At 37.0% G+C, this 60,948-nt stretch overlaps 3 protein-coding genes and 1 pseudogene across 3 annotated transcripts; all 4 read left to right on the top strand.

The window, feature by feature from the left end:
- The first annotated feature begins 1,683 nt into the window (after window positions 1-1,683).
- On the top strand, window positions 1,684-3,858 carry LOC149382869 (polygalacturonase-like). Its single transcript, XM_089628369.1, has 9 exons — window positions 1,684-1,823; window positions 1,924-2,055; window positions 2,164-2,331; window positions 2,446-2,466; window positions 2,579-2,786; window positions 2,905-2,986; window positions 3,102-3,210; window positions 3,294-3,410; window positions 3,543-3,858. The coding sequence occupies exons 1-9, from the start codon at window positions 1,695-1,697 to the stop codon at window positions 3,762-3,764; spliced, it is 1,188 nt and encodes a 395-aa protein (XP_089484495.1). The 5' UTR covers window positions 1,684-1,694; the 3' UTR covers window positions 3,765-3,858.
- A 12,027-nt stretch (window positions 3,859-15,885) lies between these two features.
- LOC149382868 (polygalacturonase QRT2-like) lies at window positions 15,886-20,061 on the top strand. Its single transcript, XM_089628857.1, has 9 exons — window positions 15,886-15,977; window positions 17,853-17,931; window positions 18,362-18,529; window positions 18,643-18,663; window positions 18,764-18,971; window positions 19,097-19,178; window positions 19,294-19,406; window positions 19,488-19,600; window positions 19,734-20,061. Exons 1-9 carry the CDS (start codon window positions 15,886-15,888, stop codon window positions 19,953-19,955), a joined length of 1,098 nt encoding a protein of 365 aa, XP_089484983.1. The 3' UTR covers window positions 19,956-20,061.
- Window positions 20,062-23,955: 3,894 nt separating this feature from the next.
- LOC149382867 (polygalacturonase-like) lies at window positions 23,956-29,543 on the top strand (annotated as a pseudogene).
- Window positions 29,544-39,841: 10,298 nt separating this feature from the next.
- On the top strand, window positions 39,842-42,010 carry LOC149382866 (polygalacturonase-like). Its single transcript, XM_089628856.1, has 9 exons — window positions 39,842-40,075; window positions 40,180-40,311; window positions 40,420-40,587; window positions 40,702-40,722; window positions 40,823-41,030; window positions 41,151-41,232; window positions 41,348-41,456; window positions 41,540-41,656; window positions 41,789-42,010. Exons 1-9 carry the CDS (start codon window positions 39,842-39,844, stop codon window positions 42,008-42,010), a joined length of 1,293 nt encoding a protein of 430 aa, XP_089484982.1.
- Window positions 42,011-60,948: the final 18,938 nt, after the last annotated feature.

Below are 60,948 nucleotides of genomic sequence, written 5' to 3'. Positions count from 1 at the left end.
TTCATCTCTTCTCTTAGCTTTTTTTTTTTTTTTTTGAGGAAGGAAATCTCTTCTCTTAGCTAAAATTAAATTTTATCAGCAATTAATTATGTTTAAATAAATCGTATATCATTTCAAGTGGTGAATAAATCTGTATATACGGTCTACTCGCACATACGTATATCATTTCAGAGGGCAACGTGATAAACGACAGCCATTATAATATATACGTACGTGTCTACACTCGCACATACGTATTCATAGTTTGGCAAAATGAAACAAAAAGGGTCCAATTTGTCAGAAACGGCTGATATTAAATATAATATATTTTGACCAAAGGAAATAATCAACTGAAATATATATGCTGTTGTGTATTCTGAAGTAAAAGTCAGGCACAAAATTGGCAACTTTGGGTTCGTTTACTTTATTGTAGTAACAGAATATAGTTAATTACGTTTTGCGTGCTAAAATAAAAACATGGGTCAATGTTATAATATGATTGTACATAAAAGCTTATTAATTTCAACACGAACTGGTTTTCATATGTTCAAAGAAAGCGAAGAAGCTTCGCTTGGTTGGAGAGTGACCCAACATAATGAAACTAACTATTCTTTGACTGAAGTGGATTGTGTACTTTTAGTTATTTTATTTAGGGTTTGTCACAAGTATTATTATATTTGTATGGCTTGTTAGTATAATTATGTTTTTACAACACTATATCAAGCCTAGTTTTCTATTTTTTTTAATGTCAAACAAGGTCAAAGGAGAACACACATGAGAACGTTGAACCGAGTTGTGTCCGAATAGTACATATTACTATGCACAATAAGTGGATAAATACCAACAAAAATTATATAATACTTACGTACCTTATTTTTGGCCAAACACTTATGACTACTTGCAATACGTTATTCATTAACCCAATAAATGTTTGAATAAGACAAGAAAATAAGGGTTTCGAAAAGAAAAGAGAAATCATTTCTATTACTAAAAATTGTCGGAACAGTATACAAGTATTTGTATACTGTGAATTTAGTATCTCATGCAAACCCTCTTTCGGATTGGCCGGAAAATTAATACATGATCACGTGTTAATAATAAACAATTAAACTTTAATATGAATTAATTGACCATGTACGTGTGAAAATATGAGAAACAAAACTCGCAAAGAATAGTAATATATACATGTACCCGCTAATTAGTAAACAAGCACAATCACAATCGTCCACTAATAACTAACATCTATTGAAATTAATTCCTTAATATTGTTGAAAATTGTAAGAGGACCAAACTCGGCTATACCGGTCAATTACTAAATACTTATCGCTCACCCATTTCATCATATTCCACTATGATTCTATTCATTAAGAAATAGGAAAGAGAATTAGAATGTGTAATTAAACTCTAAAGTAAGCTCCACTAATTCATTATAAATACACGAGAGAGATCTATAGTCTTCATTACAAAACAAACAAATCCATTTCACTTCTTCTCATATTCTCTCAAGTCGTATAACTCTTTCGGTCTCCTCAACCAAATTACTCATATCTCACACACAAAAACCGTTTTTCATTTTTAGTCGAAAATAATTCATTATTTATAAAAAAATAATGTCAATAACAAGAAACTATTCCTATCTTCCTTTCCTAGCGCTCACAATATTCATTTCACTTTCATTGGCTCTCGCCTTAGAAGTGTCTGAAATCAGAAGCCCAATGTCGAAACTCCAAAGCTCATATGGAATTACGAGAAGGCTTAGCCGAGCAATCACACCTTCACCGAAGAAGGTATTCATTAACGTGGATGGTTTTGGCGCCAAAGCCGATGGAACAGACGATAGCCAGGTAAACAATTATACCATCGAAATCAAAATAATAAATTAATACTTAGTACGTGGATATTTTGTGCTGATTTTTGGATATATGTTTATACAAATATTTATAGGCATTTAACAAGGCTTGGAGTAGGGCTTGTTCCTCTAAAGAAGAGAGCATAATTTATGTGCCAAGAACCAAAGCTTATCATCTTAAGCCAATCAAGTTTTCAGGGCCTTGCAAGTCTTCCATTACAATGAGGGTGAGTTTGTGTTAGTAAATAATAAATTAATTTCGGTTATTATTAACGTCGATTAACTAATAATTAACAAGATATTAATTGAACGGTTGGAATTGTGATTATGAATAGATTTCGGGGGTGATAAAAGCGTCGCCACATCATTCGGATTACGAAAGCGACAGAAGGCATTGGATGGTGTTTGAGGGAGTCCGAAACTTGAGAGTCGAAGGTGGTGGCACTATCAATGGCAATGGAAGGAAATGGTGGCTCAACTCTTGCAAAATCAATAAAGCTCTTGTAAGTATATATATTCTCATTTAATATTTTTTTTTCATTTTAATCATATTAATATAAATATCTAACTTTCTTTGTTTCCCTTTTTTGTTGTCTTCCCATTTCTTTCGTCCACAGCCTTGCAAGCATGCCCCAACAGTAAGTTCAATTATCTATCTATTTTGTTTTTCATTAAAAAATCCATTAAATATGGAAATAATCTTATATTAATTTGAAATTTGAATTTTGAATTTTGAATTTATGCGTGTAGGCTGTGACATTTTATGGGTGCACCAATCTAGTGGTGGCCAATTTGAGGTTCAAGAATGCACAACAAATGCATTTAACGTTTCAGAAATGTTTGAACGTAAAAGCGGTGAATCTGAAAGTGATTGCACCCGGAAATAGCCCCAACACCGACGGAATTCACGTCACCGCATCTCAAAACATTCACATCATGAATTCTCTCATCAGAACAGGTGAGTGATATTGTTTCATGATATGTATATATTTCTCTCTTTACGCACTAATAAATTGAAGATATATATGCACGTGAAATATTTTTTTTATTAATTACTTTTTCTCCTATATATGAAGGTGATGACTGTATTTCAATAGTGAGTGGATCAAAGAATGTTAGAGCTACGGACATAACTTGTGGACCTGGCCATGGAATAAGGTATTTATTTATGAATTAATTGTTATATTAGAACATAATACGAATCAATTTATGTATAAATTTTTGTATTACATATACTGACATCTCGGTTATTAATAATTGATAAATTATCCAGCATTGGAAGCTTAGGAGCTGGGAATTCAGAAGCTGAAGTTTCGAACGTGTTTGTGAATAGAGTCAAATTCACAGGAACCACCAACGGAGTGAGAATTAAGACTTGGCAGGTACGTAAATAATATTTCTACAAATTAAATTTTATTTATAACCAAAAAGGATCATTTTATTAAATGACACTTTTTTTTTTCAGGGAGGTTCTGGGTATGCGAAGAACATAATATTTCAAAACATATTAATGAGAAATGTTAGCAACCCAATTATCATTGACCAAAACTATTGTGACCAGAAGGAACCATGTCACGAACAGGTAATTAATCAATTAATTATACCAAATATATTCTCTTTTTTTGCAGCCCTAATATATTACGTATATATAATCAGTATAAATACAAAATTTTAACGTTATTTTGTAATTATTGCATGTATATATATAATATAGGCCTCAGCCGTGGAGATAAGCAACATTAAATACATAAATATAAAAGGGACAAGTAATTCAAAAGTGGCTGTGAAGTTGGAGTGTAGCAAAAGCGTGCCATGCAAAGGCGTTTCTCTTCACAACGTCGGTTTCGAGCGCGAAGGAGATAGCGATCTCGTTGAAGCTTCTTGCCAAAACGTGAAGCTCAACAGAATTGCAAGTGTTTTTCCCAAATGCTCTTGATTTTATTTATTTGATAATCATTATCATTAGCTTAATTCATCCTATTGGCCCTATAGTATTGTTATCTATAAGTGGCCTCTTTCTTTTTTTCCTTTCCCTTAGTTTTTTCTTCATTCTTGGATATATGTGTATGCATACTTATCCATTCCTTTTACACATTTTATTCAATATTTTGGAATTTAATCAATTTTTTATTGGTTCATGTAATTTGAGTGTTAGATCAGCATCTGAAACAGCTATTTGGGAGTTTCAGAATTTAGTGAATAAAGGTTGTGAGAATTATGTATCAAGGTTGGTTGGTTTATAAACGGATTCATATGTATATTGAGTTTTGTTAATCTTTTGAATTTTTGGATCGAACACTTATTTGAAACCACTACGGCTCAAAAACGTTGTTTTAATTTATAGCTACGTGTTAATTGGTTTATATACACACATGCACGCACGCTAAAAGCGTTGTTCTATTTTGAGTAAATTGTAATCCCTCAAAAACAGCGATCCGATGATATGTATTTATTGTCGAGGGCCAAATTTGATTCCTTCAATTGCCAACGCTCAAACAGAGAACAAGGAAAAAGTCTTGACGATAAGAGTTCTAATAATTTCTTGCTGATGATGATCTTTTTTTTTCCCTAATTTATAATGTCCTTTCATACAAGTTTTTTCTCCCTTATTGTTGAGGCCTCTTTTGTTTCTTTACAGGTTTGAGCAAGGATTAAAATCTCGCATCTCGCGGTCGTACCGCACTTCCAATTTGGGGTATCTCATCTCGTACTATGGTATCCCGTGGTTTTTTATGAACGTTCGGGGTATCTCGTACTATGTGGTAAACCGCATTCTGCGGGATATACCGCTCAAAAAAGGTATTCCACGAGGTATTTGAACAACTTTTTAATTAGGATTTTGTCTAAATTTATGATATAGAAAAATTTAATTTTAAAATAAAGTTTTAAGTAATTAACACATAGAATTCTAAATAGAGTACAAATCAATACACATGTAACATTATTGTTTTCTCTGAGCAATGGTAACATTATTATTATTATAAATATATAATATCATAGTATATATATATACAAATACATAGTTACTGATGAAGAAATATATACATACATATATATACATACGTACACACTTTTCAGGCCTTAGCTGTGCAAATAAGTAATAACGTGAAATACAACAATATAAAAGGCACAAGCAGTTAGAGTGTAGCGACAACTTTCCATGCAAAGAGATTTCTCTACAAAATAAATTTGGTGAGAGAAGAAGGCCATGAAGACGGTGAACTTGAAGCTTCATGCAAGAATGTGAAGCTCAACAGGATTGCAAGTTTTCTCCAACGATGTCCTCCTCATATGAATGATGATTCGACTCAAGAGGACAAGGACGCCTTGGCAGCCTGGCTTCGCTCCGATGAGATTGTGAGGTGCTATATCTTAGCATCTATGAACAATGCGCTCCAGCAGCAGCATCGTGATATTGAGACAGCCGCTGATATGCTCTATAATCTCCATGAGATATTTGGAGGGCAAGGGCGTAAGGCCAGACAGCAAGCAGTCCGAGAGTTTATGAACTGTCGCGTGAAGGCTGGGACTCCTGTCAGAGACCATACGATGCTGATCATTAGTTATCTGAATGAGATGGAAATCCTAGGATCTGAGATTGATGGGGAGACTAAAATAGATATGATCTTGTAAACTCTCCCTTAATCTTTTGATACCTTTAAGCTGAACTACTCCATGAACAAGTTAGAGTACACTGTTACCCAGCTAATGAAGGAACTTCACACTGCTAAAGGTCTCACTAAGAGAAAGAGGAACCAAGGAGATGCACATGCTATTGGGCACAAAACCTCCACCTCTGGATCTAAGAAGAGACCTCACAAGGCCGAGAAGAAGAACTGTCCTGCCTACCTCAAAGCAAAGGAAAATAGTAATGTACTTATTACTGAAGCATACTTAGTAGCTGATAATGTATCAACGTGGATTCTTGACTCCGCTGCTACTAACCATATTTGTTGTTCATTGACTGGTTTCAAGAAAACCAAAAGCTTAGAGGAAGGTGACTTCTCCTTCAGATGGGGTGATAGGAGCTCGGTGTCAGCAAAGGCCGTGGGATCAGTGACGCTATCTTTTGAAGATCGAACTTTAAATTTGAATAGTGTTTATTTTGTTCCTTCCTTCGGGAAGAACTTGATATCCATTGCTCGTCTTTGTGAGCAAGATTATTGTTTGAAGTTTATTAAGAATGGAATTCGAATATCTCTTTCCAATAATTCTTTTGTCATTGATGCATGTTTGAAGAATGCTTTATTTTACATTTATCTCACGCAACCTTCATTCTTAGACACTGAAATAGATAACGATCTAGTTAGGGAGCCAAAGAGGATCAAACTTTCTGATTCCTCCGATCTAATAAAATCAATCTTTATTTATTATACGTTACTTTTGCTACACTTCTGCTTCATTTGATTCTAATACGACGAATTTTTGATAGTTCATGAATCCGACACCAACAGTGACTTCAAGTATCATTTTTAAAACTTAATCAAATACCACGTGTCATTCCTCATCAATGCGAGATACTCATCTCTCATGGCACCACTCCACTCCTGAAATGCCAGTGCACTATCAACCGAGTCCGGCTCCACAGCTACACTGTAGACAAGAGGCTTGAACACACCAGCCTTAGCTCGGTTTTGCATTGGATGAGCATTTTGTGGACCAACCACTAACTTGGATGACTCAAAGGGAGGATCAATGATAATCTTGCCATGACCAAGAGATGAGTCGGTTGGTAACGATGAAGGCATCACCGAAGTCTCCAGTTCTGATCCTGCAAGTGGAGAACATAGGATACTAGATTGTGCATATTGATCGAGGAGGAACCGATGGAATGGACAGTGTTGGAGATGTGGAAGTGCACACAGGGTTTTGAGAAGATGGAGTGACTGACTGGAAAAGAGATGAATATGGGAAGGATGATTCATCGAAAATGACATCATGAGACACATAGACATGACCATTACCATCTAAACACTTGTAACTTTTGTGGTTTTGACTCACCCCAAGAAACACACACAAAGTGGACCTAAAGGCTAACTTGTGATTGTTGTAGGGTCGTGTATTCGGATAGCAAGCACAAACAAAGACACATAGATGGGAATATTTAAGAGCGTGACCAAATAAGGCTTGGTAAGGAGTTTGAACATGAAGAACTGAAGTTGGCAGCCTATTTATGAGATATACAGCTGATCTAAAGGACTCGTCCCAGAATTCAAAAGGAAGTTGTGCATGTGCAAGTAAGGTGAGACCATTTTCAACAATGTGGCGATGTTTGCGCTCAACCAAACCATTTTGTTCATGAGTATGTGGACAGGATTTGCAATGAACAACACCTAGAGACTCTAGAAATTTGGTAAACAATCTAAACTCACCCCCCCAGTCAGATTGAATACATTTGATTTTATGAGAAAATTGTAGTTCCACTTGAGCTTTGAAGTTTTAAAAAAAATTTGAACGCTTCAGATTTGGCTTTTAACATATATATTCATGTATAGCGAGTGCAAGCATCAACAAAGGTTATATAATATTTAATCCACTAGTGTGAACACAATAAAATGAAATAAAATATTCTGGAAGATTCCATGAATATCTCCTATTACTACTATAAATAGGGGTTCATGAGAAGGCAAAAATAAGCAATTTTTGTGAAAAATTTCGCGCATTCTAGCCTTCCTTGGCCGTGCACTTCTGCTTCTCTTCCCCTCAGAAATTCGTTTCCATTCTTAGTAAAATAAGAGCGAGATCTCGAAACATCTAGTTTCGTGATCTAGTGAGATAAAGACTGTGCCCACTCATCTTTCTTATTCGCCTTGGAGATTACGTTTCGGAAGACTAAGGTGTCATCCTCGAGTCCTTCATCAAGACGACGCAAGGAGTACGCGATTGGTTTGGAGCGTTCTGTAGCTGAACCGAAAATCAATGTAAGTATTCGTTTTTCGCTCAAATCGGTTGCTTGATAAACATGCTCACGTGAATTAAACATAACTAGATCTTGTTAATTATAACCATAATTTAATTAGCTTATGATCAGTGTAATTAATTATTTTTCCACATTAATATGGTTATATGGTGGAATCATCTCAAACGAATCGCATTAGAGCGATTGTTCGTGTCTGATGCGAGCCCGATTCACCGACAAGTGGTATCAGAGCTATGATTAATTAATCGATTTGTTCTAGTAATTAATTTAAATATGGTTTGAATGAAATTATATGTGCATGTGAATTTCATGCAATTCAATATATGATATGTGGATTGTGATTCGTGGTTTGATCGTAGAATATTTGATTATCGCTTTTCTAGCTTTTTTGTAAACTCGAAATTCAAAGGGTATAGGTTTTATGTAATTATTATTATTATTGTTGTAATCCGATGGTGCGACGTTCTTGATCACGACGATCGGCGAGAGATGGATACACAACGAAGAAGCATGAAGGACGAAGAAAGCCTCCATGACTACGCCACAAGAAAACTTGTCACAAAATTTTGTGACAAGTCTCGGCCGTCCTCTTCGTGCCGGGCCGCGCCCTCGTGGCGGCGGCGGTCCGGTGCAGCCTCAAGTCTAATCTTGACCTAGGTCAAGATTAGAGGATTCGTCCGGGCCTCAGCCCGGAAACCCTAGTGGGCCCACGGGCCCACTCATTAAAAAAAAAAATTTACCGAAAAAAATAAGTTTTTAAATGTTTTATTTAATTAATTGTATGGGCTGAGCCCTAATGATTTTTATTTAAAACATTACAAAATAAATGATTATGATATCGATTTATTTTAAATGAGACATTGGAATGGGCCCTTACTTAATTAATTTTTTCGATAAAAAAATTAGAAAAATTAAATAATTTGATATTGATTTATTTTTCTAAGGGACATAAGAATGGGCCCAATTGAATCCATGGGCCAATATGATTGGGCTCATCTTGATTTACTTTATAGAATCAAATAGGAAACGATCAATCCGAATCAAACCATTCTTGCATGCACTTGCTTGTTTATTTAATTACTATGCCATGCTTGTATGCTATAACTTAGATCATGTATCGTATGTTAATGGTTGTCATGGGCTTTCATTCATTAAAATTGTCTAATTGGATTAGGATAGTTAATTAATGAATGAGTTGAACGGATCGGAGAGCTCTGTCACCAAGCCGATAAGAGGCTAAGCTGAGAGGTACTTAAGAAGACCTAGTGTCTCACCTTCTCTACTGGTTTTCCGTGATGGAATACTTTTAGGATAATCAAGACTAGATGTCACGAATTCCTAATCACTAAGCTATATTGAAACATCTGTTTTTAAGGGTAGCTTAGAAACACTCGAGTTTTTAATATGACTTAGTTAACTCGAGTGAATCACCTAGATTAAAGTTAATGCTAGGAAAATTAAAATACTGAAAGTATATTGAGTCGTAGGTCTCCAACATTGACACAACACCGTGAGGATGAAAGATCCCCTCGTGACCGGTGGTTTTCTAAACATGGTGGTCAGTTCCATTTGGAAGGGCTTTTCTGATTCCATTACCAAGGTTGTGTCTCTGACGATAGGTGGGAGGGTTGATCTCTGCGTGTACTAGTTACGCTAGTGCGTATGAGCTAGATTTCTTTCACTGAAATGTTGGGTTGACTCATGCATGAACCAACTGGTGGTTGCTCATGTGGCCAAAGATTCCTATAAAATTGGTAGTTAGTGAGCATAGTTATGAAGGTGCATGTACTATGATTGCTCACTAATCTGAGATGGTTCTCATTTTCACTAAGTGCACTCCGTTACGTCACCAGAGTGAAACGGACTGTGGTTATTAGTCGAATTACCTTGGAATATAAAAACTGGGTTCTTTTGATTAGTATTTTATCCCGTGCATGTTTGCATTATAGTTTTTATTTCCTAAATTATATATTGATGGTTGTTTCTTTTCATATTGCTAGTAAATGTGCTTTTATGTTTTAGTAATCATGTCGAACCATATTATGGCCCTGTTGTCGAAAGACGTCCTGACTGGAGATAACTTTCCTAAGTGGAAGTCGAATCTCAACATTGTGCTTGTGAGTGAAAGCATTTGTTTTATCCTCACTAAAGACAGACCTCCTCTTCCTGGTCATGGTGCCTCCAAGAACTTGAGGGAGGACAAAGACAAGTGGACTACTGCCAATAACAAGGCGGTGGCCTACATGCTCGCAAGCATATCTGATGCGTTGCGAACTAAGATGGAAGGGAATGAGACCGCTGTGGAGATCCTTGACTCGTTGCAACAAATGTTTGGGATGCAAAGCGAGCAAGCCCGCATTGAGCTCACCCGTAAGTGCACTAGCACTAGGATAATTGCGGGAACTCCGATGAGGGATCATGTCATGAAGATGACTAACTACTTCACCGAAGCCGAACTCCATGGGGCACAGATGGATGAGGTTGCTCAGGTGGGAATAATCCTGAATTCCCTTTCGAGTGACTTCATACAGTTTACGTCCAACTACATCATGAACAAGTTGACGTATGGACTGTCTCAGCTGTTGAATGAACTACAGACTTTCGAGTCTATCACTCGACATGGGAATAACAAAGGGTCGGCTCTCTATGCTGACAAGAGTTCTTCGCCTAAAACCAAGAAGAAGTTGACTTCTGGTGCTGAGTCATCTAAGGCACGCCCGAATACTTCAAAGGGGAAAGGTCCCGCTAAGAAGGAAAGGAAGAACTTCAAGAGAAGTAGAAAAGGAAAAGAAAAGAAGCGAGAAAGCATTGGTAAATGCAACCACTGCAACACTGAAGGCCATTGGAAGAGGCATTGTCCTTTGTACTTGGCTGAGCTTGAGGAAAATAAGAAGAATGTTGGTATTGTACCTTAAAATTTATGATTAAAGATATCCTAAAAATGTTTTGAGGATAATTATTCATGAGCATACTTCTTTTCTTGTTGCAGAGCAGATCTGATGGAGCACACGTGTGTAGACGAGCTTGCTAAACAATGTCGGATTCAAGTCCGAATTGTAGAGAAGCTCATGCTCCGTTTGAAGATCTAATTTCCCGCTAGTTTTGTTACTTTCATTTTTGGATTTATTTTTGAACATGAGATGTGTCATTTAATAATCCGAGGTTTTCTGGACTGTAGCCTTTATGGTTATTCCAGATAGGATGAATCTTTCTTTCTTTATGTTTTATTACATTATTTATGAAGACATGGTTGTGTCTTTAAATATTTCCTTCAATAATTGAATGTCTTGATTGCTTTTATGATATTTGAATATGCATGAATGCTTATGTCCTTATCAAAAAGATATAGAATATGAAGGTCACGTTTTTCCCGTTCGTATGCTATATAGAAGCACAATAAATAAATATAAATATTTTCTAAGTTATTATCTCTGTTAGAATTTAATTAGCTTTTATTGCTTAATTAAATTCTTATGTTGAATATGTTTTATTGTTTAAGAACTATTTAGAGCTTTGAAAGCGTCTAAATAATTATTACCATTATTCGACAATGACTTGTGCGAATAATAAGTAATAAAGGAGACACGACTAAGAGTTAGTGTTGATGATGAATTAAATTAGTAGGAGCTTCCTTAATTGGAACCTAGTCACTAATATTCATATTGATTGAGTGGGAGCATCCTTGAATGGAACCTAGCCACTCTAGATTTATTGATTGAGTGGGAGCATCCTTAATTGGAACCTAGCCACTCTAAAATTCAATAATCGAGTAGGAGCATCCTTAGCTGGAACCTAGCTACTCTTATTCATTGATATAGTGGGAGCATCCATAAATGGAACCTAGTCACTAAACCAATATTATTGAGTGGGAATATCCTTAATTGGATTCTAGTCACTATTGTTCAATAAAAGAGTGGGAGCTTTCTTTAATGAAATCTAGACACTTGTTGTTCAATAAATAGCAACATCCTTCATAGGATTAAACCCATCATTGAAGATGGCATCCTTAACCGGAATGTATATGCTATTATTCAATAATTAAAGTGGAAGAGTAATCAATGATTACCTTGCCACATAAATCAATGAATTGAAAGGAAGGATAATTTTGAATTATCTTGTCGTTAAAATCAATAACCTAGTGGGAGCATCCTAGAATGGATCCTTGTCACTCTCATCAGTAATAAACTTTCCTTAAATGGAAAGACATGATCTTGAGATATCACTCTCGATCATACTAACTTGTCTGAAAGTTCTTAGCCCATATTTAATAGATCTACCTGTTAAGCTATTAGCTTAAATGAATAGAGAGATCTATAAAAGGATTAATGAAATGGTTTAAGCTTTAATAAGCTATAAGATAAGGGATTGAGCCCTTAAGGAGAGACATTATCATCAATGGTACTCTTCTTTCTGATACCACGAACCACTTCATTTGGGATCTTCAAAATTGAAGATGAACTGTCCTTTGAGGATGAAGTTCCAATAACATAAAGACATGGATCGAAGTAGTTATACTACTAAACGTTTTGAAATATGAAAGGTAGATCCTAAGTATTTAACAAACTAATCATGATTGTACATGGATGTTTGTTATAATCAATATTTTGAGAATGATCGATAAGTGTAGCTCCTAAACAAGTGTCATGAATAAAGTCATTACTATTATAGTTCTAGACCTCATTATGACACAAGTAAATTGACTGAGCTAACTGTTTCTAAAATTAAATTTAGAAATGACATGCTCGTTCCATTATGTCTCAAACATACTTATTGATATAAGGTATGAGCTCAATGTTGAGGCTATTGACATTGTCTTTAAAAAGAGACTAATAATTAGACCTTAGACAACGTCGTATTTCCGAGAATAACTACATGTGTTGTAAACACTGTAATTTCTGGAAATAGTGAGATACTTAGTTATTTAAATATAGTAGATCCTTAAAGTCCTGTGTATATATTGAATATGAACACGACAAACAAGGATGAACTATAAATAACCAAGTAATGGAAATAGGTCAATAAATTCTTATTTAAACACGTTCAATAAATCACACTATAGTAAGTGGTGATGAGATCAAACCATGCAATGGTGCAACCTGTTTTGGCACCAAAGGGATGTACACCTTGATAGGGAGACTTGTTATCTTTAGATATAAAGTCTGCTGTATAATCTAAAGGTATGCGAAGTGTTAATTTGTTCTAAAGTAAATTTATTTACTATGAACACTTTGACTTGACCTTAAATGGTAAGTCAAAGATCACTTGCAAAAATGCATGAACTAGAATAATATGAAAATGGGACATATGTCAGATCGACATAAATGATAGAGTATAGATAAAAGTGGGAATCCATATGATGGGAATCTCAATCCTAGGTCAATGTCTAAACCGTCTATAATGATGGCAAAGAATTAAATTGGCTGAAGGAAAATTATCTTCTCTGGTCAAAGTGGGCGATTGTTGGGAATATTGCCCACTTGAAGATAATGAATAAATGATTACTAAATTCGATAATAAGATTACTTTATTAGCATTATATGATTAGTGGGTTGAGTTCTAAACAATTAGAATCAATAACAACTATCTTCCATAGCCTCCGTATTAAACTGAGTCACGTGCTGGGCACCTGAGTTCGGACGGTGAGCTAAAACGAGGTCGATGACTGATATACGCCTGGAAAGCTATATCTAAAGTCATATATATGGAACACATAGGTGAAGGCTGATCACTATGTGTGAGCATTCTACACTTGTGGTAAGTGTACGACTTGGACAGGTCTTGGTGTAGATGTGTCGTTTAAGGACCGTTACGACACACTAACCGAGGTCACTATGATGGTCACAGTGACACTTGATCTAAATCCTGAAGTGATCATGGACACTGGGTTATGTTACTGAGCTCTTTGACTCATTCGCTAAAAGGCTATTCATGCTAATCACAGCTTATGTCTTGGGAGTTTTCTTAGAGCATAATTCGAGTGGGAAATGATTTACAGATACGGAATCCAGCCTTCCTGAAAGAAGGTTAATGTTCTCTCACCTAAGGGTTGATTCCAGAACCGATAGATTGCTAGCACTTTCGAAGTAAGTAACGTTCGAAAGAATCTTTCGCTGGGGAAGCAACAATGCTTAGGGCTGATATGTATCAAGAGAAGTATAACGGAAAAATTGACTTCTCTTGACACGGGTTGAACCTGGAGGATCTTGATCACGAACTGACTATATCAGTGGACACTCGTCACGATGAGTAAATATAATTCTAGTATAAAGGAGAGTTCAGTCTTGGCTTACAAGGTGGAGTAAATTTGACCAAGATTAAACGAATCGATGGAAAAAGAGAAAGGACTATTTCGTCTTTTTCATCGGATTTGTTAAGCTTCTATTACTTGGTCCATAGTCCCCGATTCGGCTCTGATAAAGGCGGATAAGAACTTTCGTATAATAATGTTTATCATTATTAATCTCACTTGCTGTAATTGTGATTGACAACATTAATTCTGGAAAACGGGTATTCGCAGAATTAAATAAATATTTATGGTAGAATTCTTTATTTATTGTTTGATCAAGTAAATAAACAATTATTAATTATTTGTTTATTGTTGGACCAAGTAAATAAATGATTAATTGGGTTTTAAGCAATTGGGCCTTGCACACATGGAAAAATCGAATTGGGAATTTTGGCATATGATTTGCGCAAATCCCCTAGGCCGTGTGCCATCAAATCCGATTTTTTCAATATTGGTATTTACCAATATTTTCTCTTTAGTTGTTTAAATAAATGAGAGATAATAATATAAGATATTGTCCTATATTTTCTCCTTATTTAAAGGAAAGTATTTAGGAGAATATATGAGAATATATTTAAAGGGAAATAATATATTCTCCTTTATTCTCTCACTAAATAATATATTCTCTATTTAAATAGAGAATAATATCCCATAGATATTGATCTGATAGATGAGAGAAAAAGTAGGATTCACTTGTTGAGATCCAATGGCCTAGATTTAATCCACTAGTGTGAACACAATAAAATGAAATAAAATATTCTGGAAGATTCCATGAATATCTCCTATTACTACTATAAATAGGGGTTCATGAGAATGCAAAAATAAGCAATTTTTGTGAAAAATTTCGCGCATTCTAGCCTTCCTTGGCCGTGCACTTCTGCTTCTCTTCCCCTCAGAAATTCGTTTCCATTCTTAGTAAAATAAGAGCGAGATCTCGAAACATCTAGTTTCGTGATCTAGTGAGATAAAGACTGTGCCCACTCATCTTTCTTATTCGCCTTGGAGATTACGTTTCGGAAGACTAAGGTGTCATCCTCGAGTCCTTCATCAAGACGACGCAAGGAGTACGCGATTGGTTTGGAGCGTTCTGTAGCTGAACCGAAAATCAATGTAAGTATTCGTTTTTCGCTCAAATCGGTTGCTTGATAAACATGCTCACGTGAATTAAACATAACTAGATCTTGTTAATTATAACCATAATTTAATTAGCTTATGATCAGTGTAATTAATTATTTTTCCACATTAATATGGTTATATGGTGGAATCATCTCAAACGAATCGCATTAGAGCGATTGTTCGTGTCTGATGCGAGCCCGATTCACCGACAGTCTCTGGCCATGAAATCCTGATCTTCCTCCTAAACGATCTTTGGAATAGTGAGTAGAGGAGTAGTTAGCAGTCATCAATGATGTGTTCTTCTGTTGAGGCAGATCGAGCTCTGAATTCTTCTTTTCAATCCTCGCTTCCATCGCCAATAGTAGAGCTTCAATTTCTTCTACCGTGAACACATCATTTCGTTCTATAGTTGCTAGAATGAACGTTTCGTACTCATCTAGAAAACCTTCGTAGATTGCTTCAACATGCTCTTCAATAGATACTCATTCATAGAGATAGCAGATCCACCAGATTCCTGATCTTCAATAGATACTCATACATAGAGACATCGTTCTTCTTTGTTCTCGCCAATTGAGACTTGAATTGAGAAATTTTGGCTAAAATTTGTTGAGCATAATACACTTCAAGTGTTTTCCAGATCTGAGCTTATGTGTCACAGCTAATAACACGATATGGAATACCTTCCGCCATTTACGAGAGTAGCCAGGACACGAAAAGTTGATCCTGTCTCTCCCAATGCCTGTACTCTTGAGTGACATCATCATTCTCTTCGTCTCTTGCATTTCCATACTTCATTGCTGCCGCATCGGATTTGGGGAGAAAGTCAGGTAGATCGTGTCCTCGCACTGTGGACTTGCTTTTTCCATATGAGAAAGTTATTGAGATCAAGCTTCATTCCAGTCGAATTGTTGAAAACGAATGGATTTGCTTTCGCAGGTGTAGATCCTGATATGTCTTCAAGAGACGTTACCGACGCCGTCACCATGATCGGATCTCTATTTTTCCGAAGCCGGAATTCCATCTCTGATACCATGTTAGGATTGAGAAGAGAGAGCCTAACAGGATTTGAATATATCACAAAGATAATGATACAAAAAGATTAAGTGTGCATTTTATACTAGGCAGTAATAAAGGGAAAGTGATAGTCCACGTAAGACATGACTAAACTAGTAATAGACCTATAGGAAAGCAGTAAAAAAAGAGTTCCACGTAGACTATGCCTTAACACATGCTAATCTTAAAATAATTTACTTCAGCCATTCAAAGTTGAATATATGGAATCAACAGTCGAGCGTTGGTCCTTATTATGTATGTATGACAACCGATATACCGCGCGTTGCAGCGGGATTAATCGATCCATTTAAGAGCATTAAATTTAGGTTTAAAGTATTGATATATAAAATAATATACAACTTTGTTTTCTATATAAATTCCACTTAACATGTAATATGGAGAAAAATATATTTAATTATAATAATAATAATAACAATATCTTAACAAAAATATTATATTAAAATATATTTAAATTTTAGTGGCATAATTTTAAAAATTAATGTTGAAAGGATTTTAATCATAATTTCAAATATTAATTTAAATTATTTGCAAATTGTCTATACGTTTCCATATATATATATATATATATATATATATATATATACTACAATATATGTAACATATATACGACCATCTGATTAGTCTATAATCGTTAGAAATCACTCCAAGTCAGATGCCACATCAGCAATTCAATAATCAGTTGTAAAGTTGTTAAGTACTTGGTTAGAAAGATTAGTTAGTTACACGGAATCAACGTAACAATATTTATTCCAGTGAACTCATAGTATGAAGGTTCTCAGTTACTGAGAATAACTTGAAAATCAGAGAAGGTTTTTCTCTGCTAGTCCATGGACTTTCTCATCTCATCTCTTCTCTTAGCTAAAATTATTTTTTTATCAGCAATTAATTATGTTTAAATAAATCGTATATCATTTCAAGTGGTAAATAAATCGTATATCATTTCATAGTTTGGCAAAATGGAACAAAAAGGGTCCAATTTGTCAGAAACGGCTGATATTAAATATAATATATTTTGACCAAAGGAAATAATCAACTGAAATATATATGCTGTTGTGTATTCTGAAGTAAAAGTCAGGCACAAAATTGGCAACTTTGGGTTCGTTTACTTTATTGTAGTAACAGAATATAGTTAATTACGTTTTTCCGTGCTAAAATAAAAACATGGGTCAATGTTATCATATGATTGTACATAAAAGCTTATTACTTTCAACACGAACTGGTTTTCATATGTTCAAAGAAAGCGAAGAAGCTTCGCTTGGTTGGAGAGTGACCCAACATAATGAAACTAACTATTCTTTGACTGAAGTGGATTGTGTACTTTTAGTTATTTTATTTAGGGTTTGTCACAAGTATTATTATATTTGTATCGGTTGTTAGTATAATTATGCTCTTACAACACTATATCAAGTCTCGTTTTCTATTTTTTTTTAATGTCAAACAAGGTCAAAGGAGAACACACATGAGAACGTTGAACCGAGTTGTGTCCGAATAGTATATACTACTATGCACAATAAGTGGATAAATACCAACAATAATTATATTATACTTATGTACCTTATTTTTGGCCAAACACTTATGACTACTTGCAATACGTTATTCATTAACCCAATAATAAATGTTTGAATAAGACAAGAAAATAAGGGTTTCGAAAAGAAAAGAAAAATCATTTCTATTACTAAAAATTGTCGGAACAGTATACTAGTATTTGTATACTGTGAATTTAGTATCTCATGTAAACCCTCTTCCGGATTGGCCAGAAAATTGATCACGTGTTAATAATAAACAATTAAACTTTAATATGAATTAATTGACCATGTACGTGTGATAATATGAGAAACAAAACTCACAAAGAATAATAATAATATATACATGTAGCCGCTAATTGGTAAACAAGCACATTCACAATCGTCCACTAATAACTAACTTCTATTGAAATTCCTTAATATTGTTGAAAATTGTAAGAGGACCAAACTCGCCTATACCGGTCAATTACTAAATACTTATCTCTCACCCGTTTCATCATATTTCACTATGATTCTTTTAATTAAGAAATAGGAAAGAGAATTAGAATGTGTAATTAAACTCTAAAGTACTAACAAGATATTAATTGAACGGTTGGAATTGTGATTATGAATAGATTTCAGGGGTGATAAAAGCGTCGCCACATCATTCGGATTACGAAAGCGACAGAAGGCATTGGATGGTGTTTGAGGGAGTCCGAAACTTGAGAGTCGAAGGTGGTGGCACTATCAATGGCAATGGAAGGAAATGGTGGCTCAACTCTTGCAAAATCAATAAAGCTCTTGTAAGTATATATATTCTCATTTAATATTTTTTTTCATTTTAATCATATTAATATAAATATCTAACTTTCTTTGTTTCCCTTTTTTGTTGTCTTCCCATTTCTTTCGTCCACAGCCTTGCAAGCATGCCCCAACAGTAAGTTCAATTATCTATCTATTTTGTTTTTCATTAAAAAATATCCATTAAATATGGAAATAATCTTATATTAATTTGAATTTTGAATTTATGCGTGTAGGCTGTGACATTTTATGGGTGCACCAATCTAGTGGTGGCCAATTTGAGGTTCAAGAATGCACAACAAATGCATTTAACATTTCAGAAATGTTTGAACGTAAAAGCGGTGAATCTGAAAGTGATTGCACCCGGAAATAGCCCCAACACCGACGGAATTCACGTCACCGCATCTCAAAACATTCACATCATGAATTCTCTCATCAGAACAGGTGAGTGATATATATTGTTTCATGATATGTATATATTTCTCTCTTTACGTACTTAAAAATTAAAGATACATATGCAGGTGATATAATTTTTTTTTTATTAATTACTTTTTCTCCTATATATGAAGGTGATGAGTGCATTTCAATAGTGAGCGGATCAAAGAATGTTAGATCTACGGACATAATTTGTGGACCTGGCCATGGAATAAGGTATTTATTTATGAATTAATTGTTATAATAGAACATAATACGAATCAATTTATGTATAATTTTTTGTATTAAATATACTGACATCTCGGTTATTAATAATTGATTAATTATCCAGCATTGGAAGCTTAGGAGCTGGGAATTCAGAAGCTGAAGTTTCAAACGTGTTTGTGAATAGAGTCAAATTCACAGGAACCGCCAACGGAGTGAGAATTAAGACTTGGCAGGTACGTAAATAATATTTCTACGAATTAAATTTTATTTATAACCAAAAAGGATCATTTTATTAAATGTCACTTTTTTTTCGGGGAGGTTCTGGGTATGCGAAGAACATAATATTTCAAAACATATTAATGAGAAATGTTAGCAACCCAATTATCATTGACCAAAACTATTGTGACCAGAAGGAACCATGTCACCAACAGGTACTTAATCAATTAATTATACCGAATATAATCTCTTTTTTTGCAACCCTAATATATTACGTATATAATAATCTGTATAAATACACAATTTTAACGTTATTTTGTAATTATTGCATGTATATATATAATATAGGCCTCAGCCGTGGAGATAAGCAACATTAAATACATAAATATAAAAGGGACAAGTAATTCAAAAGTGGCTGTGAAGTTGGAGTGTAGCAAAAGCGTGCCATGTAAAGGCGTTTCTCTTCACAACGTCGGTTTCGAGCGCGAAGGAGATAGCGATCTCGTTGAAGCTTCTTGCCAAAACGTGAAGCTCAACAGAATTGCAAGTGTTTTTCCCAAATGCTCTTGATTTTATTTATTTGATAATCATTAGCATTAGCTTAATTCATCATATTGGCCCTATAGTATTGTTACCTATAAGTGGCCTCGTCTCTTTCTTTTTTTCCTTTCCTTAGTTTTTTCTTCATTCTTGGATATATGTGTATACATACTTATCCATTCTTTTTACATATTTATTCCTTTTTTGGAATTTAATCAATTTTTTATTGGTTCATGTAATTTGAGTGTTAGATCAGCATCTGAAACAGCTATTTGGGAGTTTCAGAATTTAGTGAATAAATGTTGTGAGAATTACGTATCAAGGTTGGTTGGTTTATAAACGGATTCATATGTATATTGAGTTTTGTTAATCTCTTGAGTTTTTAGATTGGACACTTATTTGAAACCACTACGGCTCAAAAACGTTGTTTTAATTTGTAGCTACGTATTAATTGGTTTATATACACGCATCCACACACGCTAAAAGCGTTGTTCTATTTTTGAGTAAATTGTAACCCTCAGAAACAGCGATTCGATGAGTAAATTTTAACCCTAAAGAAAGAGGAAAAAATGTGATAAAATGATAAATACAAGAGATAATGGCGGCATTAATACTTAATGTTTTCGCGTGGATACAAATTGGCACCCAATCTTTTTTTTTTTACGGGAAAAATACCTATAGTAGCATTTCAGTATCACCGTTACATTTTATTTAATGCTAACAGTTTTCCACGTGGCCTTCATCAGGTGAGTAAATTAATTCATTTTAAGAAATAAAAACAACTGATATTGAAATAAGAAACACATTCGTTCGATAGAAAAATCCCAAATCAAAAGCCCTAGTTCTGGTTTTCGCTTCTTCACAATCCCCTCAATACTGACGCCTTGCTCGACGAAAGCTCGTCTTCATCCTTCGATAGCAGGTGTACGAAGTGCCATCGAGTATTGTCAGGCGCAAGCTCGCCGTCGATGAGTCAGAGATCGCCTTCTCAGGCAAGGTTTCAAGATTTGTGCAAATATGGCGTGCCATTGGTTGAGCGCACTTCATGGACCGATATGAATCCGGGTAGGAGATTCATTAGTTGTTACAAGAAAAAGGTCAGTTCCCGTATGAGTTTTCATTTAATTTAGTACTTGAAATTTTTTTAGTCTGAGTATTTTGATTTTTTTTGTCGGTCAGTCTGAAGGAGGTTGCGATTGCTTTCAGTGGAAATTGACCCTGAAATTTGCGCCCGATCAAAAGAAATCATTATTGGACTCCTTAGGAGGATTAACAAGCTCGAATTTGAGAACCAAAGGATGAAGTTGATGATGAAGAGAATCAAGGGAAAATAATGAAGATACGTAGAAGATGGAATACTGTGTTTTTTGTTTTCATGTTTGTTGTCATGGCTTTAGTTTTTATTGTAATATTGGTGTAGCTTATGTATGTGTTTTGACTGATTTATTGTCATGGCTTTAGTGTTTATTGTAATGTTTTTGTAGTATATGTATGTGTTTTGGCTGGTCATGGGGCTTGTAATCTGGATATTGATCATAGTTATGAAGACTGGTTTTTTTTCAAAGTGATAGTGAGAAAATTGAGAAAATTGACAATTTTATGGGGCTTGTAATCTGGATGTTGTTCAAAGTGACAATTTCATTCAAAATAGAGAATTACTTCTGATACTTAAAATACATATTGAAGTACTTCTGATATTTAAAACACCCACCACAAAATAATACATAAAACAGCATCCACAATCAGTTTGAAGGTTGAATTGCCAGACTTGAGCATGGTCCTTTCTCTTTAGCAATTTGTTTCTGCCTCCTTTCTTTCCTCTTGATTGTCTCCGGATCAGGATTTGCTTTCACTTGTCTTCCTCTCTTCTTTGCCAGTTTCACCTACAACACAAAATAACATGTTATATGCAATTCTAAACTGAATGCCCTGTCTATATGCAAAACTCGAGATGAATGTACCTAAACAGTAGCTGCATTAGGACAAGTAACAATAGAATGCCCTGTCTGCCTGCACTTACTGCAGTGATTTCTTTGGCCTTTTCTGGATTGCTTTGTGGCAGGAGTTGGAGGTTCATCATTGCTTCTGTTCCTCTTTTTCTTTGGCCGTCCAGGTAGTGCAATTTTTGGTGGTGGAACAATTGGATGTAGCCCAGGTTCTGGCCATTTATCAGGACTGGTCATGGGCTCTATTATAGCACTGTATGCAGCAGAATAGGCCGGCTTCTTGTATCAGTCATCAACATAATCCATGACATCCAATCCAGTGGACCATATACATGCTAATGCATGAGGGCAAGGAATTCCAGATAATTCAAAACTCCTACAAGTGCATACCCTTGTTAAACCCATCCTTACAAGCCTTCAAGCATATATAGACCCTCTCAAAGACTCTTTGATCATTCACAAGATTGGTCTTAAGCAGAGCCGTAGTACCTAGCAATCAAGCATATTCAAATATTAATCACGCCCATTAATAAAAACTATATTGATCATGATAACTTAGAACATACTTACCAGGATTTGTTATTGTTAGTTGTCTACAATAATCATCTTGAATTGCATATTGATCTCTAACCCCTCATAAACAGCGATTCGATGAGTAAATTTTAACCCTAGACAAAGAGGAAAAAATGTGATAAAATTATAAATAGAATGTATACTTTTAGTATTTCAAAAACAAAAACCCGGTTAGGAGATAACTATGGTAAAAGTAGTTTCAACGTTACAAAGAATTGTGTTAGCGTCACTTTAATTTTTTGAAAATTTACATGAATTAGCCACCGTGAAACGTTGGTATTGCAAATTAGCCAACATTTCACTTTTTTTTTTTTGTTTAAATAGCAAATCTTTTTTTATGTGGCAATTAAACCAATTTTTTTATTCCAATTTTGCCCTTTTTAATATCTATTTTTGAAATAAAAAATATTATTAATGAAAATCAAATCTGGAAATTGATATACACAGATGATATATCTATTTGATTGCTCAATGTAAATGGTTAAGGTTATAATATTTAGTGGTATTTATGTAATTTCAAAAAACTAAGTGATATTTATGTAATTTCAAAAACTTAAATAGTATTTATGTAATTTTGGAAATTAAATGGGCATTCCTGTCGCCGTACTGTAACATGAACAGTAATATGTGTCCGTAGGCTCGTTCTCTCTTCTTATGTGTATAATAATATTTTCTGTTAAACTAATACCGTTGGATATAATAAAAGTAAAGAGAATATATTTTTATTGATTAGCTGAGTGCAAAGTTTGAACTAGTGGTTGTCGATTTTGTGCCGATGGTCCAAAAAAGCGGAAATTACGGTGGTTGATTAAAATTACGACGGAAATAATATGGAAATTTAAAAATATAATATCGACGGAAATTGCGGTGATCAACAAAAATTATGATAAAACACTGAAATTGCAACGAAAATAATGTTGCACAATTTCAAATATAAAAAATAAGTTTCATACATACATAAGAAGTTCTATACATACATGATAAGTTTCAATTATAACCATACATAATACACAAACATAATAAGTTCAAACTTCAAAGTCAAATACATATAATAAATGGCGTTGTAGATTTGTAATAAAAAATAAATTATAAAATTAGGATGTAGCCAACGTTTATAAACGTTTAGGAAAGTAGCCAATGAAAATTATATTTGACTTAAATATCCTCATATTAAACATGCTATAATTAACAAAAAGAAAATGCAAATAATTTTAAAAATTCGAAAATTAATGACAAGTGTTATGGGTTTCGAATTTCTAGAAAAATTTCAACATAATTTCTTAATTAAAAAGAAAATTTTGTTTCTTTTAGTTTTTCTCTGTAAACCAAAAAACCCAGACTAATCTTCATTAAATTTCATTTATTTCCAAAAAAATTCCAGAAATTTCCAATTATTTCCATAAAAAAAATTACATAAATTTCTAGTTTTTCATCGAAGAAGCTTGGAGTATCACTGAGAAGAATAGACAATGATAATGAACCTAAAGTTTTATTATGCCTTGGTCTTGAAAATGCGGATCAAAACCCACCTCTCGCCGGTGAATGGAAAACGTATCAATGAGGGACTCTGGTGGAATTCTACAACTGTAGACAAGACCTTTCAGCCAACACAATTATTTATATTTGAATCTCTCCTTGACACAAATCCGTAAGATTTGGAATCACTCAATTTCGAGTTCATATGAGGAAGATGTGGATTTTTGAAGTTTTGATGAGAGAAAAAAACTGTATGAGAGAGACAGAGAGAGAGAGAGAGTGACGAACTTAGCAAAAAAAAACTGCTTTCAAACGAGGGACAAAATATAAAATTCAAATGGCTTATTAAAGTGCCATCACATCTGTTTGGTTATTTTTTTTTAATAAGTTTCCAAACATTGGCTATATCCAAAACGTGATGTTTGAAATGACCTCCTAAGTTACAAATTTCTATAATAAACACACATAATAAGTTGAAAATATCGAAGTCAAGCACAATATGAGAAACACACATAATAAGTTCTAAGCACATCATAATTCCATGGATTACCCCAAATATGAAATTCACCAACAAGTTCTCATTTTTCATATTTTCAAATATTTGTTTACAATACGTACATATATATAGCTATAATTTTCTAATAATTAACCTTCAATTAACATCAATTTAAAATTTATAACCTCTCCAAAAATGTTAAAACAATAATGTGTTCAATATGAAATAAGTACAAACAACATCCAATGAAAAACACAAATAAATATATTTTACACACAATTTTCTGAAATATTGTCGAATTTGCACTAGCTTGATCGGCTTTGGACGACGCGACCGAAATTGCGGCGTGAAATGTGACGAAAATGATACGCATGTTAAGAATGCAAAGAGAATTTGGGTATAGGACTCTATTAATGCAGGGTGTTGTTTTCTATAACTCTAGGTATGATCGATCCTTAAGATATGAAGATAAGAATGGAGACTTAATTTTGTGTGTTTTAAACCATGGGCTAATCGACATTAATGGACGCAACAACATGAAAATTTCGACGCTATACCCGCGACACAAAATGACGAAAACGAAATGCACACATGGTCGTAAACATGTCGGACTTATCAAATTATCGCAATTTCGGCGTAATTTTCTCGCAATTTTCCAAAATTTTAAACCTTGGCTGAGTGGTAACAATTATTCGAGTCCACTCTAAAACTTAGTGTATTTCTATTCTTCGTTATGAATGGTATAGAATTATTTATATGTTAAAACTAGGCTAATGACAAACTGATACTCAAAGATTTAGAGAACAATATCCACAGATTGGTGAAGTGAAATTAAATGCAAAAAATGAAAGTGCAATAAAAGTCCTACGTACATAAGTGAGAAACTCACTCTGTCCTTATAAAAAGTCCTCATACATCTTAGGAGGCTTTTACTCATCGAATTTACCACTCTGTGAGGGAGTGAAATTAAGCTTCAAAAAAACCGCTCAATAAGCCTCGATGCTATCTTTTGTTTATTTTCTGATTTTCTGTTACCTTTGAGGTTTATGATTATTTGTATTCTTCTTATATTATTACTATGTTTACAATTTTGTATTTTCATTTTCATCAAATATTAAATTAAATTATTTGCAAATTGTCTATACGTTTCCACGTATATATATACAATATAATATATGTAACATATATACGACCATCTGATTAGTCTATAATCGTTAGAAATCAGTCCAAGCCAGATGCCACGTCAGCCAGTCGATAATCAGTTGTAAAGTTGTTAAGTACTTGGTTAGAAAGATTAGTTAGATACACGAAATCAACGTAACAATATTTATACCGGTGAACTCATAGTATGAAGGTTCTCTTCTGAGTTAATGAGAATAACTTGAAAATCAGAGAAGGTTTTTCTCTGCTAGTCCATAGACTTTCTCATCTCATCTCTTCTCTTAGCTAAAATTATTTTTTATCAGCAATTAATTATGTTTAAATAAATCGTATATCATTTCAAGTGGTGAATAAATCTGTATATAGGTCTACTCGCACATACGTATATCATTTCAGAGGGCCACGTGATAAACGACAGACATTATAATATATACGTACGTGTCTACACTCGCACATACGTATTCATAGTTTGGCAAAATGAAACAAAAAAAGGTCCAATTTGTCAGAAACGGCTGATATTAAATATAATATATATTGACCAAAGGAAATAATCAACTTAAATATATATATGCTGTTGTGTATTCTGAATCTGAAGTAAAAGTCAGGCACAAAATTGGCAACTTTGGGTTCAAAGAAATCGAAGAAGCTTCGCTTGGTTGGAGAGTGACCCAACATAATGAAACTAGCTATTCTTTGACTGAAGTGGATTGTGCACTTTTAGTTATTTTATTTAGGGTTTGTCACAAGTATTATAATTATATATATGGCTTGTTAGTATAATATGATGCTTTGACAGCACTATATCAAGCCTAATTTTCTATTATTTTCGATGTCAAACAATTTGTAGTTTATAGGTCAAAAGATAACACACAAGAGACCGCATTGAACCGTGTTGAATTCCCAAGTAAAAAAAACTGCTATGCACAAAATAAGTGGACTAATACCAACATAAACAATATACATATTTTACGTACCTTATTTTTGGCCAAACACTTGTGACTACTTGCAAAACGTTATTCATTAACCCAATAAATGTTGAATATGACAAGAAAATAAGGGTTTTGAAAAGAAAGTAAAAATAATTTCCTTTACTAGAATAATTGTTGGAACTCAACTGACTAACCACATATCATTTTTTTCTATAATAATTAATTTGTGTGATCTATTACAAGTATTTGTATACTGTGAATTTTGTATCTCATGCAAACCCCTTCATATGTTCCCGTGTTAACACAAACTAACTAAACTTTAATATGAATAAATTGACCGTGTACATACATGTTAAAAAATGGGAAATAAACTCGCATAAATAGTAATATATGCACGTGCCTGCTAATTGGTAAACAAGCACAAGCACAATCACAATCGTCCACCAATAACTAACTTCTACTGAAATTCCTTAATATTGTTGAAAATTGTAAGACGACCAAACTCGCCTATACCGGTCAATTACTAAATACTTATCTCTCACCCGTTTCATCATATTCCACTATGATTCTTTTCATTAAGAAATAGGAAAGAGAATTAGAATTAAACTCTAAAGTAAGCTCCACTAATTCACTATAAATACACGAGAGAGATCTATAGTCTTCATTACAAAACAAACATATCCATTTCACTTCTTCTCATATTCTCTCTCGTCATATAACTCTTTCGATCTCTTAAACCAAATTACTCATATCTCACACACAAAAAGCCGTTTTTCATTTTTTAGTCGAAAATAATTCATTATCCATAAAAAAATGTCAATAGCAAGAAACTATTCCCATCTCCCTTTCCTAGCGCTCACAATATTCGTTTCACTTTCATTGGCTCTCGCCCTAGACGAGTCTGAAATTAGAAGCCCGAAATCGAAACTCCAAAACTCATATGGAGTTACGACAAGGCTTAGCCGAGCGATCACACCTTCACCGAAGAGGGTATTCATTAACGTGGATGGTTTAGGTGCCAAAGCCGATGGAACAGACGATAGCCAGGTAAACAATTATACCATCGAAATCAAAATAATAAATTATTACTTAGTACGTGAATATTTTGTGCTGATTTTTGGATATATGTTTATAAAAATATTTATAGGCATTTAACAAGGCTTGGAGTAGGGCTTGTTCCTCTAAAGAAGAGAGCATAATTTATGTGCCAAGAACCAAAGTTTATCATCTTAAGCCAATCAAGTTTTCAGGGCCTTGCAAGTCTTCCATTACAATGAGGGTGAGTTTGTGTAAGTAAATAATAAATTAATTTCGGTTATTATTAACGTCAATTAACTAATAATTAACAAGATATTAATTGAACGGTTGGAATTGTGATTATGAATAGATTTCGGGGGTGATAAAAGCGTCGCCACATCATTCGGATTACGACAGCGACAGAAGGCATTGGATGGTGTTTGAGGGAGTCCGAAACTTGAGAGTCGAAGGTGGTGGCACTATCAATGGCAATGGAAGGAAATGGTGGCTCAACTCTTGCAAAATCAATAAAGCTCTTGTAAGTATATATATTCTCATTTAATATATTTTTTTCATTTTAATCATATTAATATAAATATCTAACTTTCTTTGTTTCCCTTTTTTGGTGTCTTCCCATTTCTTTCGTCCACAGCCTTGCAAGCATGCCCCAACAGTAAGTTCAATTATCTATTTTGTTTTTCATTAAAAAATATCCATTAAATATGGAAATAATCTTATATTAATTTGAATTTTGAATTTATGCGTGTAGGCTGTGACATTTTATGGGTGCACCAATCTAGTGGTGGCCAATTTGAGGTTCAAGAATGCACAACAAATGCATTTAACATTTCAGAAATGTTTGAACGTAAAAGCGGTGAATCTGAAAGTGATTGCACCCGGAAATAGCCCCAACACCGACGGAATTCACGTCACCGCATCTCAAAACATTCACATCATGAATTCTCTCATCAGAACAGGTGAGTGATATTGTTTCATGATATGTATATATTTCTCTCTTTACGTACTAATAAATTGAAGATATATATGCACGTGATATATATTTTTTTTATTAATTACTTTTTCTCCTATATATGAAGGTGATGACTGCATTTCAATAGTGAGTGGATCAAAGAATGTTAGAGCTACGGACATAATTTGTGGACCTGGCCATGGAATAAGGTATTTATTTATGAATTAATTGTTATATTAGAACATAATACGAATCAATTTATGTATAAATTTTTGTATTATATGAACTGACATCTCGGTTATTAATAATTGATAAATTATCTAGCATTGGAAGCTTAGGAGCTGGGAATTCAGAAGCTGAAGTTTCGAACGTGTTTGTGAATAGAGTCAAATTCACAGGAACCACCAACGGAGTGAGAATTAAGACTTGGCAGGTACGTAAATAATATTTCTTCAAATTAAATTTTATTTATAACCAAAAAGGATCATGTTATTAAATGTCACTTTTTTTTTTCAGGGAGGTTCTGGATATGCGAAGAACATAATATTTCAAAACATATTAATGAGAAATGTTAGCAACCCAATTATCATTGACCAAAACTATTGTGACCAGAAGGAACCATGTCACCAACAGGTAATTAATCAATTAATTATACCAAATATAATCTCTTTTTTTGCAACCCTAATATATTACGTATATATAATCAGTACAAATACAAAATTTTAACGTTATTTATTGCATATATATATAATATAGGCCTCAGCCGTGGAGATAAGCAACATTAAATACATAAATATAAAAGGGACAAGTAATTCAAAAGTGGCTGTGAAGTTGGAGTGTAGCAAAAGCGTGCCATGCAAAGGCGTTTCTCTTCACAACGTCGGTTTCGAGCGCGAAGGAGATAGCGATCTCGTCGAAGCTTCTTGCCAAAACGTGAAGCTCAACAGAATTGCAAGTGTTTTTCCCAAATGCTCTTGATTTCATTTATTTGATAATCATTATCATTAGCTTTATTCATATCCTATTGGCCCTATAGTATTGTTACCTATAAGTGGCCTCGTCTCTTTCTTTTTTTCCTTTCCTTAGTTTTTTCTTCATTCTTGGATATATGTGTATACATACTTATCCATTCTTTTTACACAATTTATTCCTTTTTTTTTTGGAATTTAATCAATTTTTTATTGGTTCATGTAATTTGAGTGTTAGATCAGCATCTGAAACAGCTATTTGGGAGTTTCAGAATTTAGTGAATAAATGTTGTGAGAATTATGTATCAAGGTTGGTTGGTTTATAAACGAATTCATATGTATATTGAGTTTTGTTAATCTTTTGAATTTTTGGATTGAACACTTATTAGAAACCAATACGGCTCAAGAACGTTGTTTTAATTTGTAGCTACGTGTTAATTGGTTTATATACTCACACTTGCACACACGCTAAAAGCGTTGTTATATTTTTGAGTAAATTGTAATCCCTCAAAAACAGCGATTCGATGAGTAAATTTTAACCCTAAACAAAGAGGAAAAAATGTGATAAAATGATAAATAGAATGTTTACTTTTAGTATTTCAAAAAGAAAAACCAGGTTAGGAGATAACTATGGTAAAAGTGGTTTCCACGAATGAGCCACCGTGAAATGTTGGAATTGCAAATTAGTCAACGTTTCACTTTTTTTTTTGTTTAAATACCAATTTTTTATTCCAATTTTTCCATTTTTAATATCTATTATTGAAACAAAAATATTATTAATGAAAATCAAATCTGGAAATTGATATACACTGATGATATATCAATTTGATTGCTCATTATATTATGATTTGATTGTCCAAAATATACACCGATGGAAATTTTCATTTTGAAATATTTGCTCTCTCTCTCTCTCTCTCTCCATAAGATTCCAGATCTAAAATTGGCAACAATGGAGGATGTCGACCGACGACAGACATAGCCGGAGTAAGCTGGCGAAGCTGAAGTAAGATCCAACGGCGAGCACATAGCTAAGCCGCGACGAGGTATCGTCTCAGCCGTCAGATTCGAGTCCTGAGACCTTGAAGTCGTTGATGAAGGCGGATCCGAGGCTGGTGATTTGTTATGGTGGTGAAGGAGGAGCGTCGGATTGGACGGCAGAGGTTTTTTCGGATGGCAATAGGGCGAGCACGGTTTGTTTCTAAAACACCCACATAGTATGAAGGATGGTTTGCGCTAAAACTCTCTCCTTCATAATTTTTGGGTAATCTAGCAATGTACCCAATTTCAAACATGGTTTTAAGGATATAGCCAACGTTTGGTAAATTTTGTAATCTAGCCATTTACAGAAATAAACGGTTAGAAAATATCGAAAATACTCTTATGTAACATAAATCATAGAAATCAAATACTAGCCAACGTTTCAACCAGCCGAAGTTTATCGTGCGTAAAATAAACGGAAATTAACTGAAATTAATCCAAGAAAAAGATATCCGTTAATGTAATAAGAAAGGAAAGAAATATTAATTGATTGTAGAAGTCAACTAAATAAATGCGTATTGCAAATTTGATCGGCTTGTGAATAACATTGTATTAAATGCATATTAAAGAAAATGAAAGAAATATCAATTGATAACACCATCGACAACTTCAAACTTGTGGCCATTGATCGGCTCTACCTGAACATATGTAAATTTACCATAATTAATAGAAATTAACAAAGCAACGGAGATTAACAAAAAATTAGAAAGAAATAAACGCTCAATAACCAACTTTGCCAAATATAGATTTTTTTTTAAATTCTAAATATATACACGTGTATTAACTTCGAAAATTCGTATTAAAAATTTGATCGGCTTGTGAATAACACCGTATTAAAGGAAAGGATAGAAATATCAATTGATAACACCATCGACAACTTCAAACTGGTGGGCATTGATCGACTCTACCTGCACATATGTAAATTTATCATAATTAACAGAAATTAACAAAGCAGCGGAGATTAACAAAAAATTAGAAAGAAATAAACGATCAATAACAAACTTTGCCAAATATATAATTTTTTAAAAAATTCTAAATATATACACGTGTATTAACTTCGAAAATTTTGGTTGATCAAACGTGGACTACAAGTTTTGTAAGCAAATTCTAGTAGATGACATTATAGTAATTAACATCTTACATAATTAAGACACGTCATCATTTTTGGCTAGAGTGAAAATTTGGACGAAACGTGGGCTAGATTACAATTTCAACGTTTCAGATGGCTTAGTTTGACTAATTTTTCTTTTTTATTTCTTCTCCGGTCGTCCAAAGGTAATATGTCAGTATATTTTTGTTAATGTTGGTAAATTTGTGTTTGAAACGTAAGTTTCGAGTCTTTAGCGGGTCAGTCCGCCATGACCGTCTTGGAGGCTATTCCACAAACGGATCGGTATATTTGTGTTTATGTTTTATAAATCAAGTTTATTTGTTTTAAAATATCATTATTGTTTTCTCTAAGAAATGGTAATATTATTATTATCAATATATAATAACATAGTATATATAGATACAAATACTTAGTTACTGATGAAGAAATATATATATACATATATATGTATATATATATATATACATACGTACACACTTTTCAGGTTTCGGCTGTGCAAATAAGTAACGTGAAATACAACAATATAAAAGGTACAAGCGAGTCAAAGTTTGCTGTGAAGTTAGAGTGTAGCAATGTTAGTGCTAAGTAGAGAAATGACTTGTAGTTTCTTTACTCTCTATAGTCTTATGTCGTTTAGCTCTAGGTTCAGTAATTGTCGTTTGTTCTCCTCATAGTACGATAGCTATAAATACTGATCCTTGTGTACGATATTCATTATCAATGAAACCTCGTTTATTCATTTGATCAAAACACTCTCTAGCTATATCGCTAACATGGTATCAGAGCTTTTCTCGTTTGACGCCTGATCGTCGATCTTCGTCTTCTTCAATCGTCGTCCTCTGATCTTGATCTTCCTTTTTGCTGTCCTTTGAGATGGATAACAATGCAGCACAGTTTGTTACCTTCGCGCATCCAATTGCGTCGAAGCTGGATTCAAACAATTACATCGTCTGGAGAAAACAAGTCTTTGCGACATTGCGAGGTCACAATTTGCAGAGATTTCTTCTTGTTGAAGTTACTGCACCACCAGAATTCACCACTGAACGTAATCGAGAGCTCGGAGTTGTAAATCCGGCGTTTGTTGCTTGGGATCGACAAGATCAGCTCATAATCTCGTGGCTCATGGCGTCGATGAGTGAAAGCCTGTTGTCGCGAGTGATCTCATGTGAAACCTCAGCTCAGATCTGGAGTACATTGAGGACATACTTCGCGTCACAAGTGAGAGCTAAAATCTCACAGTTCAAGTCTCAATTGAACAGTTTGAAGAAAGGATCTCTATCCATAGATGAGTATCTGCTCAAGATTCGCAATCTAGTGGACTTACTCGCCATGGTTGGAGAAGAATTCAAAGCCAAGGATCACATCGAAGCAATCTTCAATGGTTTACCTGAAGAATATGAGAATTTTGTTATGAACATGGACACTAGACTTGATCCAATCTCAGTTGTCGATGTTGAATCTCTTCTGCTCACTCAGGAAAGCAGAATTGAGAAGAAGTCACAAAGCCTAGGTCAATCTGAAGCTCCTATGGCCAATGTAGCTCAATACAACCTCAATTCCAACTGGAACAGAGATCGTGGTTCAGGATCTGGCTGTGGTCAATACTACAATGGAGCTCAACTCAATCGAGGAGGACACTACTCTCAGCGTGGTCAGAACTATCATCGTGGCGGCTACAGCAACGCTCAACCATCATTCACCACTGGACGCTCGTTCGCTCCTCGAGGTCGTGGATCGTTTGGTCGTGGACGAATCCAGTGCCAATTGTGTGGAAAAACTGGACATCTGGTAACCTCGTGCTTCTACAGGTTTGATCAGAACTTCTCTGGTCCAAGCCAGTTACAAGACAGTCATGAAGCTCAAGGACACCTCGCTGAGTTTGGTGAAGAAGTCTTCATAGAGCCTCAGTACAATCTTGGCTCCGATGACAGTTATGAGCTTCCTCAGAGTAACTTCTCACCAGCAGCTATGCTCGCGACACCATCCATGTCCTATGACTACAACTGGTATCCTGACTCTGGCGCTACCAATCACATAACTTCCGCTGAAGATAACCTAACGATGAAGCAAGAGTTCACAGGCTCCGAGAAAGTACTGCTTGGCAATGGTATGGGTCTCCAAATCTCTCACATAGGTTGCTCTTTCTTTTCAACACCTGACCACAGAAAATCTCTTATCCTAGACCAACTCCTTCATGTTCCCCAAATCACTAAAAATCTTCTTAGCGTGTCTAAGTTTTGTGCAAACAATAATGCATTTTTTTGAATTCCATTCAAACTTTTGTCTTGTGAAGGATCAGGCTACTAGGAGTGTTCTGATGCAAGGTCATCTCCACAATGGACTCTATGTGTTTAGTAGAAGTCAGTTACCTCTCGCCAAGTCAAGTCAAGCCAAGTCAAGTCCCCTAGCCAAGCAAGAGTCAAGAGTCAAGTCTGTCATGCCTAATACTACTTCAAGTCATTCTACATCAGCTCAGGCACAAACTACTCCCTCAAGTCTGTCATGTCCTCTCAATATAAATGTGTCTAGCTTCAAACCTACTTGTAATAATTCCTTTGATATTTGGCATAAACGTCTAGCTCATCCTTCTAAGAAAATTGTTCAAACTGTCTTACATCAATGTAAAGTGCCTTATGTCAATACAGATTCCTTTTGTTCAGCTTGCTGCTTAGGTAAAATTCACAAGAGTCCTTATTTCTCATCTGAAACAAAATACACAAAACCTCTTGAACTCGTTCACACTGACCTATGAGGACCCTCACAATGCCGTTCTGCGAGTGGACACAAGTACTATATACATTTCATTGACGCCTACTCTAGGTATACATGGATCTATTTGTTGAGACAGAAATCAGATGCACTCCCAACGTTCAAGTTGTTTCTGAAGCATGTTGAATTACAACTTGGACACAAGATCCTAGCAGTGCAGTCAGATTGGGGTGGTGAGTATAGGCCATTCACTGGCTTTCTTCACTCCCAAGGTATAGTCCACAGGAACTCATGTCCACACTCTCACCAGCAAAATGGACTTGCTGAAAGGAAACATCAGCAAATTATGGAAACAGGACTGACACTCTTAGCTCAAGCAATGATGCCAATCAAGTTCTGGGATGAAGCCTTCAGAACAACTGTTTTTCTGATAAACAGATTGCCAACACCTCTACTTCACATGGCTACACCCCTTGAAACTCTGTTCCACAACAAACCATCTTACACTCAGCTGAAAGTCTTTGGCTGTGAATGTTTCCCAAACACTCGCCCCTAGAACAACCATAAGCTAGACTTTCGATCCAAACCATGCATCTTTCTGGGTTACAGCCTTAACCACAAGGGGTACAAGTGTCTTGACTCCACAAATAGAGTCTTCATATCTCGTGATGTAGTCTTTAATGAGACATCCTTCCCTTATTCTACTCTGTTTCCCACACCTTCACCTCCCCTTTCCTCTAGCCCAGCCACCCCTAATCCCCCACTCCCAGTCCTTAACCCTCCTGATCATACTGCCAATCCACTAGTCACATCTTCCACATACAGCTCCTCACCTAGCCCTCCTACATCCTCAGCCTCACCTAGCCCTCCTACATCCTCACAATCACCTAACCCTCACAGAATTTCACCCTCACCTGTCTCAGACTCATCCTCCTCAACCTCTTCACCCACACCCTCACTGCCATCTCCATCATCCTCTTCCTCACCCTCTGTCCCTGTCAATCCCTCACCAGTTCCACAACCGACTCACTCTATGATCACTCGTGGGAAGAATGGCATTTTTAAACCTAAGGCTTTGCTTGCAGCTAAAGAGCCTGAGTCTGTTTCAGAAGCCTTGGCATCTGAGGCATGGAAACAGGCCATGACAGATGAATACCTAGCCTTACTCAGGAATCACACATGGAGCCTTGTCCCACTCCCCAAGGATCGAAAGGCTATTGGCAGCAAGTGGGTGTTCAAGCTGAAACAGAATTCTGATGGCACACTGAATAAGCACAAGGCCAGGTTTGTGGCAAAGGGATTCAAACAAGTTGCTGGCTTTGACTTCCATGAGACCTTTAGTCCTGTGGTTAAGCAGACGTCTATACGAGTTGTTCTCACCCTAGCTTTGGCAAAAGGTTGGTCAATACGCCAGTTGGATGTCAACAATGCATTTTTAAATGGTGATATGAAAGAGGAGGTATATCTACAACAACCTGAGGGTTTCACTGATACTTCATCTCCTAATTTGGTGTGTCGACTACACAAATCCTTGTACGGACTTAAACAGGCGCCTCGTGCCTGGTTCGAGAAATTGCATCTTGTCCTGCTCAAGGTTGGGTTCAGTTCAGCCAAGAGTGATCAATCTCTCTTCATCAAGGTGTCACCAAGCCTCACTCAGTATGTCCTAGTCTATGTGGATGATATCCTGGTTGTGAGCAGTTGCAACACAGCTCTTGAGGCTCTAGTTCACCACCTACATGCTCAGTTTGCTCTAAAAGATCTAGGTGCATTGAGCTACTTCCTTGGATTACAAGTCACTGCTGTGCCTACTGGTCTATTGTTGTCTCAAACGAAGTATGCAAGAGACCTATTGGCCAAAGTGAACATGCACACCGCAAAGGGCATGGCCTCTCCTATGGCATCTGGGATCACTCTCACTGCTTATGGTCACGATGAGTTCGACTCTCCATCGCTATATAGGAGTGTCGTGGGTGCTCTGCAATACCTGACCATCACCAGGCCTGAGATTTCCTTCCCTGTCAACAAGGTTTGCCAATTTATGCAAAGGCCTCTTGTCTCTCACTGGAAGGCTGTCAAGAGGATTCTTCGATACATTGTTGGCACAGTTGAGTTTGGTCTTCTCATTCGGCGTCAACCAGTGTATGATCTGTCCTTATCAGGGTTCAGTGACGCTGACTGGGCCTCTGATTGTGACGACCGTAAATCCACATCAGGCTTCTGCGTCTTTCTGGGCGCTAATTTGGTTGCTTGGTCGTCACGCAAGCAACACACCATCTCTCGCTCGACCGCTGAGGTAGAGTTTCGTAGCCTGGCTAGCCTTGTCTCCGAGGTCACGTGGGTCCAATCTCTCCTCCACGAGCTGGGCCACGTCCCTTCTCGCCGGCCAGTCCTCTGGTGTGACAACCTTAGAACCGTCCAGATTGCTGCGAATCCGGTCCTCCATGCCCGGACCAAGCACATCGAAATCGACCTCTACTTCGTGCGAGACAAGGTTCTACAACGCCAGCTTGAGGTGCGTCATGTCCCTGCCATTGATCAGACGGCTGATGTTCTCACCAAGCCCATTTCCAGCCTCCAATTTCCTGTCTTGCGCTCCAAGCTTCGCGTTGAGTTTCCCTCCACGCTCGGCTTGCGGGGGGCTGTTAGTGCTAAGTAGAGAAACGACTTGTAGTTTCTTTACTCTCTATAGTCTTATGTCGTTTAGCTCTAGGTTTAGTAATTTTCGTTTGTTCTCCTCATAGTACGATAGCTATAAATACTGATCCTTGTGTACGATATTCATTACCAATGAAACCTCGTTTATTCATTTGATCCAAACACTCTCTAGCTATACCGCTAACAAGCAACAACTTTCCATGCAAAGAGATTTCTATACAAAACGTAAATTTTGTGAGAGAAGAAGGCCACGAAGACGGTGAACTTGAAGCTTCATGCAAGAACGTGAAGCTCAACAGGATAGCAAGTGTTTCTCCAACATGTTCTTAAATTGATTTCTTTGCTCTCGATTTCTCTTTACTTGTATTTGTATGATCTTCTTTTCTTTTTCTAATATGGATATGAGATACGTGATGTTGTGTATCCGATCATTTTTAGGCACTGTTAGTTATGATGTACTTTTCAGATTTAGCGTGCTGTACTAATTAGATCATGTATCGTATTTATTATCAGTGTTTAGATGAATTAATTTACTAAAATTATGATGATGTCATCTTGTTTGATTCAATCAAACAATTTATATTAGACAATTTCATCATCTACAGTTTCATACTAATCTTAAAATAATTCACTTCAGCCATTCAAAGTTGAATATATGGAATCCGCAATCAAGCGTTGGTCCTTATTTATGTATGTATGACAAGCGATATACCGCGCGTTGCAGCGGGATTAATCGATCCATTTAAGAGCATTAAATTTAGATTTAAAGTATTAATATATAAAATAATATACAACTTTGTTTTCTATATAAATTCCACTTAACATGTAATATGGAGAAAAAATATATTTAATTATAATAATAATAACAATATCTTAGCAAAAATATTATATTAAAATATATTTAAATTTTAGTGGCATAATTTTAAAAAATTACTGTTGAAAGGATTTTAATCATAATTTCAAATATTAATTTAAATATTTGCAAATTGTCTATACGTCCATACATATATATATATATATATATATATATATATATATATACACACACTATAATATATGTAACATATATACGACCATCTGATTAATCTATAATCGTTAGAAATCAGTCCAAGTCAGATGCCACGTCAGCCAGTCAATAATCAGTTGTAAAGTTGTAAAGTACTTGGTTAAAAAGATTAGTTAGTTACACGAAATCAACGTAACAATATTTATACCGGTGAACTCATAGTATGAAGGTTCTCAGTTACGTAGTGAGAATCACTTGAAAATCAGAGAAGGTTTTTCTCTGCTAGTCCATAGACTTTCTCATCTCATCTCTTCTCTCAGCTAAAATTATTATTTTTTATCAGCAATTAATTATGTTTTAAATAAGTCGTATGTCATTTCAAGTGGTGAATAAATCTGTATATAGGTCTACTCGCACATACGTATATCATTTCAGAGGGCCACGTGATAAACGACAGACATTATAATATATACGTACGTGTCTACACTCGCACATACGTATTCATAGTTTGGCAAAATGAAACAAAAAAAGGTCCAATTTGTCAGAAACGGCTGATATTAAATATAATATATTTTGACCAAAGGAAATAATCAACTTAAATATATACGCTGTTGTGTATTCTGAAGTAAAAGTCAGGCACAAAATTGGCAACTTTGGGTTCGATCGTTTACTTTATTGTAGTAACAGAATATAGTTAATTACGTTTTGCGTGCTAACATAAAAACATGGGTCAATGTTATCATATGATTGTACATAAAAGTTTATTAATTTCAACACGAACTGGTTTTCATATGTTCAAAGAAAGCGAAGAAGCTTCGCTTGGTTGGAGAGTGACCCAACATAATGAAACTAACTATTCTTTGACTGAAGTGGATTGTGTACTTTTAGTTATTTTATTTAGTGTTTTGTCACAAGTAGTATTATATTTGTATGGCTTGTTTGTATAATTACAATGTTTTTACAACACTATATCTAGCCTAGTTTTCTGTTTTTTTTTAATGTCCAACAAGGTCAAAGGAGAACACCCATGAGAACGTTGAACCGAGTTGTGTCCGAATAATATATACTACTATGCACAATAAGTGATTAAATACCAACAAAATTATATAATACTTACGTACCTTATTTTTGGCCAAACACTTATGACTACTTGCAATACGTTATTCATTAACCCAATAAATGTTTGAATAAGACAAGAAAATAGGGGTTTCGAAAAGAAAAGAAAAGTCATTTCTATTACTAAAAATTGTCGGAACAGTATACAAGTATTTGTAAACTGTGAATTTTGTATCTCATGCAAACCCTCTTCCGGATTGCCCAGAAAAGTAATACATGATCACGTGTTAGCAATAAACAATTCAACTTTAATATGAATCAATTGACCATGTACGTGTGAAAATATGAGAAACAAAACTCGCAAAGAATAGTAATATATACATGAACCTGCTAATTGGTAAACAAGCACAATCACAATCGTCCTCTAATAACTAACTTCTATTGAAATTCCTTAATATTGTTGAAAATTGTAAGAGGACCAAACTCGGCTATACCGGTCAATTACTAAATACTTATTGCTCACCCATTTCATCATATTCCACTATGATTCTATTCATTAAGAAATAGGAAAGAGAATTAGAATGTGTAATTAAACTCTAAAGTAAGCTCCACTAATTCACTATAAATACACAAGAGAGATCTATAGTCTTCATTACAAAACAAACAAATCCATTTCACTTCTTCTCATATTCTCTCAAGTCATATAACTCTTTCGGTCTCTTCAACCAAATTACTCATATCTCACTTACAAAAACCGTTTTTCATTTTTAGTCGAAAATAATTCATTATTTATATAAAAAAAATGTCAATAACAAGAAACTATTCCTATCTCCCTTTCCTAGCGCTCACAATATTCGTATCACTTTCATTGGCTCTCGCCTTAGAAGAGTCTGACATCAGAAGCCGAACGTCGAAACTCCAAAGCTCATATGGAATTACGAGAAGGCTTAGCCGAGCAATCACACTTTCACCGAAGAAGGTATACATTAACGTGGATGGTTTTGGTGCCAAAGCAGACGGAACAGACGATAGCCAGGTAAACAATTAATTATACAATCAAAATCAAAATAATTAATTCATACATAGTACATGGATATTTTGTGCTGATTTTTGGATATATGTTTATAAAAATATATATAGGCATTTAACAAGGCTTGGAGTAGGGCTTGTTCCTCTAAAGAAGAGAGCATAATTTATGTGCCAAGAACCAAAGTTTATCATCTTAAGCCAATCAAGTTTTCAGGGCCTTGCAAGTCTTCCATTACAATGAGGGTGAGTTTGTGTTAGTAAATAATAAATTAATTTCGGTTATTATTAAAGTCGATTAACTAATAATTAACAAGATATTAATTGAACGGTTGGAATTGTGATTATGAATAGATTTCGGGGGTGATAAAAGCGTCGCCACATCATTCGGATTACGACAGCGACAGAAGGCATTGGATGGTGTTTGAGGGAGTCCGAAACTTGAGAGTCGAAGGTGGTGGCACTATCAATGGCAATGGAAGGAAATGGTGGCTCAACTCTTGCAAAATCAATAAAGCTCTTGTAAGTATATATATTCTCATTTAATATATTTTTTTCATTTTAATCATATTAATATAAATATGTAACTTTCTTTGTTTCCCTTTTTTGGTGTCTTCCCATTTCTTTCGTCCACAGCCTTGCAAGCATGCCCCAACAGTAAGTTCAATTATCTATCTATTTTGTTTTTCATTAAAAAATATCCATTAAATATGGAAATAATCTTATATTAATTTGAATTTTGAATTTATGCGTGTAGGCTGTGACATTTTATGGGTGCACCAATCTAGTGGTGGCCAATTTGAGGTTCAAGAATGCACAACAAATGCATTTAACATTTCAGAAATGTTTGAACGTAAAAGCGGTGAATCTGAAAGTGATTGCACCCGGAAATAGCCCCAACACCGACGGAATTCACGTCACCGCATCTCAAAACATTCACATCATGAATTCTCTCATCAGAACAGGTGAGTGATATTGTTTCATGATATGTATATATTTCTCTCTTTACGTACTAATAAATTGAAGATATATATGCACGTGATATATATTTTTTTTATTAATTACTTTTTCTCCTATATATGAAGGTGATGACTGCATTTCAATAGTGAGTGGATCAAAGAATGTTAGAGCTACGGACATAATTTGTGGACCTGGCCATGGAATAAGGTATTTATTTATGAATTAATTGTTATATTAGAACATAATACGAATCAATTTATGTATAAATTTTTGTATTATATGAACTGACATCTCGGTTATTAATAATTGATAAATTATCTAGCATTGGAAGCTTAGGAGCTGGGAATTCAGAAGCTGAAGTTTCGAACGTGTTTGTGAATAGAGTCAAATTCACAGGAACCACCAACGGAGTGAGAATTAAGACTTGGCAGGTACGTAAATAATATTTCTTCAAATTAAATTTTATTTATAACCAAAAAGGATCATGTTATTAAATGTCACTTTTTTTTTTCAGGGAGGTTCTGGATATGCGAAGAACATAATATTTCAAAACATATTAATGAGAAATGTTAGCAACCCAATTATCATTGACCAAAACTATTGTGACCAGAAGGAACCATGTCAGCAACAGGTAATTAATCAATTAATTATACCAAATATAATCTCTTTTTTTGCAACCCTAATATATTACGTGTATATAATTAGTATATATACAAAACTTTAACGTTATTTTGTAATTATTACATATATCTATATAATATAGGCCTCAGCCGTGGAGATAAGCAACATTAAATACATAAATATAAAAGGGACAAGTAATTCAAAAGTGGCCGTGAAGTTGGAGTGTAGCAAAAGCGTGCCATGCAAAGGCGTTTCTCTTCACAACGTCGGTTTCGAGCGCGAAGGAGACAGCGATCTCGTCGAAGCTTCTTGCCAAAACGTGAAGCTCAACAGAATTGCAAGTGTTTTTCCCAAATGCTCTTGATTTCATTTATTTGATAATCATTATCATTAGCTTTATTCATATCCTATTGGCCCTATAGTATTGTTACCTATAAGTGGCCTCGTCTCTTTCTTTTTTTCCTTTCCTTAGTTTTTTCTTCATTCTTGGATATATGTGTATACATACTTATCCATTCTTTTTACACAATTTATTCCTTTTTTTTTGGAATTTAATCAATTTTTTATTGGTTCATGTAATTTGAGTGTTAGATCAGCATCTGAAACAGCTATTTGGGAGTTTCAGAATTTAGTGAATAAAGGTTCTGAGAATTATGTATCAAGGTTGGTTGGTTTATAAACGGATTCATATGTATATTGAGTTTTGTTAATCTTTTGAATTTTTGGATCGAACACTTATTTGAAACCACTGTGTACGGTTTATATACACACATGCACACATGCTAAAAGCGTTGTTCTATTTTTGAGTAAATTGTAACCCCTCATAAACAGCGATCCGATGATATGTATTTATTGTCGAGGGCCAAATTTGATTCCTTCAATTGCCAACGCTCAAACAGAGAACAAGGAAAAAGTCTTGAAGATAAGAGTTCTAATAATTTCTTGCTGGTGATGATCATTTTTTTCCCTAAGTTATAGTGTCCTTTCATAAAAGTTTTTTCTCCCTTATTGTTGAGGCCTCTTTTGTTTCTTTACAGGTTTGAGCAAGGATTAAAATCTCGCATCTCGCGGTCATACCGTACTTCCAATTTTGAGGTATCTCATCTCGTACTATGGTATCCCGTGGTTTTTTATGAACGTTCGGGGTATCTCATAATCTGTGGTAAACCGCATTCTGCGGTATATATACAGCTCAAAAAAGGTAGTCCGCGGGTATTTGAATAACTTTTTAATTAGGATTTTTTCTAAATTTAGGATATAAGAAAATTAAATTTTAAAATAAATTTTTAAGTAATTAACACATAAAATTCTAAATAGAGTACAAATCAATACACATGTAGCGACAACTTTCCATGCAAAGAGATTTCTCTACAAAACGTTAATTTGGTGAGAGAAGAAGGCCATGAAGACTGTGAACTTGAAGCTTCATGCAAGAACGTGAAGCTCAACAGGATCGCAAGTTTTCTCCAATGATGTCCTCCTCATACGAATGATGATTCGACTCAAGAGGACAAGGACGCCTTGGCAGCCCGACTCCGCTCCGATGAGATTGCGAGGTGCTATATCTTAGCATCTATGAACAATGCGCTCCAACAGCAGCACTGTGATATTGAGACAGCCGCTGACATGCTCTATAATCTCCATGAGATGTTTGGAGGGCAAGAGCGTCAGGCCAGACAGCAAGCCGTCCGAGAATTTATGAACTGTAGCATGAAGGTTGGGACTCCTGTTAGAGACCATATATGATGCTGATCATTAGTTATCTGAATGAGATGGAAATCCTAGGATCTGAGATTGATGGAGAGACTAAAATAGATATGATCTTGGAAACTCTCCCTGAATCTTTTGATACCTTTAAGCTGAACTACTCCATGAACAAGCTAGAGTACACTGTTACCGAGCTAATGAAGGAGCTTTACACTACTGAAGGTCTCACTAAGAGAAAGAGGAACCAAGGAGAGGCACATGCTACTGAGCACAAAGCCTCCACCTCTGGAACTAGGAAGAGACCTCACAAGGTCGAGAAGAAGAACTGTCATTCCTACCTCAAAGCAAAGGAAAATAGTAATGTACTTATTATCGAAGCATACTTAATAGCTGATAATGTATCAACGTGGATTCTTGACTCCGCTGCTACTAACCATATTTGTTGTTCATTGACTGGTTTCAAGAAAACCAAAAGCTTAAAGGACGGTGACTTCTCCTTCAGATGGGGTGATGGGAGCTCGGTGTCAGCAAATGCCGTGGGATCAGTGACGCTATCTTTTGAATATCGAACTTTAAATTTGAATAATATTTATTTTGTTCCTTCCTTCAGGAAGAACTTGATATCCGTTGCTCTTCTTTGTGAGCAAAGTTATTGTTTAAAGTTTATTAAGAATGTAATTCGAATTTCTCTTTCCAATAATTCTTTCGTCATTGATGCATGTATGAAGAATGCTCTCTTTTACATTTATCCCACGCAACCTTCCCTCTTAGACACTGAAATAGATAACGATCTAGTTAGGGAGCCAAAAAAGATCAAACTTTCAGATTCCCCCGATCTAATAAAATCAATTTTATTTATTATACGGTACTTTTGTTACACTTCAGCTTCATTTGGTTATAATACGACGAAGTTTTGATAGTTTATGAATCCGACACCAACAGTGACTTCAAGTATCATTTTTAAAACTTAATCAAATACCACGTGTCATTCCTCATCAACGCGAGATACTCATCTTTCATGGCACCACTCCTCTCCTGATATGCTAGTGAACTGTCAACCGAGTCCGGCTCCACAGCTACACTGTAGACAAGAGGCTTGAACACACCAGCCTTAGCTCGGGTCTGCATTGGATGAGAATTTTGTGGACCAATCACTGACTTGGATGACTCAAAGGAAGGATCAATGACAATCTTGCCATGACCAAGAGATGAGTCGGGTGGTAACGATGAAGGCATCACCGAAGTCTCAAGTTCTTATCCTGCAAGTGGAGAACATACATGGACACTAGATTTTGCATATTGATCGAGGATGAACCAGTGGAATGGATAGTGTTGGAGATGTGGAAGTGCACACAGGGGTTTGAGAAGATGAAGTGATTGACTGGAAAAGAGATAAATATGGGAAGGTTGATTCATCGAAAATGACATCACGAGACACATAGACATGACCATTACCATCTAAACACTTGTAACTTTTGTGGTTTTGACTCACCCCAAGAAACACACACAAAGTGCACCTAAAGGCTAATTTGCATATTGATCGAGGATGAACCAGTGGAATGGATAGTGTTGGAGATGTGGAAGTGCACACAGGGGTTTGAGAAGATGAAGTGATTGACTGGAAAAGAGATAAATATGGGAAGGTTGATTCATCGAAAATGACATCACGAGACACATAGACATGACCATTACCATCTAAACACTTGTAACTTTTGTGGTTTTGACTCACCCCAAGAAACACACACAAAGTGCACCTAAAGGCTAATTTGTATTGTTGTAGGATCGTGTATTCGGATAGCAAGCACAAACAAAGACACGGAGATGCGAATATTTAAGAGCGTGACCAAATAAGGCTTGGTAAGGAGTTTGACCATGAAGCATTGAAGTTGGCAGCCTATTTATGAGATATACAGGTGATCTAAATGACTCATCCCAGAATTTAAAAAGAAGTTGTGCGGTGAGACCATTTTCAACAATGTGACGATGTTTGCGCTCAACCAAACCATTTTGTTCATGAGTATGTGGACAGGATTTGCGATGAACAACACCTAGAGACTCTAGAAATTTGGTAAACAGTCTAAACTCACCCCCCCCCCCCCCCCAACAGTCAGATTGAATACATTTGATTTTATGAGAAAATTGTAGTTCCACTAGAGTTTTGCAGTTTAGAAAAATTTTGAATACATCAGATTTGGCTTTTAACATATATATCCATGTATAGCGAGTGCAAGCATCAACAAAGGTTATATGATATTTAAAGCCATTCCTAGATGGAACCGGAGATGGACCCCAAAGATCAGTAACAACAAGTTCTAAATGCTGAGAATAAACTGTTTCAGAAGAAAAATATGGAAACTTATGAATTTTTCCAAAACAGCACGCTGAACAAGTGTCTATGGAACTTTTATTCAAACTGAAAGGTATATTACACTGTGACATTACATTTTGCACAACCTTGCTAGAAGGATGACCAAGACAAACCTTAAAGACATCAGAATTTGGAACTCTAGCTGAAATGAAAGCTTTACAGTTTGAATTGGACTTAGGAAGTGAACAAACTGAATTTCTGACTCTACACTTACACGCCGAGGAGTTGAGAGAGACTTGATTCTTTTCAAAAACGTAGAGATCATCCCTAAGCAAGCCCTCCAAAAGAATAGTCATGGAACTCTGATCCTTGACACAATAATAAGAGGAATGAAATGCAAAAAACACACTGTTGTCAAGGAAGAACTTAGACACACTAAGCAGATTTTTTGTAATTTTAGGCACATGTAGTAGTGTTCTAAGATCAAGTTTATGATGAGATAAGGGAGACTGAAAAGACGTTTGACCAATATGCTTACTCTGTAAACCCTTACCATCACCAATGTGAAGTTGTTCTACGTCGTGATACTAAGACTTCAGCTCTAGATTCTGCAGATCTGACATGACGTGATTCGTTGCTCCTGAATCTGGATATCAGTCTGAGTCCGGTGCATACCAGGATTGCCCTTGAGTGTACCAGTTCTGACTTTGAGTGTCTTGAGGAGAGACACTGGCCTGAGCAACATAGCCTTGAATAGCGCCAGTGGATTGGTTGTGAGTCTTAGAACCAGTGTTTTGAAGCTGATCTGGTCCTTTGAATGACTCATCAAACCTGTAGAAACATCTAAGAGCATGATGCCCAATCTTTCCACACACCTAGCATTGAGGTTTGTTAGACTGAAAACCACGCGAGACGAAACTACGACCACGACCTCTGGTTGTTCCACTAGGCGTTCCCCTGAAATTGTTGTTGCGGTAGCAAGAATCTCTCACGCATTGTTGTGAACCTCCATAGTTTTGCTGTCTCTGGCCATGAAATCCTGATCCTCTTCCTCTACGATTATTGGAATAGTGAGTAGAGAAGTAGTTAGCAGTCATCAATGATGTGTTCTTCTGTTGAGGCAGATCGAGCTCTGAATTCTTCTTTTCAATCCTCGCTTCCATCGCCAATAATAGAGCTTCAATTTCTTCTACCATGAACACGTCATTTCGTTCTATAGTTGCTAGAATAACTGTTTCGTACTCATCAGGAAAACCTTCGCAGATTGCTTCAACATGCTCTTTGACTTCAAATTTGCTTCCAACTAGAGATAGCAGATCCATCAGATTCCTGATCTTCAATAGATACTCATTCATAGAGATATCATTCTTCTTTGTTCTCGCCAATTGAGACTTGAATTGAGAAATTTTGGCTCAAATTTGTTGAGCATAATACACTTCCAGTGTTTTCCAGATCTGAGCTGCTGTATCACAGCTAATAACACGAGATAGAATACCTTTCGCCATTTACGAGAGTAGCCAGGACACCAGAAGTTGATCCTGTCTCTCCCAGTGCCTGTACTCTTTAGTGACCTCATCATTCTCTTCGTCTCTTGCATTTCCATACTTCATCGGTGCCACGTCGGATTTGAGGAGAAAGTCCTGTAGATCGTGTCATTGCACTGTGGAGAGGACTTGCTTTCTCCAGATGAGAAAGTTATTGAGATCAAGCTTCATTCCAATTGAATTGTTGAAAACGAATGGATTTGCTTTTGCAGGTATAGATCATGCTGTGTCTTCAAGCGACGTTACCGACGCCGTCGTCATGATCGGATCTCTATTTTTTCGAAGCCGGAATTGCAGCTCTGATACCATGTTAGGATTGAGAAGAGAGAGCCAAACAGGATTTGAATATATCACAGAGATAATGATACAAAAGGATTAAGTGTGCATTTTATACTAGGCAGTAATAAAGGGAAAATGATAGTCCACCTAAGACATGACTAGACTAGTAATAGACCGATAGGAAAGCAGTAAAAAATAGAGTTCCACGTAGACTATGCCTTAACACATACTAATCTTAAAATGATTCACTTCAGCCATTCAAAGTTGAATATATGGAATCAACAGTCAAGTGTTGGTCCTTATTATGTATGTATGACAAGCGATATACCGCGCGTTGCAGCGGGATTAATCGATCCATTTAAGAGCATTAAATTTAGATTTAAAGTATTAATATATAAAATAATATACAACTTTGTTTTCTATATAAATTCCACTTAACATGTAATATGGAGAAAACTTATATTTAATTATAATAATAATAATAACAATATCTTAGCAAAAATATTATATTAAAATATATTTAAATTTTAGTGGCATAATTTTAAAAAATTACTGTTGAAAGGATTTTAATCATAATTTCAAATATTAATTTAAATATTTGCAAATTGTCTATACGTCCATATATATATATATATATATATATATATATATATATATATATACACACACTATAGTATATGTAACATATATAAGACCATCTGATTAGACTATAATCGTTAGAAATCAGTCCAAGTCAGATGCCACGTCAGCCAGTCAATAATCAGTTGTAAAGTACTTGGTTAAAAAGATTAGTTAGTTACACGAAATCAACGTAACAATATTTATACCGGTGAACTCATAGTATGAAGGTTCTCAGTTACGTAGTGAGAATAACTTGAAAATCAGAGAAGGTTTTTCTCTGCTAGTCCATAGACTTTCTCATCTCATCTCTTCTCTCAGCTAAAATTATTATTTTTTATCAGCAATTAATTATGTTTAAATAAGTCGTATATCATTTCAAGTGGTGAATAAATCTGTATATAGGTCTACTCGCACATACGTATATCATTTCAGAGGGCCACGTGATAAACGACAGACATGGTATTCTTTACTTTATTCTGAAGTAAAAGTGAGGCACAAAATTGGCAACTTTGGGTTCGTTTACTTTATTGTAGTAACAGAATATAGTTAATTACGTTTTGCGTGCTAAAATAAAAACATGGGTCAATGTTATCATATGATTGTACATAAAAAGCTAATTAATTTCAACACGAACTGGTTTTCATATGTTCAAAGAAAACGAAGAAGCTTCGCTTGGTTGGAGAGTGACCCAACATAAATGAAACTAACTATTCTTTGACTGAAGTGGATTATGTACTTTTAGTTATTTTATTTAGGGTTTGTCACAAGTAGTATTATATTTGTATCGGTTGTTAGTATAATTATGTTCTTACAACACTATATCAAGTGTCGTTTTCTATTTTTTTTAATGTCAAACAAGGTCAAAGGAGAACTCACATGAGAACGTTGAACCGAGAATAGTATATACTACTCTGCACAATCAGTGGATAAATACCAACAAAAATTATATAATACTTATGTACCTTATTTTTGGCCAAACACTTATGACTACTTGCAATACGTTATTCATTAACCCAATAATAAATGTTTGAATAAGACAAGAAAGAAAGGGTTTCGAAAAGAAAAGAAAAATCATTTCTATTACTAAAAATTGTCGGAACAGTATACAAGTATTTGTATACTGTGAATTTAGTATCTCATGCAAACCCTCTTTCGGATTGGCCGGAAAATTGATCACGTGTTAATAATAAACAATTAAACTTTAATATGAATTAATTGACCATGTACGTGTGAAAATATGAGAAACAAAACTCGTAAAGAATAATAATAATATATACATGTAGCCGCTAATTGGTAAATGGTAAACAAGCACAATCACAATCGTCCTCTAATAACTAACTTCTATTGAAATTCCTTAATATTGTTGAAAATTGTAAGAGGACCAAACTCGGCTATACCGGTCAATTACTAAATACTTATCGCTCACCCATTTCATCATATTCCACTATGATTCTATTCATTAACAAATAGGAAAGAGAATTAGAATGTGTAGTTAAACTCTAAAAGTAAGCTCCACTAATTCACTATAAATACACGAGAGAGATCTATAGTCTTCATTTCAAAACAAACAAATCCATTTCACTTCTTCTCATATTCTCTCAAGTCATATAACTCTTTCGATCTCTTCAACAAAATTACTCATATCTCATATACAAAAACCGTTTTTCATTTTTAGTCGAAAATAATTCATTATTCCTAAAAAAAATGTTAATAACAAGAAACTATTCCCATCTCCCTTTCCTAGCGCTCACAATATTTGTTTCACTTTCATTGGCTCTCGCCCTAGACGAGTCTGAAATTAGAAGCCCGAAATCGAAACTCCAAAACTCATATGGAATTACGACAAGGCTAGCCGAGTGATCACTCCTTCTCCGAGAAGGGTATTCATTAACGTGGATGGTTTTGGCGCCAAAGCCGATGGAACAGACGATAGCCAGGTAAACAATTATACCATCAAAATCAAAATAATTAATTAATACCTAGTACATGGATATTTTGGGCTGATTTTTGGATATATGTTTATACAAATATATATAGGCATTTAACAAGGCTTGGAGTAGGGCTTGTTCCTCTAAAGAAGAGAGCATAATTTATGTGCCAAGAACCAAAGTTTATCATCTTAAGCCAATCAAGTTTTCAGGGCCTTGCAAGTCTTCCATTACAATGAGGGTGAGTTTGTGTTAGTAAATAATAAATTAATTTTTGTTATTATTAACGTCGATTAACAAATAATTAACAAGATATCTAACGGTTGAAATTGTGATTATGAAAAGATTTCGGGGGTGATAAAAGCGTCGCCACATCATTCGGATTACGAAAGCGACAGAAGGCATTGGATGGTGTTTGAGGGAGTCCGAAACTTGAGAGTCGAAGGTGGTGGCACTATCAATGGCAATGGAAGGAAATGGTGGCTAAACTCTTGCAAAATCAATAAAGCCCTTGTAAGTATATATATTCTCATTTAATATATTTTTTTTCATTTTAATCATATTAATATAAATATCTAACTTTCTTTGTTTCCCTTTTTTGTTGTCTTCCCATTTCTTTCGTCCACAGCCTTGCAAGCATGCCCCAACAGTAAGTTCAATTATCTATCTATTTTGTTTTTCATTAAAAAATATCCATTAAATATGGAAATAATCTTATATTAATTTGAATTTTGAATTTATGCGAGTAGGCTGTGACATTTTATGGGTGCACCAATCTAGTGGTGGCCAATTTGAGGTTCAAGAATGCACAACAAATGCATTTAACATTTCAGAAATGTTTGAACGTAAAAGCGGTGAATCTGAAAGTGATTGCACCCGGAAATAGCCCCAACACCGACGGAATTCACGTCACCGCATCTCAAAACATTCACATCATGAATTCTCTCATCAGAACAGGTGAGTGATATTGTATCATGATATTTATATATTTCTCTCTTTACGTACTAATAAATTGAAGATATATATGCACGTGATATATATTCTTTTATTAATTACTTTTTCTCCTATATACGAAGGTGATGACTGCATTTCAATAGTGAGTGGATCAAAGAATGTTAGAGCTACGGACATAATTTGTGGACCTGGCCATGGAATAAGGTATTTATTTATGAATTAATTGTTATATTAGAACATAATACGAATCAATTTATGTATAAATTTTTGTATTATATGAACTGACATCTCGGTTATTAATAATTGATAAATTATCCAGCATTGGAAGCTTAGGAGCTGGGAATTCAGAAGCTGAAGTTTCGAACGTGTTTGTGAATAGAGTCAAGTTCACAGGAAGGTACGTAAATAATATTTCTACAAATTAAATTTTATTTATAACCAAAAAGGATCATGTTATTAAATGTCACATTTTTTCAGGGAGGTTCTGGGTATGGGAAGAACATAATATTTCAAAACATATTAATGAGAAATGTTAGCAACCCAATTATCATTGACCAAAACTATTGTGACCAGAAGGAACCATGTCACCAACAGGTAATTAATCAATTAATTATACCAAATATAATCTCTTTTTATGCAACCCTAATATATTACGTATATATATATGATCAGTATAAATACAAAATTTTAACGTTATTTTTTAATTATTGCATATATATATAATATAGGCCTCAGCCGTGGAGATAAGCAACATTAAATACATAAATATAAAAGGGACAAGTAATTCAAAAGTGGGAGTTAGACTTTGGTCCGACAACTTTCCCATTCCACAGACTGCCACTTATCAAACCATGCTGTGACGCCAAAGAGATCTTGCATATCATTATACGCAAAAGAGCCTAGACAACATGGGCATTTGACTTTTTTCCCTGATGTTACCCATTGGGCGTAAAACCTATCGTCGATCAGGTTTTTACCGGCTAATCGGTGTGAATCCTCGTGATTTCTCGTTCTTGTGCTACTCCGGAGTCTCGTCTGGTGGTAGGGTGGTGTTTACATGGCAGCAAGTTCAGAGGCCATGGACGCGGAGGTTTCTCTGACTACATCTTTCAGCGCTTCGGACTTTGGTTTGGACCCTGGTGCTCAGGCCGCTGAAGGGGATGGGGGCGGATGTGTCGTCTTGCTCGGGAAGATCCTTTCGACAAAAAAGCTTAGCCGGAACACAATTTTGGCAGTCCTAAACAGAGCCTGGGACAAGGTGGAGCATTGGTCTATGTCGGAGATAAAACCCGGGATCTTCAAGTTCTCGTTCAAGCATAAGAAGGATAGGGATGCGGTCCTCAATCGGCGCCCCTGGACTGTCCGGGGAGCTCAACTTCTTGTCGAAAGCTGGCCGGAACATCTCTCGTTGGAGGAAGTTCAGTTTAGGAGCTGTCCTTTTTGGGTCAGACTGACGGGGCTACCACCGTTGATGATCTCGGAGAAGACTCTGCCTCGCTTTGCTGGACTGTTCGGGGCTGCGATCGACTGCAAAATTGGGCGAGATGCTAAGTTCGCAGCTTATGCGAGATTCAAAGTAGAGGTTCAAGTCTCCAAACCTCTTTACGCTGGCTTTTTCCTCGACAAAGCGAACCAGCCTTCTACTTGGATTCAAGCTAAGTACGAAAACGTGGGTTCGTTCTGCTTTCGGTGTGGCGTGCTCGGCCACGGGGCAGCGGAGTGCACTCAGGAGGAGGACACCCTCATCTCCAAAGAGGGCTTTGACGCGGTGCCTATGTTCGGAGAGTGGATCAGCGCGTGCTCAAAAGTTGAGAGCTGTTTCTCTAACGGTGGTCGGGAAGTGAGTCGGAGATTGATTACGGCCTCTGGAGAGGGAGGTGTAGTCCACGCCCCGGCGAGCGCTCCCAGGCACCAGACGCGTGCAGAAGTCTATGGCTCGGAGACTGTGCAGAAGGCATCGAGCAGTTCAAAACCTGCGTCGCCTGGGAAGGAGGTTTTGGCGTCGAGTGAGGAGGTGGCAGTCAAGAGAAGGCGTGGTCATGCCCCTTTCGGCCAAGCCAGGAAGAGAAATGGGAAAGTTCCCTCTGACCTTGCCTCTTTAAGGAGAGGGAAAAAAGAAGCGTTTATCTCTAAAGGTGATGACATGGCTTTAAACCCTTTTTCTGTGAGTGGGCCTGAACAAGTGCTGGAGCCCATTTTGATGCATAAGTTGGGCCACCCCATTTTGAAGCCCATTCCTCAACCAGACTTTCTTTTTCGTGGAGCTGGGTCTTTTCTTGGATCTGCGACAGACCTCCTCAAAACAGTGGAAGCGAAGCTCAATTCCTGCGATGGAAATCCCAGAGCCCAGCCTGCTCCGGCAGCAGGACCGGCGACAGAGTTCAGTGCTGGAGGCGAGCTCGACAAAGGGGTCCGCTGTGGGGCCCGGAGCCCGACGGGAAGAGTCAAACGCCGCAGAGAAGAGAGCGGAGATACATGCGCTGGAGACTCGGCGCGTCCCGGCGAGTCTGGCCATCCCGTGGCGCTGATCGGAGGTAGCGGGGGCGGAGGGGTTGATCGAGAGGTGGCGGGAGTGATGGCGTCTGGCCCGGAGGATGGCCCACGTGGAGAAAGGTGTTGTGTCCCATACCCTGTGATATCGGCGGCTTGCCAGAGGCGGGCCGACCGGACGCCATGAAAACCGTCTGTTGGAACGTCCGGGGATTATGTAATCCTCGGGCGATGAGCCGCTTGCGGAGGCTGATTCGCGAGCGGAAACCGGACCTCCATTTTCTTTCGGAAACGAAATTAAAAGGAGCTCGGGTTGACAGATTGAAATGGAAACTTGGTTTTACTAATGGGTTTGGTGTTCACGCAGTGGGGTTGAGTGGAGGTTTGCAGTTGCTGTGGAATGAGAACGTCGACGTCACAATCCGGAGCTTTAGCAAGGGTCACATAGATGCTTTGATCGAAGACGATCGAGGGATCAGTTCGAGATTCACGGGCTTCTACGGTGAAGCGAATGAGGCAGTGCGGCATCTCTCTTGGGAGCTCTTGAGGCGGATCCACAATGGCGATGATAGCCCGTGGATGTGTGCTGGAGACTTCAATGAGGTCCTCTTCGACTTTGAGCACGTTAGTCGAGCGAGGCGGCGTGCGAGCGATATGTCTAAGTTTGCTGAGGCGCTCGAGGACTGTGGGCTGGTGGACTTGGGCTTTCAAGGAGAATTGCTTACTTGGAACAATATGCAGAGTGGAGCCCAAAACGTTCAGTGTAGGCTAGACCGTGCGTGCGCGAACCCGGCGTGGAAGAGTTTGTTTCCGGCTGGGTTTGTGGAGGTGCTAGACTATTGGGGGTCCGATCACCGTGTCCTCCTCATCGGCACGGAAGAAAGACCTCCGGTGGTCTCGGTCAGAGCGATATCGCGGAATCGATGGGCGTTTGAGCCAGGCTGGTTAGCCGACGAGGATTGTGAGGCGGTAATCCGGGGTGCTTGGTTGGACGACTCGGAGGATAGCAGAGGGGGAAGCTGCGTCTTGGGCCTCACTAATTGTAAGGAAGCTCTACGGGATTGGGCTCGCACTTCCTTCGGTCACATGGAGAGACGTATCCGGGAGCTCTCGGCGAGACTTGAGCGGATCAACAAGGCTGTCTACTCTCAGGCCACCAGCACAGAAGCGAAGCGGGTCGGCGACGAGCTTGAATCACTCCTTTTGATCGACGAGCATTATTGGAAACAACGGGCCCGGGTGGATTGGCTTAAGGGAGGAGACAAAAACTCGGCTTACTTTCACGCGAGAGCCGTGCGTAGGAAGTCTCGAAACACTATCCGTGGGATCCAAAATGAAGCGGGAGAATGGGTTACGTCGGAGCGGGAAGTGCGAGACGTCTTCGAGAGGTACTTTTTGGGTATCTTTAGCTCAAATGAGGCGTCGGAGGAAGAGTTCCGCATGATCACTTGCGAGGACGTGCGTTCGCTCTCGGAGGCGCAAAGAGAGCTTACGTGCGAGGAGTTTTCCGGAGAGGAGGTGGAGAAAGCTCTTTTCTCTATGGGACCCCGGAAGGCTCCGGGCCCCGACGGTTTCCACGCTATATTTTTTCAAAAATTTTGGAAGATTGTGGGACCGGCTGTGAAAAGAGAATGCTTGGGAATTTTGAATGGGAGGGCTAGCGCTAGAGCTTGGAATGCAACAAACATAGTCCTTATCCCAAAGGTCAAGAACCCGACGACGGTGAAGGACTTCCGACCGATTAGCCTATGCAACGTCATTCTCAAGATTGTTACGAAGGTGGTGGCAAATCGGGTTAAAGAAGTTCTCCCTTTCGTGATTTCCGATTCCCAAAGTGCCTTCGTCCCCGGTAGGCTCATCACGGACAATGCCGCGATCGCTTACGAGCTACTTCATTCGATTAAGATGAGGACTAAAGGCAAGAAGGGGGTTTTGGCCCTCAAGCTTGACATGAGTAAGGCGTACGATCGGGTGGAGTGGGGTTTTATTCTTGCTATGTTGAGAAGAATGGGGTTCGGGTCGAGAGTGGTGGATGTCGTTCGAGATTGTATCTCTTCCCCGGTTTTCTCCGTGGTCATCAATGGGAGGATTGGTGGGACTTTTGCTCCGAAGCGGGGGCTTAGGCAAGGGTGTCCGCTCTCACCGTATCTTTTTCTCTTGTGTGCGGAAGGCTTCTCCGCCCTCATCCGGGGTCAAGAACGTTTAGGCCTCTTGAGAGGCTTTGCTTGTAGGCCCGCGGCGCCCTCGGTTTCTCACCTACTCTTCGCGGACGATAGTATCCTTTTTTGCGAGGCGAGCGACGATTGTTGTCGCGCGATTCGCTCCCTTTTGGTGGTCTACGAGAGGGGGTCGGGGCAGGTGGTTAACATGGATAAATCGGCGATGTGTTGCTCGCGCAACATCACGGAGGGTGTGGCGGCCAACTTCTCCAACGTACTTCATATTCCCATGGTGGACGAGCTTGAAAGCTATCTCGGCCTCCCGGTCCATGTGGGAAGGAACAAGGTGTTGATCTTTAGCAACCTCACTAGCCGGGTTCACAAACAACTTCGGGCGTGGAGAGCAAAATTTTTTTCGGCGGGCGGTCGTGAAGTTCTCGTGAAAGCAGTGGTTCAAGCGATCCCGACGTACACCATGAGCCTTTTTAAAATCCCTCCCACACTCATCGACGAGCTTCACCGCCTTATCGCACGGTTTTGGTGGGGTGGTACGGAGGATAAAAAGAAAATCCATTGGAAGCGTTGGGAGCTCATTGCTAAGACCAAGGCGGAAGGGGGGCTTGGGTTCAAAGATCTTGGCGATTTTAACCGAGCCCTTGTGGGCCGGCTCACATGGCGCATTATACAACACCCGGAGTGCTTGATGGCCAAAGTTCTCAAGGCGAAGTATTTTCCGAACTCTTCGGTGCTTGATTTTGAGTGTAAGGACTACTATTCCTTCTTGTACAAAAGCCTATGTTGGGGCCGGGATTTGTTACGTCGGGGTATCAGGTGGCAAGTTGGAGAGGGGAACTTGAGGGCCTTCTCGCTGCCGTGGATCCCGAGAGCGGGGGCTTTCTCGTTGGTGACTGCGGAGCCGGACGACGGCTATCCCTGGCGAGTTGCAGATTTCATTACTGATGGGAGGTGGAACCGGGGCCTTGTCACTGCTATGTTGTCTCCCTATGATGCCGAGGAGGTTTTGAAAATTCCGTTGGGAGCTGAAAATAATCAGGATCGGCTGGTCTGGCACTTTGAGGAGGACGGCAATTACACAGTTCGGTCGGGTTATCGGCTGGCGAGGTCGGGTGTCAGTGGGGGACCATCGAGCTCGGCCAGTGCCGAACCGCGGTGGTGGAAGATGCTTTGGGGTCTCCATATCCCTCCCAAAGTCAAGCACTTGGTTTGGCGAGCGTGGTTCGACACTCTACCGACGTACGGCTCTCTTCGAAGGCGGGGTGTTGAGTGCCTGCCCTTTTGCCGCTTCTGTGGGGCGTTGCCGGAAGACACCCTACATGCGGTGTGGGGCTGTGAGCGGGCTCAGGCGGTGTGGGGGTGCTCGTCTTTGCAGCGGTGGGCTGAGAAGGCGGGTGAGATCCCTTTCCAGGAGTTATGTCTGCGTGCGTTGGATGGGCTCTCTAAGCCGGACCTCGAGCTTTTCTGCGGCCTCATCTGGGCGGCGTGGTCCGATCGGAATCTCCGGCTATTCGAGCATTGTATCAAGACGCCGGAGGCCTGGGTTGGTGAGGTGGCCTGCTGGTTTGCGCGCTTTAAGGAGTGTGCCCGGAGAACAGAGTCGACCCCGGCGGACAGACCGACGCAGCAGCCGGTGTGGATTGGGCCCGAGCACGGCGGACTCAAACTTAACGTGGACGCCGCGTGGGATGAGCGGACCGGTCGTGCGGCAGTGGGCGGTGTGGTGAGAAACCACCGGGGCGAGGTCCTTGGCGTGGCGGCCTCATTTTTCGAGTCCGTGGACTCGGCGTTGACAGCCGAGTGCAGAGCCATCTGGTGCGGCCTCCAGTTCGTCCAAGCTCGGGGATGGGCGGTCTCGTCAGTGGAGTCCGATTGTCTCCGAGCTATCCAACTAGTTAATGGCAGACATCGTAATGGCATTCAAGGACCGATCGTTGCAGATATTGGAGTCTTGGTAAAAAAGCTGGTAACCTTGGAATCGTGTTGTTGGGTTCCTAGATCCTGTAATGAGGCAGCTAACTGTGTAGCTAAAGCTCGTCTCAATTTCCTGACCTCAGACTTTTGGTCGTTTTGTTGCCCAGAGTGGCTTGTTAATGTTGTTCAAAGGGACTCCAGTTCCCTGGTTTAATGAAAACTCTCTTTCCCTAAAAAAAAAAAAGTAATTCAAAAGTGGCTGTGAAGTTGGAGTGTAGCAAAAGCGTGCCATGCAAAGGCGTTTCTCTTCACAACGTCGGTTTCGAGCGCGAAGGAGATAGCGATCTCGTCGAAGCTTCTTGCCAAAACGTGAAGCTCAACAGAATTGCACGTGTTTTTCCCAAATGCTCTTGATTTTATTTATTTGATAATCATTATCATTAGCTTTATTCATATCCTATTGGCCCTATAGTATTGTTACCTATAAGTGGCCTCGTCTCTTTCTTTTTTTCCTTAGTTTTTTCTTCATTCTTGGATATATGTGTATACACACTTATCCATTCTTTTTACATATTTATATCTTTCTTTTTTCTGGAATTTAATCAATTTTTTATTGGTTCATGTAATTTGAGTGTTAGATCAGCATCTGAAACATCTATTTGGGAGTTTCAGAATTTAGTGAATAAAGGTTGTGAGAATCATGTATCAAGGTTGGTTGGTTTATAAACGGATTCATATGTATATTGAGTTTTGTTAATTTGTTGAATTTTTGGATTGAACACTTATTTGAAACCACTACGGCTCAAAAACGTTGTTATAATTTGTAACTACGTGTTAATTGGTTTATATACACACATGCACAGACTCACACACGCTAAAAGCGTTGTTCTATTTTTGAGTAAATTGTAACCCCTCATAAAGAGCGATTCGATGAGTAAATTTTAACCCTAAACAAAGAGGATAAGATGCGATAAAATGATAAATAGAATGTATACTTTTAGTATTTCAAAAACAAAAACCTGGTTAGGAGATAACTATGGTAGAAGTAGTTTCCACGTTACAAAGAGTTGTGTTAGCGTCACTTTAATTTTTTCAAAAATTACATGAATTAGCCACTGTGAAACGTTGGAATTGCAAATTTGTCAACGTTTCACTTTCTTTTCTTTTTTTTGTTTAAATATGAAATTTTTATGATGTGGCAATTAAACCAAATTTTTTATTCCAATTTTGCCATTTTTAATATCTATTTTTGAAATAAAAATATTATTAATGAAAATCAAATCTGGAAATTGATATACACAGATGATATATCTATTTGATTGCTCATTATATTATGATTTGATTGTCCAAAATATACACCTGATGGAAATTTTCAGTTCAAAATATTTGCTCTTTCTCTCTCTCTCTCTCTCTCTCTCTCTCTCTCTCTCTCCATAAGATTCCAATTCTAAAATTGGCAACAATGGAGGATGTCGACCGACGATAGACGGAGCCAGAGTAAGCTGGCGAAGCCGAGGTAAGATCCAACGGCGAGCACATAGCTAAGTCGCGACGAGGTCTTGTCTCAGCCGTCAGATTCGAGCCCTGAGACCTTGAAGTCGTTGATGAAGGCGGATCCGAGGCTGGTGATTTATTACGGCGGATGTTTTTTCGGTTGGCAATAATAGGAATATATGCCAAATTATTATCCAAATAATAGGTGAGCATGGTTTGTTTCTAAAACACCCTCATAGTAAGGATGGTTTGCGCTAAAACTCTCTCCTTCATAATTTTTTATTTCTTCTCCGGTCGTCCAAACGAAAACGAGTGTTTAGCGGGCCAGTCCGCCATGGTCGTCTTGGAGGCTATTCGACAAACGGATCGGTATATTTGTGTTTATTTTTTATAAATCAAGTTTATTTGTTTTAATATCATTATTGTTTTCTGTGAGCAATGGTAACATTATTATTATCAATATATAATAACATAGTATATATAGATACAAATACTTAGTTACTGATGAAGAAATACATACATATATATATATATATATATATATATATATATATGTATATATATAAACATACGTACACACTTTTCAGGCCTCAGCTGTGCAAATAAGTAACGTGAAATACAACAATATAAAAGGCACACAAGCGAGTCAAAGTTTGCTGTGAAGTTAGAGTGTAGCGACAACTTTCCATGCAAAGAGATTTCTATACAAAACGTAAATTTTGTGAGAGAAGAAGGCCACGAAGACGGTGAACTTGAAGCTTCATGCAAGAACGTGAAGCTCAACAGGATAGCAATGTGTAATTAAACTCAAAAGTAAGCTCCACTAATTCACTATAAATCACTTCTTCTCATATGTTCTCAAGTCATATAACTCTTTCGATCTCTTCAACAAAAAATTACTCATATCTCATACACAAAAACCATTTTTCATTTTTAGACGAAAATAATTCATTATTCCTAAAAAAAAAATGTCAATAACAAGAAACTATTCCCATCTCCCTTTCCTAGTGTTCACAATATTTGTTTCGGTAAAACTCCGAATCTTAGCCTTAAAAAAAATAGAATTTGTTTGTGTGAGAAACCCTTATTTGAGTTATATGGCTTGGTGGTATGTATGTGTAATCAGAGAGGTTTTGGAGAGAAAATGTTGTGTTGTTCTCATTCACGTAATGGGTATTTATACAAGTTTAGACAAGAAACGTAAAAGAAATAAATGAATTACAATAAATACATAATATTCTATTCTAATAACTACCCAATATTACGTTCACATTCTATAATAACTACCCAATATTATGTTCACATTCTAACACTCCCCCTCAAGCTGGAGCATATATGTTAATCATGCCCAGCTTGTTACAAAAATATTCGACCCGAAGTGCCTTCGTGAAAATGTCTCCTATTTGATCGCTTGTTTTTACATATGAGGTGGAAATCAAGCCTTGTTGAATCTTCTCGCGAACAAAGTGACAGTCGATCTCAATATGTTTTGTTCTCTCGTGGAAAATTGGGTTGGATGCGATATGGATGGCAGCTTGGTTGTCGCACCATAATGTTGCTGGCAAGTGACGTTGAAGCTTAATTCAGTCAATAGTTGTTGTATCCACATTATCTCGCATGTTCCTTGGGCCATCGCTCTGTATTCCGACTCCGCACTTGATCTTGATACGACATGTTGCTTCTTGTTCTTCCATGAGACCAAGTTTCCTCCAAAAAATACGCAATATCCAATAGTTGATCTTCTGTCTATCTTAGACCCTCTATAGTCTGCATCTATGAAGCATTCTATCCGATTATGACGATGATTTGAGTATAGGATTCCACGTCCTGGTGCTCCTTTCAAGTAACACAAGATCTGTTCCAATGCTGCCTAATGATCAATTATCGGG

This window comes from Urtica dioica, chromosome 10 (genome assembly GCF_054948205.1).
Source record: "Urtica dioica subsp. dioica isolate 48M chromosome 10, U.dioica_male_clone48M_v1_H2, whole genome shotgun sequence".
NCBI lineage: Eukaryota > Viridiplantae > Streptophyta > Magnoliopsida > Rosales > Urticaceae > Urtica > Urtica dioica.
Note: the sequence above shows the minus strand (reverse complement) of the source record. Positions and strands in the feature narration are given on the sequence as shown.

Excerpts from the sequence above, each read along its gene's own strand:
- LOC149382869 (XM_089628369.1), top strand. The coding sequence starts at position 1,695 with ATGTCGAAACTCCAAAGCTCATATGGAATTACGAGAAGGCTTAGCCGA. Across the intron at positions 1,824-1,923 it reads ATGGAACAGACGATAGCCAG|GCATTTAACAAGGCTTGGAG; the intron begins GTAAACAATTAT and ends AAATATTTATAG. Across the intron at positions 2,787-2,904 it reads GAATTCTCTCATCAGAACAG|GTGATGACTGTATTTCAATA; the intron begins GTGAGTGATATT and ends CTATATATGAAG.
- LOC149382868 (XM_089628857.1), top strand. The coding sequence starts at position 15,886 with ATGCCTGTACTCTTGAGTGACATCATCATTCTCTTCGTCTCTTGCATT. Across the intron at positions 15,978-17,852 it reads GGATTTGGGGAGAAAGTCAG|ACAAGAAAATAAGGGTTTCG; the intron begins GTAGATCGTGTC and ends TGTTTGAATAAG. Across the intron at positions 19,179-19,293 it reads GGACCTGGCCATGGAATAAG|CATTGGAAGCTTAGGAGCTG; the intron begins GTATTTATTTAT and ends TTAATTATCCAG.
- LOC149382866 (XM_089628856.1), top strand. The coding sequence starts at position 39,842 with ATGTCAATAACAAGAAACTATTCCTATCTCCCTTTCCTAGCGCTCACA. Across the intron at positions 40,076-40,179 it reads ACGGAACAGACGATAGCCAG|GCATTTAACAAGGCTTGGAG; the intron begins GTAAACAATTAA and ends AAATATATATAG. Across the intron at positions 41,031-41,150 it reads GAATTCTCTCATCAGAACAG|GTGATGACTGCATTTCAATA; the intron begins GTGAGTGATATT and ends CTATATATGAAG.